At 40.6% G+C, this 72,089-nt stretch overlaps 1 protein-coding gene across 1 annotated transcript; it reads left to right on the top strand.

Annotated features, from left to right (window-relative positions):
* The first annotated feature begins 44,961 nt into the window (after positions 1–44,961).
* On the top strand, positions 44,962–48,016 carry LOC122052023 (BTB/POZ domain-containing protein NPY1-like). The gene is made up of 4 exons (XM_042613403.1): positions 44,962–45,315; positions 45,446–45,515; positions 45,964–47,091; positions 47,266–48,016. Exons 1-4 carry the CDS (start codon positions 45,254–45,256, stop codon positions 47,806–47,808), a joined length of 1,803 nt encoding a protein of 600 aa, XP_042469337.1. The 5' UTR covers positions 44,962–45,253; the 3' UTR covers positions 47,809–48,016.
* Positions 48,017–72,089: the final 24,073 nt, after the last annotated feature.

Here is a 72,089-nt window from a genome sequence, read left to right as displayed (position 1 = left end):
GGGGATTTAGGGTTAGTAATATTTTGTAACGACCCACCTTTCTACACTACTACTATTCTCTAAAGGTGGACGCTACTTGACTACTAACTCTACTTAACCGGTATGATTAAAAATCTTTAGGAAAACCCTACCGAAAAATTTCGGCAGAGTCTCCCCTGTACCGGTGACCCCAAACTGGGATACATAACATGTATACTCAGCCACAGGCGGCTGGAACATATAATTTCACAACCACGCAGTATAATAGCACAATAAAAATATGAAACTACTCTAGCAATGGCAAACAACCATATCACTCCAACAATAGGAGGTATCAAACTACAATGCGGAAATAAACTCAATTACAATCTCAACTTCATAATAACATAAACTAAAACTCTAAACAGGTAGGTCCTGAAAATTCACTAGCGAACTCTGGATCTCTCCATAGTCCTGGCATCACACACACTGTCACAGCATCTCCTTGTCGCCTTCCTTCTTATACTTTTCCTTTTCCTTTATCTGCAGTAGGAGGAAAATAGTATCTATAAGCTAAAAGCTTAGTGAGCGCTATCCTACTCACAAAAACTCGATATTCATGTATATAAATAAAACATGCTAAAACTGAATGCTAACATGTAGAGCTACTCATGCTCATAAATGGCAAAGGAATCTAACTAACTGAAATACTAGACATGTATAGCTAGTCATGCTCACAAACCAATAAAACTATAAAAGAAGCATACTAAACATGTAAAACTACTAAACATGTAAAACTACTAAACATGTAAAGCCACTAAACATGTAAAACTATTAAACATGTAAAGCCACTAAACATGTAAAACTACTAAACATGTAAAGCTAAACATGTAAAACTACTAAACATGTAAAACTACTAAACATGTAAAGCCACTAAACATGCAAAACTATTAAACATGTAAAGCCAATCATAGAACTATCCTGTGTATCAATAGGAAACTGAAGTGATACATAAGTTGAACTAATTAATGCTAAACTGAGTCTAACTTGTATTCACATAACTAATTTGTGAAGTTTTGAAAACTATTTACATAATAGATCAAAATAATAATCATGCTGCTGATGGGCCCGGCAACTGTACTTGCTGTGCGCGCATCCCTAACTAAACCCGGGATTGCAAGTTCCGAGTCTAGTAGGGTTTACTAGGTTATCTAAACCTAGGGACGACTGTGGGAGCCCAACCCAATGGATATCTAATCCAGTACAGTGCCACTGCTGAAAATAAAATACTGATTTCATAGCTAATTTTCTTACCTTGCTTTAACTAGGTTATCTGAACCTAGAACTAGGTTATCTGAACCTAGAGGCGACTGTGGGAGCCCACCCATTGGACCGTAGTCCCATATAAGCTGAAGCAAGACTAAATAAGTTATTTTAAATGCTTCTACTGCATTAACTGAGCTATTAAAATGCCTACTGTAGCATTATATTGAGCTAAGCATTTTATCAAGCACTTGGTGTGCACTAGAACACACCCTACGTACTGAAAATCTGTATACAAAGCTTAACATAAATCTGCATGCAAAGCTTAACAAAAATCTGCATATTAAGCCTATCAAAATCTGCATACTTTACTTATAAAAATCTGCATGCTATAAAAATAGAACTGCTCATGTTATTCCAATAGCAAATAGGAAACTAGAACAACTTAAGCATGCTGTGAAAGTAAAACCAATTCAACTACTAGGCATGCAATAGAATCTAGAAAATAAAGGAATCGTTGCTGCATGGAATTAACAGAATATCATGCTTCATCAGGAAATACTAAATAGTAATGAAAACTAAAACTGCTTATGGTAAACTGATACTTTAAAATGGCAGGGCTGCTCATGCTACTAAATCAACAATAAGTACTAAATCTGAAATGCTACAAGGTGCTGTTCGTACTTGTAAAATGCTCAAGAAATAGATATTGAATTGCTAAAAAAAAAAAATTAACTATGCATACTTTAAGCTTAAGCTGTTCATGTTCGTTGAGCATAGGGATCCAAGACTAAAAATGCTAAACATACTAAGGATCCAAATATGATTACCCATTTCATGCTTACTGGAAATAGCAAGGAACAAAACTAAAATCTGCATTTGCTTAAAAAGGAAACAAAACAATTCTGTTTGTTAAAGCAAGGAAGTCTAAAACTAGAAACTTGAACTCCAAGGAACATCTAACTAAAATGTTATTCATACCAACATAATAAGGGTCTATTCATGCTTGTTAAACTAACAAACTTCTAAAACCATCTACTCAAAATAAAGGGATGTTTAGTGCTTATTAATATGCAAGGAAACTAAATCCGCAAGGCTAATTTTAAGGCTGTTCATGCTTACTAAATGCTAGGTTGTTCATATTCTTTGAATAAGGAAGGTTCTACACATGCATGTTGTTAATAAGAAACTATTCAACACATAATTGCAATTGAACCTCCTTAACTAAACTTAATGGAATTCGGTTTCCATAGAGCAACCAAAATCTCTATAGCAAACTACTACAGTAAAGAAGGAGAATCAAAATCTCAAAACTGCTCTTAAGCCTCAACAAGTTTTAACAGGATACCTAGGTTTCACATGCACACAGATTTTAGGATTTACTTAGGGTAATAAAATCCTTTAAGAAAACTTGCTACTATAGATGAAGACCACTTCATGCTTACAGCAGTAACCAAGAATCTAAGAATCGTATGCCTCAACAAAAAGGGTAAACACGACCTCGAATCAAAAGCTCCTTAAAACATGTTGTTCTAAGCTCTAAACACACTTCAACAGGTTAGCAACAAAGCAATCAAAAATCTTAAATCTATCCACTTCCCTTCAAGCTTCCAATTCCTAAAAACATGCTTCAGCCATCACTTCCCACATCTTGTGCCACGACAAGAAAACAATAAAAGAAGGCAATGCTTCGGCAACAACATGAATGCCATAAAACACAATCCGAAAACACGGAATCAACTTAAAACTCGGAACTCCTACTGCAGGTGAGAAGCAACTCACAATGATTCTTGAATTCAAACCGAAAGAGGAAACCTCTAGGGTTCGCGGAGAAACTTCAAATTTCAACCCTTCCTCGTGCCCACGAGCTCTCTTCGACGAGGAGACCTCGAATCTGTGAAGAATCGACGGAGAGAAGTGCTCATCGGCTGCCGGAGACGAAGCCCTAGCTTCGTTTTCCTTCGCTCGGGCAGAATCGGCGCCGACGCCGTTCGTGAGGGAGAAGAGGAATTTTGAGAAAAACTTAATTTCTCTCTTAACTTATCCCTTTTTATAACCTAGGGTTATTTCTGTTATCAATTATACCTTAAATATTTGTCGCTGCCTATTTAATTAGCAACAATCGCTATCCCAGTTGGTCCGTTGGGCTTTGCTTGAAGTCATAGGTTTGGGCTTCGATTCTTGGCCACACCCCTTTTTCTCCGATTTATTTTAAACATTCCATCTACTGCATATATACAATTCGCTCCATATAAGTTTAACAAAACGAGCGTAGCTCGTCTGGTCGGTTGTGTCAGGTTACAACCTTGTTCGGGTCCGAGCTCTTGGGTTTAAAACCCGGCTTCAACATATATATTTTTGTCGAAACTTACTTCGCTTAGTAAAAATACCAAACGACCTCCAAAAATTCCATAAAAATACTCTAAAAATTTCTAAAAATCTCTAGAATATTTCTATAGCATTTCTAGATTTTTATAAGAACTTTTAGGACTCCAAATCATGAAATTTGGGGTGTTACATATTTTCCTATATAATTATCTGTATATACTTGGTATAATTGCTCATTTATTAAACAACTAGTCTAAAAGATAATTAATTTTAGATTTAGGTGTATTAAAATAATTTATTACTAATTTAATACTTCTTTGTTTAAAATAGCTTAAATTTTGTATATTGATTGAGTTAATTTAATGACAATCTTAGTTATAATATTTATTTCATTTTTGTTTTAAAGTTAATTTAAGTAGGATTAATTATGTTTGTAGTCAGTATTAATTCAAAGTTGAATAAATTAATAGATTAATTAATCTGTTAATTTTTTTAAAATAAGATTAGGAATTAGGTAAATTAAATAAGTTGTTAATTTCAAGTTGTTCAATTATATTTAAGTTACATAGACTTAGAATTAATTTTAATTTTAATTTTAATTCAACTTTAAGTTTAGGTTTAATTTAAGTTTAACTTAATTAAATTTAATATAAAAGTTAATTTTAATTTTAAATTTAAGTTTTAAGTTTAACATAATTTAATTAGTTTAATTTAGTTTAGTAAATTTAAATTTAATTTAATCAGTATTAATTTAATTTAATTTTTGGTTAACTTGATTTTAAATTTGATTTTTAATTTTAGTTATAGTTTCGATTAAGTTAGTTTAAAATAACTATTATTGTCCCTTTTTAAGTTAACCTAAAGATAATTTTTAAAATAATTTTTAACAAAAAAAAAAAAAAATTTAAAATAATTTTAAGTTTAAAATAATTTTTTAAGATCAAAAATGTTTTTTTAAATAATTTTATATTTAAAATTATTTTTTAAGTTTAAAATTTTTTTTTTAAAATAAGTTTAAGTTTAAAAAAAATAAAATAATTTTGAGTTCAAAAATATTTAAAATAATTTTAAGTTTAAAGAGATTTAAAATAATTTTAAGTTTAAAATATTTTAAATAATTTTAAATTTAATATGATTTTAAAATAATTTTTAATTTTAAAAGGATTTAAGATAATATTAAGTTTAAAAAAAACTAAAATACTTATTAAGTTTAAAATGATTTTTAAAATATTTTTATGTAAAATTAATTTTTATGTTAAAATAAAAAATAATTTTTAAGTTAAAATAATTTTTAACTTAAAAATAGTTTTTATGTTAAAATAATTTTTAAGCGAATTTTTAAAATATTTTAAAAGAATTTTTTAAATAATTTTTAAAATGATTTTAAAACATTTTTACAAGATTTTTTTAAAAATCTTTTTAAATAATTTTTAAAAGAATTTTTTTTCAAGATTTTGAAATAATTTTTAAAAGATTTTTTGAAATGTTTTTTTAAATAATTTTCAAAAGAATTTTTAAAATATTTCAAAATAATTTTTAAAATATTTTAAAATAATTTTTAAAAGATTTTTAAATAACTTTTAAAATATATTTTTAAAATATTTTTATATAATTTTAAAAAGAATTTCTAAAATTTTTTAAAATAATTTTTGAAATAATTTTTAAAAGATTTTTAAATAATTTTTAAAATAATTTTTAAAATGTTTTTTAAAATATTTTTGAAAGAATTTTTCAAATATTTTTAAATAATTTTAAAATAATTTTTTAAATAATTTTTAACAGACTATGTAAAATAATTTTAAATAATTATAAAAATAATTTTTTAAAAAAAAAAGAATTTTTGAAAGAATTTTAAAAATATTTTTAAATAATTTTTAAAATGATTTTTAAATAATTTTAAAAAAAACTTTTAAAAAGATTTTTAAATATTGTTTAAATAATTTAAAAGAATTTTGAATAGATTTTAAATAATTTTTAAAAGAATTTTTTAAATAAAGTTTAAAATAATTTCAAAAATATTTTTAAGTAATTTTTAATAGAGTTATTAAATGATTTTTAAATAATCTTAAAAAAGAATTTTTAAAATATTTTTTAAATAATTTTTAAAATAATTTGTAAAATATTTGTAAATAATTTTTAAAAGAATTTTTAAAATGTTTTTTAATTAATTTTTAAAAGTTTTTAAATAATTTTTAAAAGAATATTTTAAGTAATTTTACAGAATTTTGAAAAGATTATTAAATAATTTTTAAAAGAATCTTTAAAAGATTTTTAAAAAAAAATTTAAATAATTTTTAAAATAATTTTTAAAATATTTTTTAAATAATTTTTAAATAATTTTTAAATGAATTTTTAAATGATTTTAAAATAATTTTGAAAAGATTTTAAATAATTTTTAGAAAAATTTTTAAAAGATTTTTAAAAAAATTTTAAAATAATTTTTAAAATATTTTTAAAAGAATTTTTTAAATAATTTTTAAAAGATTTTTAAATTATTTTTAAAGAATTTTTAAAATCTTTTTTAAATATTTTTTAAAATATTTTTTTAAATAAAATAAATGATTTTGAAATGATTTTTAATAGAATTTTGAAATGATTTTAAAATAATTTTTCAAATGTTATTTAAATAATTTTAAAATGAATTGTTAAAAGATTTTTAAATAATTATAAAAAAAATTAAAAGATTTTTAAATAATTTTAAAAATAGAATTTTTAAAAGATTTTTAAAATAATTTATTAAATAATATTTTAAAGAATTTTTAAAATATTTTTAACTAATATTTAAAAATATTTTGAATAGATTTTTAAATAATTTTTAAAAGAATATTTTAAATGATTTTTAAATAATTTTTAAATTAATTTTTAAATGATTTTAAAATAATTTTGAAAAATATTTTAAATAATTTTTAGAAGAATTTTAAAAAGATTTTTAAATAATATTTAAAAGAAATTTTAAATGTTTTTTAAAAAAAAAATTTAAATAATTTTTAGAAGATTTTTGAAATAATTTTTAAATTATTTTTAAAAGAATTTTTAAAATGTTTTTTAAATACTTTTTAAATAATTTTTTAAAAAAATAAAATATTTTTAAATTATTTTTAAAATAATTTTGAAAAGTTTTTTAAATAATTTTTAAAAGAATTTTTCAAATGTTTTTTAAATAATTTTAAAAATAATTTTTAAAAGATTTTTAAATAATTTTAAAAATAGAATTTTTAAAAGATTTTTAAACTAATTTTTTAAATAATTTTTGAAAGAATTTTGAAAAGATTTTTAAATAATTTTTAAAAGAATTTGAAATTGAATTTTCAATTGAATTTAATTTGATTTGGTTTAGCTTAATTTTAATTAGATCTAATTCAAGTTTAATTAGACTTAATTTAATTTGGTTTGATTCGATTCGATTTGGTTTGGTTCCATTCGATTTGGTTTGGTTCGATTCGATTCGATTCGATTTGGTTCGATTCAATTTGGTTTGATTCGATTCGATTCGATTTGATTTGATTTGATTCGATTCGATTTGGTTTTATTTGAAGTTCTTAGTCATCTCACCCGATGTATATTTTCAATCAGGGAATCCTATAATTTTGTGAAATAAGTTAAATTCAGTTTTAGGGTTTGGTTTAACTTTATGTTAGATTTAGGTTTAGCTTTGGGCTCAACAAATAGGCATTTTTGGGGTAAACTTCTGGGGTATGGTTAGTTACTTGGACATCATTAAAGTAACCATGTCTTCGAGGTTTTCCAAATAGTCCTATCCACTGAACTTGGTACAAAACCTTAGTCTAACTTGTTAAGATCCATAAAGGGTAGCTTCGGTTAGTTCCACTAAGCCAAATGCACTATGTCGAAGCCATATCTTCCTAGACATGCATAGACATAGTTTCCCTAACGTACTATCATCCAAAACTTCACCAGTACCATAGGTCAAGTTAGACTATTATTGTCCATTTTTAAACTAGTCCTAATTACTCTGCCGGGTAGGTTGGTTTTTGGTTACCCTATCGGGTAGATTAATTTTGGATGTGTCAGCTATTCTGAAGCCTCCCCTGAATTATTTGTTTGTTATTTTAAGTTTTTAATTTTGAATTAATTAGATGAGTTAAATTGTCCTTCTTTAAAGGAGTGTATTTAATGTTCAAGTTTTCATTAATTTTTAAATTTTAATTAATTAAATTTTTTGAATTATATTTCTTTAAAGGTTTATCTTTTAGCCTTTTATTAAGTTTTGAATTTTCTAGATTATTTTTGTTTAATATGTTATTTTTAACATTTAATTTTAAGTTGGTTAAATTTAGTTTTGATTTTATCAAAGTGTTTGATTTTATCCTTATATTTTCTTTGCCTTTTAAGTTGATATGATTAGTGAAATTTATTAGATTAATCTTATCATTAAATTTATTAAGAAATTTTTTATTAAATTTAAGTTAAGTGGAATTTATTAAATTTAATATGATTAAGGTCAAATTTAATTTTTTTATTAATTAAATTATCTTGGGTTTGGATAGGATTTTCTAGATTGATATTGTCTAGATTATTAAATAATTTATTAAGAAATTTATTAATTTTATCTAAATCAATATTGACCTTGTCATCTTTATCATTTGAATTTTCATATTTGTTTAGGTTTAAATTTGAATTTTTAGGTTTATTAATTATTTTCAGATTTTTTATATTTTCTAAATTAATTGGATTTGTTTTATCAGAAAATATCCTAGGGGTATTTTTGCAAGTATTGTCAATTACACTATTTTCACATATATTTTCAGAAATATCCAAATTAACATGCATATTTTTTAAACTACTATTAGCAAGAGTATTTTGGTAAATATTACTAACCTTGAGCGCAACCCCTAATTCAGTAGGCTTTTCTGTTAGATCTGACTCGAGTTCGGATTCGATTTTGGCTTGATCATCTAACTCCAACGGCTCCTTGTGAAGCTTGGTCAGAAAGATCTAAAACTCATGGGCATCCTTGACTTTTCTTATCTTGCAACTAACTTTGTTAGGTAATAAATTTGAAACTAACTTTATTACCTTTTGGTTTGCTTCCGAATTTTTTGTTGATCTTCTCAGTGCCAAGCCACGATCAAAGTCGTTCATGAAGATGAAGCTTTCCACCTGCATCCTCCACAAATTGAATTCATGCCTCTCGTACATCTCATATGGAGCTGGTTCGTTGATGCTCCGTCCTTCTAGAAGAGACATTGGTCTTGCACACAAGGAAACAACAGAAAGATCCCAAGACTTGGTCTTGGATTAGCAGTGCTGTAGAAAAAATATAGTATTTCAAAAAAAATAATAAAATATTAAAAAAATATTATTTCAGATTTTGAAAAATACGATATTTCACTAATATTGATGGATGGTGAAAAGATCAAAATGACATTTTCAAAAATGATTTTGGAGGGAAAAAAATGAAATGCGTAAAGATTTATTTTAAATACAAACGATATCTATTTTACTTTTGAAAAAGACCCCCCTTGCTCGATTGGTGGTTGCACCAATTCAAAGCGAATCTCGCTCTGATACCACTTGTTGGATCGTGAATTCGATAGAGCGGGGGTGAATATCGATTTAAAAAATTAACGAGAGTACGCAGCGGAAATATCAAAAGACAACAATGCTAACAAGGTTCGTTTTACTTGGTTCGGAGCTTTTGTCGACTCCTACTCTAAAGCCCGCACTCGTCGAGTGCTTTCATTGGGCAATCCACTAGCAATTCGAAAATATATTACATGATTGAATTACAGGAAATGCTAAAAGAAATTCTGATAATAATAATAAGAAGAAGAAATATAGAATACACTTTGTCGGAGTAGCCTCGCGGCATCGCAGGAGCACAACAGAGCATGTGATAGAAGATCTCATTGTTGTTATTCTACTCCAGCCTTCACCCTCCTTATATAGGACGTTCGGGGTGCCTGGATCCCTTCGGGGAGCCCTGAATGTGACGTACCCAAGCCAACCAGGGTGCTCCATGTGGCGAAGCTCGTTCCAGGATAAAGTTTGCCTCCGAGCGCCCGGATCCGTTCCGAGCGCCCGAACCTCCGGGCGCTCAGATCCGTTCCGAGCACCCGGACCCTTATTTTCTGGCAGCTTCCTTCCTGCAAGAAAATGTTAGTCTGAGGCAATTATATATCTTGCAAAACAGAGTGTTAGCACAGTTTATGATCAAATAAAATATTAATTAGATTCTGTCTCATGGAGATTAGAATTTAGTCGAGATATCAACTTAGAGTTTCGATATGGTTCTAAGTTGGATCAGCGCCTAAGTTCCCTTACCTAGAACGCGTTCTCACAGTCACTCTCATCTAGTGACTTACCTTCACTTACCCGTCAGACGTTCGGTTAGCCCGTCGACCCGTCTAGACTTTGTGTCAGCTACCTGGTCAACCCGTCGACCTAGCTGAACTTCCCTGCAACACTGGGTTAGCACAATAGATAAAAACAGTGTTAATAGAATTCAAGTATAATCTAGGGTTATCTCCTAGGGTTGCCTAGCTTCACTCACTAGGACTTCCATTGCCTGGCTTCACTCACCAGGACTTCCTCTACCTGACTTCACTCACTAGGCCTTGGCTTCACTCACCAGGACTGTAACGACCACCCTTCTTACTACTACTACTCCCTAAGGATGACCGTTACTTAACTACTAACTCTACTTAACCGGTATGATTAAAAATCACATGGAAACCCTACCGAAAAATTTCGGCAGAGTCTCCCCTGTACCGGTGACCTTATTCAACAATACATGCAATATACACTCAGCCACAAGTGGCTGAAACACATATCAATCAACCACGCAGTATAATAAATCCAAAATAAAGAAAACAATACCACAACTCATCACACCATATCAAAATTCATCTACTCTTAATCATTCATAGTCGAGTATTAACATTCAGGGACAATGTTAATGCGACGAGACTAGCATGTAGGTCAACTGATGACTTGACCTCACAAGTCATGGATATGGAGATATCAAGTTGACACAAGGGTATGCATTGGAGAATGTATATTGAATGACCCGCCATGAGAAAGTATCATGGATCATTATATAACTGTCATATACTTTCTCATGTGGCTATTAGTATGACTACTAGTCCTTGGACCTGAAGTCACCATGGATCCCTACATAAGGAGTTACGTACTTTGGTTTCGTCAAACGTCACCCATAACTGGGTGGACTATAAAGGCGATTACTGGGTATGTAACGAATTATGCAGAGGGATGTGAGTGATGTAGATGGGATCTATCCCTCCTATATGACGGGAGTGACATCTATATTCTTGATGGAGTGAGACCACTAAGTGCGTGGCCATGCCCAAATGAGTCAATATGAGATATTGAGCTCATTTGATCGAGTGAGTCTAGTTGGAGTTCAAGATTTAGATTGATTTGAGGATGACACGGTCTATGCCTCATATTGATCAATCTAGATGTTTAGGATAGAAGGACACTTGTCATATATTGTGAGGAGTCACAATTAGTAGTCACAAGGTGATGTTGGATCTCAACATTCTTGTAACTTGGGTAGTAATGATGTATTGCTAGATACCGCTCATTACTTATGCTTCTAAATGGGTTTAGGAGCATTGTCAATGTTACAAGAACCTATAGGGTCACACACAAAGGGCAATTAGATGGAGATTAGGTTCATTTGATGAACCTAAATGATTAGGTCCATATGATGAACCAAATTGGATTAAGAGTAATCCAAATTAGGCTAATTGAGTTGGACTCAAGTTGGTTCATGTGTTAAGTGAGTCTAATTTGGACTTAGACTCATTTAATTAATTTAATTCAATGAATAGAGATTCATTAAATTAAAATTGACTTGAACCAATGGTTAGATTAGATCAACCAAGGGAAAGAAGTGGTCAAGTTTGACTTGACTTAAGTAGGAAGATGAAGAGCCAAGTTTTGACTTGACTAATGCCACATCATCAAGGCTTCTTCATTTGGTCAAGTTTGACTTGACCAAATGCCACCTCATGGAGGAGATCAAGAGACTTGACTCTTGATATTCTATGGGGGGTTACAAACCATTATGTGGACGGCCACCTTTAGTGTGGGGGTGATTGATTTTTCATTCAAGGCATTCATTCCATCTTCTTGCTCTTGCTCTCAATTTTCTTCTCCCTCTCCTCTCTTGGCCGAACACTTCATATGCGCTAGCACACCTTTTGTTTGGCCTCTCCATCTCTTGCTTGTGTGGATACACATAGAGAAGTGTCTACTTTGACACTTTCGAGATCCGGCAAACCGAGGACTAGCGGGATTGCGAAGGGCTTCGCATCAAGGGTAAAATTCCTTCTCCTAGTGTAGATCTAGGCTTTAGTAAACTCGTACATGAAATTTTATTTTATAAACTTCGCACGGATCTGGTGGCATGGGAGATTCGGGGTTTCCACAACGCGAAAAAGCGGTTTTGGCGGCCCGAAAATCCCAACAGTGGTATCTGAGCCACGTGCGAAGTCTTGTACAAGTTTAATTTGTATTTTTCAAAAAATTATCAGTTCTGTAACTTTCTGTAATTTTATGTGTTTTATGGGTATTTTTCTCGTAGAAGCGAAGCACAAGTGTTTCGACACTTGTAGGCTTCGGCTACCAAGAAGATTTTTCTGAAACGGCAAAGTTTCGCCCCAAATCCTTTTGGGACAGCGGGCTAAGGCACTGTAAGATCACTAAGGAACACTCCCGATGGTTATATCATGGGTAGGGGTAATGCCCCTGGCCCTGCAAGGGGATTCGTTCTGCGATTATGCCCGAAAACTCGCTAAACGGGACCGCCGGGAATTTTACTCATAAAAATTGTAAAAATTGTAGTAAAAATTACAGAAAATTATAGAAAATACATAATTTATAATTATGTATTATTTTGTGATAGTCATGTACAAAAAGACCCAAATTGGATTTAAAAATTATGTAGTAATTCATATTACGGCCTGCGCGCCGTCATTTGTGTTGTGTGTGTTGTATACTTGATACGCGACCTGCGCGTCGTGTCTCTCTTTTATTCTTATTGTAAATTAGTTTAGACTCGAATGTAACTCGAGTTTCAAAATTGTAATGTACAAAATTGGAGCCGTGGAAGGTCCACTCGAGACGGAGTTACGAGGAGGGCGCGAGCAACACAAGGTGGTCAAAGGGAGGAGCTTGAGAAGCTGTTGACCCTAGGTTGACTATCCGATCTTCTCATTGGCTTGAAAAGATCGTAGTAGGGTCATGACTAATCACAAATAGTATAATTAATTACTTGTGTGTGTGTATTTGATGCATGCTAGTAAAGTAGTTAATTAGCGCCTTAACGATTAGATTAGATCTAAATCGTGTACAAGATGCACCCTACGATTAGATTAGATCTCAATCGTGTCAACTCAAATGCATACCATGCCGTGATACCTATCACTACCTCGATCACATGTGTTGTTGAATCTGCCAAAGCAGAGCAACACATATTATCTTGGTAGGGTACGGAGGGACAATTTTGGTTCCGCCTATCAACGCATGGATAAGTACAACTCAATTAGATTGAGTAACTAGTTAACTCAATTGGATCGAGTTTAACTGTAGGCATTCTTCCAACGGTTGGAAAAATAGGACATAAATCACATTTATATTAATTCTTGGGTGTATTAGCCAAAGCTAACTCAAGTTTTAATAAAACTGCGGATAATGATCCTATAAATAAGAGTTGCATAGAGATGTAATTGGTAAATCGTTACCTACCGATCATACTAAATCTTGGGCGTATTAGCCAAAGCTAACTCAAGGCATAGTATGATCATCTTGTCCCACTTGAATTATAGAATTCAGTGGGAGCATCATTTAGTTAAAGGCCTAATTAAATGATTAAAAGAATATGATGTTTATTTATTTTATGCATTTTTCTGTTATAGATAACCATGACGTCAAACACGAACACCTTCTCTCTGCGTTCTGTCCTTAACAAGGACAAGCTCAACGGAGCAAATTTCCTGGACTGGTACAGGAATCTGAGAATAGTTCTCACCCAAGAACGTAAATTGTACGTTCTGGAGCAGCCATTCCGGAGTCTCCTCCTGCCACTGCCACGCGAGCTGACCGAGATGCTTACAAGAAGCATCAAGATGACGCATTAGATGTGTCCTGTCTTATGCTCGCGACCATGAACTCTGAGCTTCAGAAGTAACATGAGTTAATGAGCGCTTATGATATGGTTGAACATCTTCGTCAACTATATCAAGGACAAGCGCGGTATGAGAGATTTGAGATGTCAAGGGCACTATTTCAGTGCAAGATGTCAGATAGGGCTCCCGTAGGCCCATATGTACTCAAAATGATTGGGTACATAGAAAACCTACAGAGGTTAGGGTTCCCACTTGGCCAAGAGTTGGCCACTGACCTGATCTTGCAGTCCTTGCTAGATAGCTATAGTCAATTCATTCTAAATTATAACATGAACGAAATTGACAAGTCACTGCCCAAGCTGCTTAGCATGTTAAGAACTGCTGAGCGCAACCTTAAGAAGGTTAAGCCCAACTCTGTTCTGATGGTTCAGAAACATAAGGGCAAGGGCAAGCCCAAAGGCAAGGGAAAGTCTCAAGCCAAGGGCAAAGGCAAGGCATTGAAGCCTAAAGGAGGGGTCGCCAAGGATGCTACCTGTTTCCACTGCGGTCAGACCGGGCACTGGAAGAGGAACTGCAAGGTGTACCTGGAAGATCTTAAGAAGAAGCGAAGTGAGACTTCCACTTCAGGTATATATGTTATAGAAGTCAATTTATCTATTTCTTCATCATGGGTATTAGATACCGGATGTACTTCTCACATTTGTACTAATGTGCAGGCGGTGAGAAATAACAGGGCATTGACGAAGGGTGAGGTGGACCTACGAGTAGGCAATGGAGCACGGGTTGCTGCTGTTGCTGTAGGAACTTATCATCTATCTCTGCCCTCTGGGCTTGTATTAGAATTAGATGAATGTTGTTATGTGCCTGCTTTAACTAAGAACATAATTTCAGTTTCTTGTTTAGACAAGAAAGGTTTCTCTTTTATAATAAAGGGCAAATGTTGTTCTATTTATTTAATATGTTCTAATGTAGTGCACCTCTGATGAACGGACTCTACATTCTAGACCTTGAAAGCCTTATCTATAACATAAATACCAAGAGGTTCAAGTCAAATGACATGAACCAAACCTATCTCTGGCACTGTCGCTTAGGTCATATAAATGACAAGCGCTTATCCCAGCTCCATAAGGATAGTTTGCTGGACTCATTTGATTTTGAATCTTATGAGACGTGTGAGTCATGCCTACTAGGCAAGATGACCAAGACTCCCTTTAGTGGGCACAGCGAAAGAGCGACTGATTTGTTAGGACTTATACATAGTGATGTATGTGGCTCTTTCAATGTCGCTGCTAGAGGCAGTTATAGGTACTTCATTACATTTACTGATGACTTCAATAGATATAGTTATGTGTACTTGATGACACATAAGTCTGAATCCTTTGAAAAGTTCAAAGAATTCAAGAATGAAGTACAAAACCAGCTTGGCAAAAGTATTAAGATACTTCGATCAGATCGAGGTGGGGAATACCTTAGCCATGAGTTTCGTGACTATCTAACTGAGTGTGGGATCCTATCCTAACTCACTCCTCCTGGAACACCATAGTGGAATGGTGTATCCGAAAGGAGAAATCGTACCCTATTAGATATGATACGGTCTATGATGAGTCGCACAGATCTTCCTATATTCCTTTGGGGCTATGCTCTAGACACGGCAGCTTTTATACTCAACCGAGTTCCATCCAAGGCCGTGATAAAGACACCATATAGGATATGGACTAGGAGAGATGCCCAGGTGTCTTTTATGAGGATTTGGGGTTGTGAGGCTTACGTTCGATGTCAAGTCTCAGACAAATTAGGACTCAAATCCAACAAGTGCTACTTTATTGGATATCCCAAGGAAACTAAGGGATATTACTTCTACATTCCCAGTCAGCACAAGGTAGTTGTGGCAAAGACTGGGGTCTTTCTAGAAAGGGACTTTATTTCTAGAAAGACTAGTGGGAGTACGTTCGATCTTGAAGAAGTTCAAGATGTAGACCATAGCACTGAAGCCTCGATGAAAGTTGAACTGGAACCACAAAGTATTTTGGATGATGTTATTCCACAAAGAGTTGAGGAACAACAACCAGTTCAAGTAGACATACCTCTTAGCAGGTCTGATAGGGTACGTCGTCAGCCTGAGAGATACTCATTTCTCTTGTCTGACCATGATGATGTTGTGCTCATAGAGGATGAGCCCACCTCCTATCATGAAGTTGTGATGAGACCAGATTCCGAGAAATGGCTAGAAGCCATGAGATCCGAGATGGAATCCATGTACACTAACCAAGTATGGACTTTGGTTGATCCACCTGAAGGGGTAAAACCCATTGGGTGTAAATGGGTCTTTAAGAGAAAGACTGACATGGATGGACTTATCTATAAGGGTCGTTTGGTAGCTAAAGGTTTCAAGCAAATTTATGGTATTGACTATGATGAAACTTTTTCTCCAGTAGCGATGTTTAAGTCCATTCGGATCATGCTTGCTATTGTAGCATACCATGACTATGAGATATGGCAGATGGATGTCAAAATCATGTTTCTGAATGGAAACCTGCTCGAGGATGTGTTCACGACACAACCTGAGGGTTTTGTAGATCCACAGCATGCTGGCAAAGTATGCAAGCTACATAGGTCTATTTATGAACTAAAGCAAGCTTCTCGGAGCTGGAATCTTCGATTCGATGATGTAATCAAACAGTTTGGTTTCATCAAGAATGCAGATGAACCTTGTGTCTACAAGAAGGTTGTAGGGGACATAGTTGTCTTCCTCATATTGTATGTGAATGACATACTACTCATTGGGAAAGTCATCCCTTTGCTACAGTCTGTCAAGACTTGGCTAGGGACATGTTTCTCAATGAAGGACTTAGGTGAAGCATCCCGCATTCTAGGGATACAGATCTAAGAGATTGCTTGGCCTAAGTCAGAGTACATATATTGACAAGGTACTCCTTCGGGTTACGATGCAGAACTCCAAGAAGGGATTTCTGCCGATGTTACATGGTGTGAGTCTTTCGAAGACTCAAGGTCCCTCTTCTAGAGAGAAGAGAGACCGCATGGATCAGATCCCTTATGTCTCAGCCATAGGATCTGTCATGTACGCCATGATATGTACTCGACCTGATGTCTCGTATGCTTTGTGCATAACGAGCAGATACCAGTCAAATCCAGGTGAAAGTACTGGATAGTGGTCAAGAATATTCTTAAGTACTTAAGAAGGACTAAAGAATATTTCTTGATATATGGAGGCGATGACGAGCTAGCTGTAAAAGGTTACAGTGATGCCAGCTTCCAGACCGACCAGGATGATTATTGATCGTAGTCAGGGTTCGTGTTTTGCATAAATGGTGGTGATGTGAGTTAGAAGAGTTCGAAGCAGGACACAGTAGCTGATTCTACGACAGAGGCCAAGTATATTGCTGCATCAGAAGCAGCAAAGGAGGCAGTTTGGATCCCCACATTCATCACTGAACTTAGGGTGGTTCCTAGAATTGCTGACCCTATTGAGCTCTATTGTGACAACAATTGAGCTATAGCACAAGTAAAGGAACCTCGCTGACACCAGTGGACCAAATACATACTACGGCGCTTCCATCTCATTCGAGAGATTATCGACAGAGGAGATGTGAAGATTTGCAGAGTACCCACAGAGGCTAACATCGCAGATCCCTTGACCAAGGCTTTGGCACAGAGAAAACATGATGGTCACACTATTAGGACCAAAAAGTAGCTAGAGGGGGGTGAATAGCTCTTCGCGTGCTCGTTGCTCGGCGTTGCTTGTTTCTTCAAGGATGTGCAGCGGAAATACAAAGAAACAAAATACAAACACGCTAACACTTGGATTTTACTTGGTATCCACCTCCAAGGGAGGTGACTAATCCAAGGATCCACACAATGCACGCACCCTCCACTAATGAAACTCTCCTTTATGGTAACTACCAAGGGCGGAGAAGCCCTACAAGACTCAATACAAGAAGAAGAAAGGGTAGTAAAGAAATACAAGCTTACAAGCTTACAATGAGTGCACAAACCCTAACCCTAGTTTCTTCTTCTTGCTTTGATCCGCCTCTTGACTTGGAAGAGCCTCCAAGAACCTTCAAGACTTGGCGATCTCGAGCTTGAGAAGAATTGTGGAGGAGCTGGTGAAGATCTGAAATGAATTAGTGAAGAGATTACCGAAGACAATGCTCGCCTGCGGCTCAAATACGACGCAACGGTCGGATCCCAATCGATTCGATTATTCCCAATCGATCGGGGAGGCTTTGGATCGATCCATGGATCGATCCAGAGCGCCTCTGTGCTCTGGAAAAATGCCTGGATCGATCCACGGATCGATCCAGCGCTTATCGCGTGAAGCAGCAGCGTCCCAATCGATCCACTGATCAATTGGGACCTCTGGATCGATCCACTGATCGATCCAGAGGCTTTCTGTTCGCTGGGAAAGGTCTGGATCGATCCACTGATCGATCCAGAGCTTGGTTTTTCCCCAAAACCAAGTCCCAAACCTCCCAAACCAACATCCGGTCAAACTTAACCTGTTGGTACGTCATGCCTAGCGTCTAGTCACTCCCTTGACCTGCTAGGACTCCCTCACCAAGTGTCCGGTCCATCCCTTTGACCCACTTAGACTTTTCTTTCATGCCAAGTATCCGGTCACTCTCTTGACCTACTTGGACTTTCACCTAGCTTCACTCACTAGGGTTTTCAATCTGCCTAGCTTCACTCACTAGGTCTTTCACCTGGCTTCACTCACCAGGATTTTCATACTGCCTAGCTTCACTCACTAGGACTTTCATCTGGCTTCACTCACCAGGATTTCCATCTGCCTAGCTTCACTCACTAGGACTTTCACCTGGCTTCACTCACCAGGATTTCCATCCAGTCAGGTATACCTACTTGACTCTTCTTCATTTACACTGATCAGTCCCATATGAACAACTGCACCTGCATTGTCCATGTGTCTACATGTATTGTCAAACATCGAAACTATGACCAAGACTCAAGCTTGGTCAAACCAGTCAACCTTGACCTAAGGGATATTGCACCAACAATCTCCCCCTTTTTGATGTTTGACAATACCTTTAAGTTTGGACCATTCTGAGTTAAGCTAATCTCATAGCCTTAACTCCATTCATGCCAAGGTATGAATGTTGGTTCCCTTCATTCTCCCCCTATGACCTCCCCCATAGGTAATGAAGGTCTAACTTAAACCACACATTCTCCCCCTATTGGCACACATCAACCCATCTTTGAGCACACATTAACCCGTGCCTCAATTTTGGGCACTCTTCAACAAATGCCCCATTGTTGAAAACTCTCCCCCTGAAGAGTTGCTCATCGTTGTTCACAACTTCACTCGTTGTGACCAACACGATAATGGAGGACTCATACCCTTCATTAACCTTAACCCTACATTCTCCCCTAATGTAGGCAAATGCCCATTTTTGAGAATTATCCACTTGAAGTCACTTGAACAATGAGGATATCCACTCCCCATTAAAGTTCAAACGCTCAACCTTGAGCATGTTCTTAACGGAAGGTTGACCACCTTCCAAGGTTCATGAAAAATAATTTTCATGTCTTTAAAGAGTCCCTCCCCCTAAAGACATGGTGATAACTTCTGTCATTGCACCAACAATGACTTGGAATCCCTAAAACTTTAGGAAACCCAATTTTAGAAGTTTTGAGGTTCAAATATTCAAAATTTGAAACAAACCTCAACCTAAACTTCAACTTAGCCTTCCTTAACCAATCCATCCTTGTTTTCCACACGAAAAGACCCTTTTTATGTATACAAATGTATTTTTAGGGGTTTGGAATGGTTACCTAGACTAAAATAGGTTCAAAATGCTGAAAATAAGCTTTCCCAGCCAAAATCAGCAACTTGGATCGATTGGAGTTGGGTTCCAATCGATTGAACCTTTCTGAATCGATCCACTGATCGATTCAGACTTCCTGGATCAATCGGCTGATCGATCCAGCGAGCTTCTGCTCACGGGAGACTTGCCTTCTGAATCGATCCACGGATCGATTCAGGCACTCCAATCGATTCATGGATCGATCGGAGCTCTGATAGTAGCTGAATTTCAAAATCAGTCAACTTCAGAAACCCCTAGAAAATTCTACAAAAATCCAAAAATCATGAAATTTCGTGTAGGCATTATTTAGGGCATATACTATCAAGGAAAAATAGTTTTCTATGAAAATACTTCATATTTTCAAATATTGACACAGACTTGAAAACTTACAAAAACTTTAGTGTTTTTCCTCAAGATTGTGTCTAACTATTCAATGGTGATTACTATCAAAAGATAGCCGTCACCAATGTTTTCCAAAATCATTTTAAAACATTTTCAAAACCAATATCCCACCATGTTCCTTGGGCTTAATGCACATGACTTGTACATTAGCTTTCCCAATGATCGGAAAACACATAACTATGTGTTTTGATGAACCTAAAACTCAAAAGAATGCACTAAATCAACATGTTGAGTTTTGTTCATCATCCTAACATCTCACTTGTATCTATTGTGGACAAAACACATACAAGTCATCTTATAGGTCTTTGTGAGATGTAAAATTTGGTTTAGCCCTATTCTAGGGATCATGCATATCTATCTAGGCATTTTAGAGATATTAAACATCCACCCAGGATGTCACTTATTAATAAGTGTTGTTAAATGCCATTTGTCCTTAATTACAAGGAATTAAACTTAATGCATGATTATGCTATGGCATACATCAAAATGAAATAACTTTCAAAAGAAAGATTCTTATAATTACATGATGTATGTATGACATGACATGGTATTTTTGTATTTTCATAATAAGGTATGAGTGCAAAAATAAACATGATGTCATGACATATAATGGGCAAACAATCATGGCAAGATTTAGCATAAATAAAATATACCTAAATTACCTTTCTAAGTATCCTTACCCACTTAGCTAACCCTACTTGTTTTAACTTAAAACCTTAAACCTAGATTGCCCTAAATGCTTCAAAGAAATGCCAAAACCTAAATTGACATTTCTATTTCTCTTGATTTGTTTATGCCACTTAAAAATTAAGCATATCCTCAAATGTTGGCATATTCCATTTTTTCCTCAAGAATAATCACATAAATCAAGGCCCGGATTGCCTTAAATTTCTAAGAGAATACCAAAATCCCAACTTGGTATTTCTCTAGGTTTTCCCAATTTATGCCATTTTAAGATAAAATCAATTTTTCACCATTAGGCACATTTTACTCTTTCAAGGAGTAAATAATAATTCAATTTCATTTTCAAAGGTTAACAAAAACCTTGAAAATGCTCCTTGAGTGTCAATTTCTTCATGATTGGGTTAACTACCCTTTCACTTAGAGTTGACACTCTCTAACCCATTTATGGGGTAGAGAAAATGCTCCTAGGAACCCAACACCTATTGGTGCTCCTTGGATGCTCTAGGTATTCACTAGGGATAACTTCCCTAGATACCTTCCTAGTGACCTTGTTTGGCTTCTTAGAAGCCTTGGTCACCTTTTCTAGGTCAACTCTAGGGATAGCCTCCCTTGTGACCTTGTTGGTGACTGTCTTAGACTTCTTAGAAGTCTTAGTCACTTTGGTTGCAAAGATACTTCTAGGGATATCTTCCCTTGTATCCTTGACTTGACCTCTAGACTTAGGGTTTGTTCCATAACTATATGGAACCCTATGATAACTAGGCACATCCTTTTTAGCTTTGGGTTTGTATCCCAAACCTCTATGGTCATTGGATGACTTTTGCACCCCTAAACCTAGGTTATGCTCATTTTGCCCTAATAGGATATTTTCCAATCTTTTTAGGGTCTTTTCTAATTTATCAAGTCTTGACCTCAAGACTTGATTTTCCCTTACTAAGTCCTTAGTATTTGATTTTTCATTTGATCCATGAGCATTTTTATTCTTGGGCTTGTATCTATTATCCTTAGTGTTTTTACCCAAATGTCTATCTACCTTCCTAACCTTAGGTTGGGTAGTCTTGGCATGTAGGGCCACATGCTTTTCCTTAATGCCCTCATGCTTTCTATTCTTATGGTAAATTACATTAAAATGATAAAAATTTGAACTATCATGCTTTTTACCATTATGCAAGGGAATAGGCTCAATGAAAGTTACCTTTCTTTTTACCTGAGGGGCTCCCCCTTGAATTGAGCTTCCTCCTTGAGCCTTGACCATCTTCTTCCCCTTGGGGCATTGACTTCGGTAATGTCCCTTTTGATTGCAAGAAAAGCATATAATATGCTCCTTGCTCTTCTTTGTATTGGGGATGGTCTCCTTTGGCTTTACCTTGCCCTTTTGTGCCACTTGGCCCTTCTTCTTGGCCAATTTAGGACACTTGCTCTTGTAGTGCCCATGTTCCCTACATTCAAAGCATATAATATGATTTTTATTATTAATTGAAACATTTATACCTTTGCTTGTAGGGGTGACATCTTTTCCTTTGGATCCGGAGGTAGAAGCTTCCTCTTGATCGGACCTTGATTCTCCTCCATTTGATTTTGCTTGACTTGTGGAGGTAGAATCTTCTTCCTCCTCTTTGTCTCTTGACCCGGATATAGAGGCTTCTCCTTCTTCTTGATCCGGTGTCACCAAGGATTGCTCCCCCTCAATCCTAGAGGTGGAGGCTTCATCATCTTGTACATGGAACAAGGAGTATGCTCCCTCCTTGTTCTCTTCATTGCACTCCCTTGAAGATGAAGCTTCTTCTTGGACTTCTTCTTCGGAGGTTGAGCATCTCTCAACCTCGGAGTCCTCCTCTTGATCTCGCTCCAATGAGTCTCCCTCTTTGGATTCCTCTTGATTCGGTACAGTGGAGGGTTCTTCATGGATTGTTGCCAATTTGCTCCAAAGCTCCTTGGCATCGTTGAATTCTTCGATTTGAGCCAAAATGTGGCTAGGCAATAAGTTGACCAAAAGCTTGGTCACTTTATCATTTGCCTCGCTCCTTTGAATTTGCTCCAAGCTCCATTTGCTTTTCTTGAGAAGCTTGCCCTTGGAGTTTGTTGGAGCTTTGAAGCCTTCCATTAGAGCAAACCAATGCTCTATCTCCATCATAAGAAAATTTTTTATTCTTGATTTCCAAGAATCGAAGCTTGTGGATGTGTATGGTGGAGCCACCCTTGTGTCAAATCCCAAGCTCCATTTGCTTTTCTTGAGAAGCTTGCCCTTGGAGTTTGTTGGAGCTTTGAAGCCTTCCATTAGAGCAAACCATTGCTCTATCTCCATCATAAGAAAATTTTTGATTCTTGATTTCCAAGAATCGAAGCTTGTGGATGTGTACGGTGGAGCCACCCTTGTGTCAAATCCAAGTCCATCTTGGAATTGCATCTTGAAGTTGAGCTTCTTGAAATCTTTGACTTTTGATGAATTTGCTTCAACTTCTTCACCCTCTAGCTCTTCTTGTTATGCTTGACCCTTCCGACGATGATTCCGGTGAAGAGCGGCCTCGCTCTGATACCACTTGTTAGGACCAAAAAGTAGCTAGAGGGGGGGTGAATAGCTCTTCGCGTGCTCGTTGCTCGGCGTTGCTTGTTTCTTCAAGGATGTGCAGCGGAAATACAAAGAAATAAAATACAAACACGCTAACACTTGGATTTTACTTGGTATCCACCTCCAAGGGAGGTGACTAATCCAAGGATCCACACAACGCACGCACCCTCCACTAATGAAACTCTCCTTTATGGTAACTACCAAGGGCGGAGAAACCCTACAAGACTCAATACAAGAAGAAGAAAGGGTAGTAAAGAAATACAAGCTTACAAGCTTACAATGAGTGCACAAACCCTAACCCTAGTTTCTTCTTCTTGCTTTGATCCGCCTCTTGACTTGGAAGAGCCTCCAAGAAGCTTCAAGAACTGGCGATCTCGAGCTTGAGAAGAATTGTGGAGGAGCTGGTGAAGATCTGAAATGAATCAGTGAAGAGATTACCGAAGACAACGCTCGCCTGCGGCTCAAATACGACGCAACGGTCGGATCCCAATCGATTCGATTATTCCCAATCGATCGGGGAGGCTTTGGATCGATCCACGGATCGATCCAGCGCTTATCGCGCGAAGCAGCATCGTCCCGATCGATCTGGATCGATCCACTGATCGATCCAGAGGCACTCTGTTCGATGGGATAGGTCGGTATCGATCCACTGATCGATCCAGAGCCTGGATCGATCCACTGATCGATCCAGAGCTTGGTTTTTGCCCAAAACCAAGTCCCAAACCTCCCAAACCAACATCCGGTCAAACTTAACCTGTTGGTACGTCATGCCTAGCGTCTAGTCACTCCCTTGACCTGCTAGGACTCCCTCACCAAGTGTCCGGTCAATCCCTTTGACCCACTTGGACTTTTCTTTCATGCCAAGTATCCGGTCACTCTCTTGACCTACTTGGACTTTCACCTAGCTTCACTCACTAGGGTTTTCAATCTGCCTAGCTTCACTCACTAGGTCTTTCACCTGGCTTCACTCACCAGGATTTTCATACTGCCTAGCTTCACTCACTAGGACTTTCACCTGGCTTCACTCACCAGGATTTCCATCTGCCTAGCTTCACTCACTAGGACTTTCACCTGGCTTCACTCACCAGGATTTCCATCCAGTCAGGTATACCTACTTGACTCTTCTTCATTCACACTGATCAGTCCCTGATCAGAATCTCCCCATATGAACAACTGCACCTGCATTGTCCATGTGTCTACATGTATTGTCAAACATCGAAACTATGACCAAGACTCAAGCTTGGTCAAACCAGTCAACCTTGACCTAAGGGATATTGCACCAACACACACTAGGTCATTAGGCCTTAGAGCCTACACTGATTGACACTAGTGCTAGTGGGAGATTATTAGTTAGAGCCCTAGAGCCAATCATTTGATGATTGTTGTATGGACTCATTGTATCATATTCTTATATAAATAAAGGAATTTGTTTTGGTTATTATACTTACTCGTATTGGTGCCAAATAACTAAGTATAATAGCATCCTTGAGTAGAGGGTTCTTACCTATATCAATCAGTTAGTGGAACCGATAGTGAGATGATATAGGGAACACTACTCTTAACCATTCCTAGTCGAGTATTAACATTCAGGGACAATGTTAATGTGATGAGACTAGCATGTAGGTCAACTCGATGACTTGATCTCACAAGTCATGGATATGGAGATATCAAGTTGACACATGGGTATGCATTGGAGAATGTATACTGAATGACCCGCCATGAGAAAGTATCATGGATCGTTATATGAGTGTCATATACTTTCACATGTGGCTATTAGTATGACTACTAGTCCTTAGACCTGAAGTCACCATGGATCCCTACATAAGGAGTTACGTACTTTGGTTTCGTCAAACGTCACCCGTAACTGGGTGGACTATAAAGGCGATTACTAGGTATGTAACGAATTATGCAGAGGGATGTGAGTGATGTAGATGAGATCTATTGATAAGCGAATCTGTCACATCCGCTAATCAAATTGTACAAATGTATATTTTTCACTGAACCCCTTAATTAAAAAATAATGTTGTAGTAACGAGCCCAAGATCGATCTGAGGAACCAACGGTAGAATGTAATTTAAGATTGTCTATTATTCCTATTTTTTGGGGTTTTCGATATAAAAATGGAGTTGGGGGTTTAAAAGCTTTAAATCTAAATCTAACAGAGGAAAAACACAGCAATTAAGAAATTAATCTAAAGCAAGAGTGAAACCTAACTATGCGCCAATGAACAAATCATAACGTATTGTCACTCTACGTTGTGATAAATCCATTAACACACATCAAACTAAGATATAAAATAGCAAGACACAATTAAATCTGATCTAAAGCAAGATGTAAACCCTAGCTTAGAATTTAAACACTAAACAAGTAACCAAGCATCAACTAAAACTTAAACTAAGCTTCAACAAGGAAAGAAATGCTAACTACTTGCATAAAAATATAACAAAACATAAAAGTAATCTGTGCTAAGCTATAAAAACAATAACAAAATGAATTAAAATGTAAACCAATCCATTCTCACAATCATCTACCAAGATACACACCTAAGCCGTCACACAAGAGGCCGAAATCGAAACCACCCAATTTCGGACCTCAGTGGAGCCTCTAAGCTGCGTATCAGCTCAAGGAAGGTTCAAAAGCGCCGACGGACCACCCCCGACGAGCTGAAACAACCCTAAACCCAAGAAAATGCCGAAAATCTGGAAATATGCCTCTGGATCTGATGGAAGGTTGTGGAACGCGGATGAACGTCGAGTGAAGCTCAGGAACACCGGAAGACCACCTCCGAATGTTGCTGATGGGAATCGGAGCTTGGATTTGGAGGATCACCTCCAAATCTGAGGTGAAACAGGGATATGCCGCGAAGAAATGGAGATTGCGCCGGAGGGAACACCCAAATCGGTTCCAGAGAATCGGGATGAAGCTGCTGGGACATCCTTCACCGAGGTTGAAGCTCGGAAGAATGATCGGAGAAGAGAAAGGGGCCGGAATCTGGAGAAATGCCGCGGGGACGAAGCTGCTGTGCGTGGAGGATTCGACGAAGAACACGAAGCACTGTAGCTTCTCATTTAAACAGATCTCAGATTTGAACCGACGGTTGAGATTGATTTGGAGCTAAATCAACGGTGAAAGTTTGTCCAAAATCCGATCTAAAGGTACTGATGTTGATCTAGGGTCTGGATCTACCCTCCCGTAGGTTGGATCAATCAGATCATCACTGGATGGCCCAGATCGGCCCAGTCTTCATTGAATGGCCCAAATTAATTCAGCTTGATGAATAGCTAGATGAACTCAGATCTAGATCAAAACTTTTGGATCTTCATCAATGGCTTAGATCTCCTCCCCATTAAGTTGGATCGGCTAGATCTTCAACGGATGGTCCAAATCTGTCCTATTCTTGATAAACGGCCCAAATCAACCCAAAGCTTGATCTTCTCGTTTAAATTCCGATTCGAGCCCAATTTCAGTCCAAATAGATCCAAATCTAAGATCCTTTGATGCCTACAAAATAAGAATCAAATATTAGCATCAAATAGCACAAAATAAGATAATTTACAATTAAATCCAAAAATACACACAATGCATAAAATGTGATGTAACCATGATTTTAACCTATGAAATCAACATCAAACCATGCATAAATGAATCAAAATAATACAGTAAAATCATGGTTATCATCATCCCTCCTATATGACGGAAGTGACATCGATATTCTTGATAGAGTGAGACTACTAAGTGCATGGCCATGCCCAAATGAGTTAATATGAGATATTGAGCTCATTTAATCGAGTGAGTCTACTTGGAGTTCAAGATTTAGATTGATTTGAGGATGACACGGTCTATGCCTCATATTGATCAATCTAGATGTCTAGGATAAAAGGACACTTGTCATATATTGTGAGGAGTCACAATTAGTAGTCACAAGATGATGTTGGATCTCAACATTCTTGTAACTTGGGTAGTAATGATGTATTGCTAGATACCACTCATTACTTATGCTTCTAAATGGGTTTAGGAGCATTGCCAACATTACAAGAACCTATAGGGTCACACACAAAGGGCAATTAGATGGAGATTAGGTTCATTTGATGAACCTAAATGATTAGGTTCAGATGATGAACCAAATTGGATTAAAAGTAATTCAAATTAGGCTAATTGAGTTGGACTCAAGTTGGTTCATGTGTTAAGTGAGTCTAATTTGGTCTTAGACTCATTTAATTAATTTAATTCAATGAATAAAGATTCATTAAATTAAAATTGACTTGAACAATGGTTAGATTAGATCAACCAAGGGAGAGAAGTGGTCAAGTTTGACTTGACTTAAGGAGGAAGATGAAGAGTCAAGTTTTGACTTGACTTTGACTTGACCAATGCCACATCATCAAGGCTTCTTCATTTGGTCAAGTTTGACTTGACCAAATGCCACCTCATGGAGGAGATCAAGAGACTTGACTCTTGATATTCCATGGGGGTTACAAACCATTATGTGGCCAGCCACCTTTAGTGTGGGGGTGATTGATTTTTCATTCAAGGCATTCATTCCATCTTCTTGCTCTTGCTCTCAATTTTCTTCTCCCTCTCCTCTCTTGGCCGAACACTTCATAGGTGCTAGCACACCTTTTGTTTGACCTCTCCATCTCTTGCTTGTGTGGATACATATAGAGAAGTGTCTACTTTGACACTTTCGAGATCCGGTGAACCGAGGACTAGCGGGATTGCGAAGGGCTTCGCATCAAGGGTAAAATTCCTTCTCCTAGTGTAGATCTAGGCTTTAGTAAACTCGTACATGAAATTTTGTTTTATAAACTTCGCATGGATCCGGTGGCATGGGAGATTCGGGGTTTCCGCAACGCGAAAAAGCGGTTTTTGCGGCTCGAAAATCCCAACAATATCTTCCTAGACATGCATAGACATAGTTTCCCTAATGTACTATCATCCAAAACTTCACCAGTACCGTAGGTCAAGTTAAACTATTGTCCCTTTTTAACTAGTCCTAATTACCCTGTCGGGTAGGTTAGTTTTGTTACCCTATCGGGTAGATTATTTTTGGAGGTGCCAGCTATTCTAGAGCCTCCCCTGAACTATTGGCCTTTATTTTTTATTTTTAGTTCTTGGTTTGTGTCTGTTGTTTTTATTGTTATAATTGACTTGATGATATTCTAAGTTTTGGTGGATTTTAAAACATTTAGATTTTGAATTTGTTGGTCTAGGTTTGTATTTTGGTTTTTGACTTGATTTTTTCGACTTTACATAATATATTTTTTATTTGGGTATGTAATATTGCTTAAGTCCTACTTGCGTGGTTAAGCACGCTTTCGGAACCCAAGCTTTACTTGATTGTTTGTATTGGGTTATTAACGATTTAAATGTTTTATTTGAACTTGACTTGTAGCCAAGTACGGTTTTGTTGTAAATTATCTTTTGATTATTTAAAATTAGATCTAAATTCTTGGATCTTGTTGTAAATTTCTCTAAAAGATCTTTTAATTTATTAATTTCTATTTTTAATGTTGAATTTTCCTCCTCAAGTGTTAAGTCTTGAGTTGGATTAGCATTTATGATTTGTTCCTTGAGGTTTTGGCTTTCCTCAAGGAGCAATTTATTTTCATTTTCTATTGTGATTAGTCTTCTATTTAAGCATGCAATAGTTTTTAAAAACTTTTTATTCAAACTAGAGTATACTTCTCAGGACCTTCGGAAACGAGTATGGACTCGTGGCTCGATTCGGGTTTGGATCTGTCCTCCGATTCGTCCTCCGATTCTGCTTTGCGAGCCATCAGTGTGAGGTGACTCTGGTGCTTCTGATCTTTGGCCTTCGATTCTTCTGATGAGGAGTCGTCCTAGGTTGCTTTGAGATATTTCTTCTTGGATGTCTTCGTCTTGTCGCTCTTCAACCTCGGGCACTCATTCTTGTAGTGGCCCTTCTTGTTGCACCCGAAGCAGGTCACATTCCTCGGTTTGGTTGGGGAGTTGATCTTTTGCAGGCCCTTCTTGCTGAAGCTCTTCTTTCTCCTGGTGAACATCTTCCTTACCAGGTTCACCAGGTACTCTTCATCTTCAGAATCCTGGTCAGACTCATCTTCAACCTCAGGCTTATTTTTCGTCCTTTCCTTGGATGAACCTGCAAACAAGGCAACACCTTTATCGGTCTCGACATTAGTTTGCTCGTGCAATTCTAATTCGCAAAACAGTTCATCTAATTTTAACTTAGATAAATTTTTTGAAATCTTGTAGGCATCCACAATTGATGCCCACAAGGTGTTACATGGAAAGGCATTCAATGCGTACCTGATTAGATCGCGGTTCTCCATTTAGTGTCCTATCGCGTGAAGTCTGTTGAGGATGTCTTTGATTCTCGCATGCAGTTGACTTGTGATTTCTCCTTCCTGCATTTTAATATTAAATAACTTATTTAAAAGGAGATCGCGTTTCGTTACCTTGACATCGCTCGTTCCTTCGTGTAGCTCGATTAACTTGTCTCATAGTTCTTTCACATTCTGATGCGATCCAACTCGGTTCAACTCTTCCTTCGTCAGTCCGCATTGTAGCGTGTTGAGTGCTTTAAAGTCTATTGATGATTTTTTTCTTCATGCCCGGAGGCCACTATTCCGGGTCCAGTGGTATTTCGGAGTTGTTGATCGGTACCTTGTAGCCTCTGGTGACGTTGTACCATTGGTCGAAATCGGTCTTCAGGTAGACCTCCATCCGCTTCTTCCAATACGAAAAATCATCCCCGTTGAATAGGGGAGGACATATCATGCTGAAGCCTTCAATTTGAGACATTTTAATCTGCACACAAGTAAATAAATAAACACAAAGATCCCAAGGCTAGGTCTTGGATTAGTAGTGCGGAATAAAATAAAAGAAAACTAAAAACTGAATTGGTGTTGCACCAATTCAAATTAATTGCAATGAAAAAGATTCCAAAAAGATAACAATACCAGTTTGGAATATGACGAGAAACTGAAAACCAAAGAAAAAAGAAAGTTGAAACGAATTTCACCCCTGCCTGATTGGTGGTTGCACCAAATCAGAGTGGTACCTACTCTGATACCACTTGTTGGATCGATGAGTTTCGCTAGAGAGGGGGGTGAATAGTGATTTAAAACTTTCGGTGTATAGAGTAGGTAGCAGAAAAATGAAAACACAATGCTAACAAGGTCATTTTACTTGGTTTGGAGCCTTTGTCGACTCCTACTCCAGGGTCCTCACTCGTTGAGTGCTTTCATTGGGTAATCACTAATAATTCGAAAGGTTTTTACAAATGCAGTATAGGACTTATTTAGTAAAAGAAAAGAACCCGACAATAAGAGAATAAGACAATAAACAAAACTTGTTGGAGAGCCTTCGCAGCGTCGCAGGAGCGCAGAAGCGTAGATCGTGAGTTATTCCTTTGCTTCAGCCTTCACCCTCCTTATATAGGAGGTTCGGGGTGCTCGGATCCCTTCAGGGCGCCCTGAATGTGACATAGCCGAGCCAGTCAGCAATCTCCACATAGCGAAGCGACGATATGGATAAAAGTTGCCTCCGGGCTCCCGGACCCTTGTTTTCTGCAATCTCCTTCCTACAAGAAAACGTTAGTCTAAGACAAGTATAAATTATATCCTGCAAAATAGAATGTTAGCACAATTTATAGATAAGAAGAATAGTAATTAGATTCCATCTCCTCGAGACCGGAATCTAGTCACGATCTCGACTTAGATATCCGAAATGGATCTAAGTCGGATCGACGCCTAATGTTCCCTTCCCAGGAACGCGTCCTCACAGTCACTCCCCTCCAGTAACTTAACTTCACTTACCTGCCAGACGTTCGATCAACCCTTTGACCCGTCTGGGCTTCGTGCTAGCTATCCGGTCAGCCCGTCGACCTAGCTAGACTTTGTGCCAAATGTCTAGTCACCCATCGACCCGTTTGGACTTCGTGCCAGCTATCCGGTCGACCCGTCGACCTAGCTGGGCTTCGTGCCAAACATCAGGTCAGCCCGTCGACCTGTCTGGGCTTCTCCTACACACTCGGTCAGAGTGTTAGATAATAACAAAACTAACTTGACATATTTTGTCATTCATCAAAACTTGAGTTAAACCGTTAGTGCTAACCGCACCAACAAGTATATCACTGGTCGACTAAAGAACTGACTGGATCTAGCGAACTTAGATTCATATTACTTCTAGAATAGATCTCCAACACTATCCAGTATATAACTGACCATCTTAAAGGAAGAAAAAGATATATAGTTGGTCGGTTTAAAGACCTAGTCGGGATACACTCAGCAGATAGCATGGTTAGAGAATCACAACAATCTATCAGAATAACAACCATTTGTTAGAGAATATTCCTTTATTATAATGTGAGCATTTACTGGAACCTTCTTTGGAGGTGATTACACTACTCGTCAGTCGATAATTTATGACAACATATCCATTCAACCACCTCATTAATGACATAAGTTATAAAAGACAAAAGAGATGCGCATATGGGTAACGAAAGATTCCCTGATGGTTACTCTACATCGTCCCAGGCTATATGTCTTCCCTCACTTGACAATCTCTAACATTCCCTATCACCTCATGATTACGAAGGTTATGAGAGGTGGTATATAAAGGGGATCCTCTCCATTGGCAAGATATGCATGCTTTACAATCATTTATGTGCACGCATCTATTGTTGATCTTCTTAATTTTCGCTTGGACATTCCACTGACTTGAGTGTAGAAGGGCCTTCGCCAGGGACTCCTTCCCTGATTTTTGGGTACTGATATCTTGTCTACTCTCTTGAGTGTGTGTAGAGTAGAGAAAGCTATTGGGAGCTCTTCTCCTATTCTAGTTCGTCATCTTCTCTCCCATGCGAAGTCTTCGGTCAGTTAATTATACCGTCACCTGTCTAGCGCGTCATCTCTTTAGTTTTCAAATAAGATCAATATATATATATATATATACACACACACACACTATGTGACTCTATTTGCTCGTCTGTGTATGGTAGACACCGATATGACACACATGTCTATTTTTTCTTTTCTTTTCTTTTTTAAAATTTAACATTTTCTCGTTTTCACCTCGTCGTTGGTTTTCACTAGATGTCGACGGATCTTCCCAAGCTAGACTCTAGTCAGACCCCAATCAAACCTCACCCGGATTGGGCCAGAATCTGACCGGAATCCTGCCGCGATTGTAGCTGAATCGAGGCCAATTGCGGTCAGATTCCTACTGCAATCCAACAACAAATCTAGTCACGAACCGGTCGAGATTCGACTATGGCTGGATCGCGACTAGAATCCCAGCTAGAATCTTGTCAAAATCTAGCTGCGATCGCGGCCAGATCATGGCCAATTGTTATTAATCCAGTGGTAAGGACGGGGACCCTCATTAGCGGGAGGTCAACAACACGTGGAGGTCAACGGTCAAGGAAGTCAACCCCAAGGTCGTGCCGAACGGACAGAGGTCATGCCGAGCGGACATCCGACCAAGGGTCTCCCGGACCGAACGAAAGACAGCCCGACCAGGGTTCGGGTTTCCGACGCTCAAGTAGAGTCTATGGGCTGAGCGGAACGCTCGGCCGAGCCGCATGACAATAAGGCGCAATTCCATCTGAGCGCAGAAGCAGGGCTTCACCGCCCAAGCCAAGGTAGGCGCATTCCCGGAAACCAAGAGTGCCGAGCGGCATGTCCGCTCGGCCCGGAAGCAGGTGAAAACGCTAGAAGACAAAAAGGACAGCCGGTAGCTTCATCCTCGAGACACCTGCCGCCAACAAACAACATGGTCGGCGGCCGGAGCAGACAGAGTATCGTACGGTGAAAGCTTCCACCATCACATCCGGGATATGATCGGACGATTGCGGAATGGCGTCAGGCATGCTTTTCTGACACAACCCTACTGAGGTATGTTTGGGGAAGCGTACACGCATCAAGAAGTGTGCCCGCGCCTCCCCGGGGTCCTATATAAGGACCCCCAGACTTCGACGAAGGTATGCAATCTTGATCACTGTAGCCACAGTAATGTTACTCTGCTTCTTCGTTGCCTGACTTGAGCGTCGGAGGGTCGTCGCCGGGAAACCCCTCCCGACTCGGCTTCTTTGCAGGTCCGCCGGAGATCCACATCACCAGTCGAAGACAGCGGAGGGTGCCACGTCCCCAGCATCCGTCGACTCAGTGCTCGGACAGGATCAAATTGGAGCCGTCTGTGGGAACGCACCTGAATCCGAGCCTAGAAGATGGAAGAAGTTGGACGTCAACTCCTGGTAACGCTCTCCCCTGAGGAGCTCGAAGCACTTATTCAAGCGCGAGCCACAAAGATGGTCGAGCAGCAGCAGAAGGCTCAAGCAGAAAGGATAACGCAGCAGGCTGCATCCGTCTCTAGAGGCCGAGCGGCAATGGAGGACCAACCGGAACAATATTCTACGTAGGCTCAGAAAAAGGGGCAGACTGGCACACCAGGAGATGCGCTGGCCGCCCCTATTCCATTCCATCGAGCACTATTCCAGACGCCGTCAAAATTGGCCCAAGCCAACCAGGGATCGTCCGACGAGGCGCCTATCCGTGACGCTAGGAAGGGCAAGGCGCCCCGGACAGATTCATCCCCCGAGCGGATCAATCGGCAGTTCTCCGACGCCATCCTGAGAGACCCACTACCAAAGCATTATGCGCCTCCGGCGATCGAAGAATACAACGGGACCACCGACCCGGATGACCATCTGGGTAAGTTCGACAACACCGCCACTTTACATCAATATACAGATGGGGTGAAGTGCCGAGTGTTCCTCACCACCCTTTCTGGGTCGGCACAACGGTGGTTCTGAAGGCTGCCGGATGGATCAATAACAAGCTTCAAGGAGTTCCGCACGGCTTTTCTCCACCACTTTGGGAGTAGCAGACGCTATCAGAAAACCAGCGTCAGCCTATTCACCATCAAACAAGGACTGAGGGAGTCGCTCCAGGCCTACATCCAACGCTTCAACTAGGTGGCCATGGACATCCCGACGGCCACCTCGGAAACTATGATAAACGCATTTACACAGGGGCTTGTGGACGGGGATTTCTTCTGTGCGCTCGTTAGAAAGTCGCCCCATAGCTATGACCACATGTTGAACAAGGCCAATGAGTACATCAACGTAGAGGAAGCTCATATGGCGAGGAAAAAGGAAGCACCAGCTGAGCCACCGGTCCCCACCGAGCGGAAGCCGCCTTCCAATTATCAACCGCCAAGAGGACCCCGCGCAGAGATGGCTCATCCTCATCAGCAAGCGAGGTCGCACACTGTTCAACAAGTAGCGGTCGATCGACCTAAGCCAAAAGGGAAGGTGTGGACTCCCATGTTCTGCTCGCTCCACCAATTCGCCACACACAACACCCGGGATATTCGGAGTCTCCCTCCGATCGCTCATCCCGCTCCTAGGAGTTATCATCACCGATCCCCATTGCCTGATAGGCGACATCGACACCAAGAGGTCGAGCGGCGGGCAACCAGAGAATCACCCGAGCAGCACCTTCACCAGCCGCACAGATCTAATCCCCGGGCATCGCATGAACGACCTAAGCCGTCCGCTCGGGAGGAAGAGAACAGAGGAAATGCCCCGAGGGGCGAAATCAACATCATCGCCGGAGGGCCGACCGGAGGTGATTCCAACAAGGCACGGAAGGCGCACGCCAGATAGCTGACGATCCATGCGGTGGGCTGCAGCCAGGAGCGGGCGAACGGGCCCGAGATCAGCTTTGGGCCAAGGGACCTCGAGGGAGTCGAAGTCTCGCATGATGACGCCCTCAATAACTACACTATTCACCGCATTTTTATTGATACAGGCAGCTCGGTCAACATCATCTTCTGGAAGGCATTTGACCAATTACAAATCGACCGAGCCGAGTTGCTACCGATGACAACCCCCCTCTACGGATTCACCGGTAACGAAGTTTTGCCGGTCGGACAAGTCCGGCTGGGTATCTCGCTGGGGGAGGAGCCACTCAGAAGAACGCGGACCACCAACTTCATCGTGGTCGACGCTCCCTCTGCGTACAATGTTATCCTGGAGCGACCGGCTCTCAACCAGTTCCGAGCAGTCGTCTCCACCTTCTGCTAGAAAATCAAGTTCCCGGTGGAAGATTAAGTTGGGGAGGTCCGAGGAGATCAGCTTGCAGCCCGGCGATGCTACGTAGAGATGGTCCGAGCCGAGGCCAGATCCGCTCGGAAAGTGCCACGAGTCGAGGTAAATGCTATAACCGAAAAGCCACCTTCTCTAGTTTATGAAGAAAAAGAGGAGGTACAGATCAACCCTTCCCGGCCGGAGGCCACGACTTTCATAGCAGCCGACCTGGAATCAAGTCAGAAAGAGAAGCTGATCAGATGCCTCCAGAAAAACTACGACGTTTTCGCTTGGTCGACCCATGAGCTGCCAGGAGTCTCGCCGAGCATAGCGCAACACGAGCTTCACGTCCGACCGGATGCTCCACCGGTAAAGCAAAGGAAGAGGGACTTCAGTGTCGAACAGAATATCATTATCGGGGCAGAGGTGGAGAAGCTCTTGGAGGTCGGCCACATACAGGAGGTGCAGTTCCCGAGTTGGCTCGCAAACGTGGTGCTGGTCTCCAAATCAGGCAACAAGTGGAGAGTCTGCATCGACTTCCGGGATCTGAACAAGGCCTGCCCAAAGGATTTAAACCCCTTGCCCCGAATCGATCAACTGGTAGACTCCACGACCGGATGCGAGCTGATATGCATGTTGGATGCATATCAGGGCTACCATCAAGTGTTGCTCGTCTGATAAGACCAAGAGAAAGTCAGTTTCGTCATAGCAGACGACACTTACTATTACAACGTAATGCCGTTCGGACTAAAGAACGCGGGAGCTACCTATCAACGGCTGATGAATAAGGTATTCCGGGAGCAGATCGGGCGCAACTTGGAAGTGTACGTGGATGATATACTTATCAAATCCTTCCGAGCAACAGACCTTTATACGGATTTGGAAGAAACTTTCCAGACACTGAGGAGATATGGGGTCAAGCTGAACCCCCAGAAGTGCCTATTCGGAGCAAAGGGCGGGCGTTTCTTGGGCTATATTGTGACCGAGCGGGGCATAGAAGCGAACCCCAGCAAGGTAAAAGCATTGCAAGATATGCCTCCTCCCAGAAATCTTCGAGAAGTACAACGTCTCGCCGGTCGGATAACAGCGCTATCACGATTCATCTCCCGAACGGCCGACCGAAGCTTCCCTTTTTTCAAGATTCTGCGCAAGGCTACCAAGTTTCAATGGGACGAGGAATGCGATCGGGCGTTCGAGGAGCTGAAGACTTATCTCAATTCTTTACTCATGCTGGCCAAATCGGTTGTAAGAGAGCCGCTCCGTATTTACTTGTCTTCGACCGAGGATGCTGTGGGCTCGGCATTAGTAAGGTCGAACAGCGAAGAACAGCCCGTGTACTTTTTAAGCCACATTCTAAAGGATGCTGAAGTTCGCTACATTGGTCTCGAGAAATTGGCTTTTGCCTTGATTCTCGCCGCGCGGAGATTGCGCCCTTATTTCTTGGCGCATACAATCATCGTGATGACGAACAGCCCGCTGGGAAGAGTGCTCCTGAATCCAGAAGCGTCCGGGCAGCTCATCAAGTGGACAACGGAGCTGAGTGAGTTCGACATTCAGTATCAACCCCGCTCGACGATTAAGGCCCAGTCCTTGGCAGATTTTGTGACCGAAGTGCAAAATCCCGAGCTCGAAGATATGTGGAAGGTATTTGTTGACGGATCGTCCACTCGGCTCGGAAGCAAAATTGGCATCCTGTTGCTTTCCCCTCAAGAAGAGCGGATGCACCTATCCGTCCGGCTGGACTATCGAACAACCAATAATGAAGCGGAGTACGAAGCCCTAATAGCCGGCCTGCAGGCCGCACGGCACCTGGGAGCCAGCCGGGTGACTTTGTTCTCATACTCCCAGTTGGTCGCTCAACAACTCTCAGGGCCCTTCGAGATAAACAACGCGAGGCTCAGGCTCTACGCGGAGGCCTTTGAAAAGCTCAGGACCAACTTCGTAGAAGTTGTCATACAGAAGATCCCCCGAGCCAAGAACTAGTCTGCGGACGAGCTAGCCAAGCTCGCCAATTCGATATCACCGGTTGTCATCCAGCAACCAATCGAGCAAGTGTCCCTGGTGGCGCACATCGACCGGATGGAAGGCCTCACATTCCCAAGCGATTGGAGGACATCCATAATAGAATTTCTGCGATCGGAGGCCACGTCGTCCGATCGGGAGGAAGCTCAATTATTGAGGAGGAGAGCTGGTCGGTTCTCCCTCATCGGGGACCAACTCTACAAGAAGGCATTCTCCCGACCGCTGCTAAAGTGCGTCAGCTCGGAGGACGCATAGTACATCCGCAAGAGGTACACCAAGGATCCTGCGGAGGTCATCCGGGCAGCCGGTTTTTGGCTAGGAAGATCCTGCTGGCAGGTTACTTCTGGCCAACTCTACAGGAAGACGTCGTACGGACCGTCGCTACCTGCCTTTCTTGTCAGAGGTACCACAATTTCTCCCATAGGCCTACGATGGAAATGAAGGCGTCCACAGTATCCTGCCCGTTCGACCAATGGGGCATGGATATCGTAGGGCCTTTCCCCAAAGCGACCGGTCAGCGAAGGTTTCTACTAGTGGCAGTCGACTACTTCTCCAAATAGGTCGAAGCCGAACCACTAGCCAAGATAACCGAGCAGATGGTCAAAAAGTTCATCTGGCAGCATATAATCTGTCGATTCAGCATCCCTCGTCGACTCATCTCGGATAACGGCCGATAATTCGTTTGTCAAGAGCTCGGAGAATGGTGCAAAGGATACGACATCGAACAACACTTTACTTCCGTGGCATATCCTCAGAGCAACGGTCAAGCCGAAGTGGACAATCGGAAGATCCTGCGAATACTTCGGGTTCGACTCAATCACATAGGACGAAGCTGGATGGACGAGCTGCCCAGCGTACTATGGGCCATTCGTACAACCCCAAAGGAGGGAACGGGAGTAACACCGTTCCACTTGGTGTACGATGGCGAGGCGGTCATCCCAGTCGAGGTCGGAGTGGAGTCTGATCGGATCCAAAGCTACGATGAGGACAATGCCGAGCGGAGGCAGCTGGAGTTGGACCTGGTGGACGAAGCAAGAGCTAAAGCGGTCGTCCGACTGATGGCGTACAGGCAGAGAATGAAGCAGAATTATAACAGGCGTGTAATTCCCAGAGCATTCCAGGTCGGTGATCTTGTATGGAAGAAGGTGAAGCCGGTCGGCGATGTGAGCAAAATGGCAGCTCCCTGGGCGGGGCCCTTTAAAGTCGTCGAGAATCTTCGATTAGGTGCCTACTACCTAGAAGATGAAGGCGGACGGCGGCTAGATCGACCATGGAGCGCAAACCACCTCCAGCCGTACCGTGCTGGATAAAAGGTGCACCAGTGTAATTTATTTCATGTACATTCCGTTCGTATGTATCCTTTGGTTGCAGGATTGAAGATAAGAAAAATTGCGAAGAGTCTGAGCGTTATTCGCCGAACGGCAAACTACATGAAGACCGTCGAGCAGCGACGTTAAACTCTAGAGTCGGACCGGCGACTATAAACCCCCCGGCTTGAAGACCGTCGAGTGGCGACGTTAAACTCTAGAGTCGGACCGACGACTATAAACCCCCGGCTTGAAGACCGTCGAGCGGCGACGTTAAACTCTAGAGTCGGACCGGCGACTATAAACCCCCCGGCTTGAAGACCGTCGGCCGGGCGTTATATCCGAGCCATATGCTCGATGGTGAAGACCCCGTGCCGTTCGGCCGAGCGTATATTATCCGAGCCATATGCTCGATGGTGAAGACCCCGTGTCGTTCGGCCGGGCGTAGATTATCCGAGCCATAGGCTCATTATTGAAGACCGTCGAGCCGCGACGTTAAACTCTAGAGTCGGACCGACGACTACCCCCGGCTTGAAGACCGTCAAGCGGCGACGTTAAACTCTAGAGTCGGATCAGCGACTATAAACCCCCCGAACGGGATAGCACCGCGCAGACACATTGAGGCCCAGCATCCAGGGCCGATGATCAACAAACCTTTATCCTAAGGGCAGGGAGAAAGCAATGGCGTGCGCTTACCAGCGCCAATCAACAAAAAACTAACGGAAATCCCATACGGAGGGAAGTCCGATGGACTGGGCGGTGCAGTTGAAAAGGACACGAACAAAAAACTAACGAAAGTCCCGTATGGGATAAAGGTCGTTTGAACGAGCGAGGAAGTTAAAGAAATTACATAGCGGGAAAGGGTCGAGCGACCGGTCGGCGTAGCTACAGGAAGCACTCAAACGAAAAGCTAACAAAGCAAAAGTTGGCATTCCAAAATTACATTTAAAATCTCGCCGACCAAGGGCAGAGTTACAGATGTCATTCATTAAATCAAGGTCGTTTAAGCCGACTGGGAGAAGTACGGAAAAAAGAAAGCAAGTCTTCATTAAAGGTAAGGCTGTAGGAGCCGACCGGGAGAATTACAGAAAATATTTTCACTCAAGAACATCAAAAATGGGCTCGGGAATGTGCTCCAGCAGCCTGGCCAGATCCTTGGGGGGATAGAAGCCGCCTCCGGAAGCTGGCCTTTAGCCTTCAAGTACGTAGTGGTGGTTTGGATGGCTTCTTCAAAGGCAAGGACCAGCCGATTGCTGAACTTGTTACCAAAGTCATCCGACCGGAAGTAGTTGTGCCTCATTGCCGCGAAGCACCCTAGTTCGCCATCTTGGTTTTCTTTGAAGGCAACTTAGGCGGCTTCTAAGCCGTCTTGGAGATCTTTATTGTCTTCTCGAAGTTTAGCCTCAGTAGTCGATCGGCCCTTTTGCTCAACGGAAAGCAGATCGGCTAACTCCTGGACACGCTGCTCCAGTGCTCGGGCCTGCTGATTCTTGGCCTCTAAATCGGAAATGGCTGTATTTTTTCTATTGGTCGCCAGTTTCATCTCCCGGTCGTGAGACTTGACCTGGGCTTCAAGGCCAGCTACCCTGGTTTACAAGCCAGAGGACTTGTACCGTTCGGCCTCCAGTAATTTCTCCGATTTGTTCAGTTCGGCTCGGAGCATGGCGTATGATGGCCCCTGCACTGGCGCCCCTCCGGAAATTTGAAGCTTTTTTAATTCTTCCTCGAGGGCAGCCAGGCGATTGCTGACCGCAATGTTCTCCACCCAGTACTGTTCGGACGGAATAATGTTAAGAACCAAGATTAAGCATATAGTAGGTTAAAGAGCATACCCCGGTTGCTTGTTGTAGATGGCTGTCGCCGAGCTGCCCGGGGGTCATCAAGGCAACACGAGCCCTCGCATCTTCCCATACTTTGGCGAGCGGTCCTCGGATGGTGATCTGATGCTCCGGAGCAGTTGGCCGATCAACAGCCAAAAGGAACTCTTCAGTGGGAAGATGGAGGACGACCTTGATCGTTCGAAGCCCGCTCGGATCGGATTGAGAAGAGATGGATCGACCGGATGACTCACCGAACGGAGCAGAAACTATTCCTGAGCGCCTGCGCCGAAGACTAACCCGGGGCAGGGAACTAACGGGTCGTACTTCGAGGGAGGCCGCTGGTTGGTCGAGCTGGGAAGGAGTTCGGTCCGAAGAGATGGCCTCGGTTAAAGCAGGGACGGGGTTGACCGCTTCAGAGGGGGCGTCAACTGGCTCGGTCACTGGTTCCACAAATGTGAGATCCGTTCGGCGACGTTTGAGTGTTATCAAGGGGGAGTCGTCGGTCGACTACCCCACGTCTTCGGAGGTAGGCTGACCGGCTGACGAGATAGCGTCACCGATCGCTCCGGTTGTAGGGATCCGACCGGTAGACTCTCGGGCCTCTGTTGGAGCTTCTTCGCTCTCGCCCTCATGCGAGCCGACCGACGCGATACCCAAATCGACCATCTCCTTAGCAGCTGCTGCTTCTATTTCGGTGGCTTTCAATTTCATCCGCTCGGTGGCCTTGGCGCGCCACATGATGTCAGCTGCATAAAAGAAGAATAAATCAGTTAGACCAAAAGGAGTGGGGACAGGGAAAGCGCTTACCCATGGTGCTCGGAAGCTTCGTTCGGATCGGGCTCAATCCGAATATGTACAACACCCCCTCGTGAAGTAGCTTATTGATACTGAACTTCTGGCCGGCTAATAGATTGGCTGCATGAAGATAATCCGGCTGGCACTTGTATTTACCAAGGTCCGGCGGGCTCGGCACAGTGGTCTGCCATTTGGTGCGAAAGGATGGTCGTTCGGGAAAGAGAAGGTAAAAATAATTTTCCTTCCAGTGCTTGTTCGAGGTCGGCATCTTGTTGAAAAAGACAAGACCGATCCGCGATTGGAAGAGAAAAGTACCCCACTCGGACTGTTTGGGATAGTAAAAATAATGGAATACTCTGGGGACTAAGGGAATGCCATGCAGCTTGAAAAGGATCACTACGCCGCACAACAACCTAAAAGAGTTAGGGACAAGTTGGCCGAGCGGGAGACGAAAATAATTACAAACCTCAAGGATAAAAGGATGTATGGGGAAGCATAGATCGACCACAAATTGGTCACGAAAGAAACAAACAGTGTCGGCCAGCGAATTGTGGGTCCGATCGGAAGAGGTGGCCAAAACTAATCTATGGTCAGGAGGAAGTTCGAATTCGCGAAGGAAACGTCCCGTGTCATCCTCGTCAAACCGGCTTACCATGGTCATATACCATAGGTCAGGAGAAGGATCAGAAGGTTGCGAGGTGCTAGCCATCACCGGGACAATACCGAGGAAGAAAGGAAGAAAGAGCGAAAGGGTTGACGGAGGAGGTCGGAACTGTATTGAACGGGCGCAAAGGCCACTGGAATGGAGAACACAGAAAAAGGTAAAGATAGGAGAAGGCTTACTGGGAGGCGAAGCATGAAGAAGAGGGAGGTCGAAAGTTCGTCGAGGCGCCGAGGCAAGCGAACGTCGGGAAATTGGACACGAGAGGAATCACCAAAAGCATGAAGGCAAGAACGATAGAAGGAAGATTAGCGTCGGCGCTTCATAAACCCGGGGCTTAGTCCACAACAACCGTTCGATCTAGGTCATCGAAAGGAACGTCGGCATTGGACCGTCGGATTTGAACCGATGTCTGTCCCATCGAAGATGACGCCCTCGCCGTACGATGACGGCAGACTTGCCAGGTGGCGATCAGTGATGGGGCAGCATTTAATGAACATCATTACTCGCGTGTGGGCAACTTAATGAGGATTGGTGCGAATTCCGAGGAGACCCCGACGACTCCGACCGTCCTTAAAAGCGGTAGCGCGACAAGCGGCAAATAGAAATCAAAACTATCGAGGCATAGCCATCAACTCGTCGGTCGGCCGAATAGACCTCCCTAGAGCCGAACGGAGGTACACTTTCAGGAGCGGCAGAGTGGATGTCGCTCGATCAAACTCATAGTCCAGTCAGTTGGACTTAGCGCCTCCTTCGACTAGACTTGAGGGGGAGGCATGTGATCCGGTGGTAAGGACGGGGGACCCTCATTAGCGGGAGGTCAACGACACGTGGAGGTCAACGGTAAAGGAAGTCAACCTCAAGGTCGTGCCGAACGGACAGAGGTCATGCCAAGCGGACATCCGACCAAGGGTCTTCTGGACCGAACGAAAGACAGCCCGACCAGGGGTCGGGTTTCCGACGCTCAAGTAGAGTCTATAGGAGGAGCGGAACGCTTGACCGAGCTGCATGACAATAAGGCGCAATTCCATCCAAGCGCAGAAGCAGAGCTTCACTGCCCAGGCCAAGGTAGGAGCATTCCCGGAAACCAAGAGCGCCGAGCGGCATGTCCGTTCGGCCCGGAAGTAGGTGAAAACGCTAGAAGACAAAAAAGGACAGCTGGTAGCTTCATCCTCGAGACACCTGCCACTGACAAACAGCATGGTCGGCGGCCGGAGCGGACAGAGTATCGTACGGTGGAAGCTTTCACCGTCACATCCGGGATATGCTCGGACGATTGCGGAATGACGTCAGGCATGCTTTTCTAACACAACCCTACTGAGGTATGTTTGGGGAAGCGTGCACGCATCGAGAAGCGTGCTCACGCCTCCCCGGGGTCCTATATAAGGACCCCCAGACTTCGACGAAGGTATGTAATCTTGATCACTATAGCCACAGTAACGTTATTCTGTTTCTTCGTTGCCTGACTTGAGCATCGGAGGGTCGTCGCCGGGAAACCCCTCCCGACGCGGCTTCTTTGCAGGTCCGCCGGAGATCCACATCACCAGTCGAAAACAGCGGAGGGTGTCATGTCTCCAACATCCGTTGACTTAGCGCTCGGACATGATCAATTATATATATACCTAAAAGATATCAAATATTAAATGATAATGGAAAAAAAAGACAAAATTATTTTATATTTTTTAAAATTAATTATTCGAATGTCACTTCAATATTGGACAATTAATTGGCATTGCAGAAAGTCAAAGAAGCGAATTTCTTGGCCTTGGAAAAAATTAGCTACAAGATTTGAAATAGAAGAAATCTGGTCGGAGAGTTGGAAAATATGCCTTTCAATGTCTGCTCTTATTTTGATTTATTTGTATTTTTTTATTTCGTTTTAAAATAAATATTACCATATTTATCAAGTCAAATTAAAAGAATGTCTCTAATTATCATGATAAAAAAATATATATTTAGCATCTATGTAAATAACTGTTATAATGGTGCAAATTATTTTGTCAGGTGTTTATTATTATTATTTTTTTTTTACAAAGAGGTGCTAAGTAAAATAACTTACATGATTTATCTATCACGCGACTATCAAACTAACCGTTTAGAATGTATGAAATCATATATTACTTTAGTAAATAACTATTATAATGTATAAAATCTATAATTTTTTATATAATATATACATATATTATAATTCGATTAATCTTAAAATAGATGATCAGATCTCATATTTTGTTCATCAGATAAGGTTTTTAAAGGGTGATGATTTTAGATGTGACATTCCAATTTTATCAATAGTTCAATTAATGATTGTAAATATTGTAATATCTCGGTTATCAGATTCTTATTAAGTTTGACTTAAAAGGTTAAATGATATTATTTATATCATCAAGGTATATATTTTTTTTTGGAAGTTCAAACTTAAGAATTCCAAAGTTAAGCGTGCTTAGTTTGGAGAAATTTGAGAATGAGTGATCTCCTGGGAAGTTTTCCAGGGTACATGTGAGTGAGGACAAAGTACGCTGAAAGGACCTCCGATGGTCTGTAGAACTAGTCGTCAAGAATTGAATTTAGTTCGGGTATCTGACTATGAGTTAAAATCTATATTTGCTAATATAATATAGTAGTTATTAAAATAATTTTAATTAAATATATAAAAAATATGAAATAAAACTATTTTTAATATAAGAAATATATAATTTTATTTAATTAAGAATCTCTTTAATTTTTACGAGTCTTTATTTAGATAAATAAATTTAAAAAATCAACAAAGACCATAAAAGTAAACACGGCAGTATTTGACCAGCTACGTTCCATAGAAAACATGAACGGAGCATCCCCTCCTAGCCTTTTGAGGCACTGCGCCGCGCTGCGCTACCGAAAGCGATGCCAGCTCTTGCCATGGCCGAGGCGGCCCAGTTGGCATAATCGATCGCAAACGCAAGAGCAGCAGGAGCGGAGGCGTGGAGAGAAAGAGAAAAATAACCTATGGAATAGGGATACACAGTATAATTAATGGCGCTGATAAAGAAGGAGAAACTGGTAAAGAAGTGCATTGCGAAGCAGACTGCGCGGATAAGTAAGCCCGTGTCATCATCACCATCGCCACACTACACGACACGCTATTCTTCTCCTCTTCCCAACACACACGTACTCTCTCTCTCTTTTATGATGCGCAGCACCAAAGACTGCAATAGACAGCGGGAGTTGGTGTGAAGAAACCGAGAGCAGCAGCGTCGCGGAGCAGGGCGCGCTGCGGGGGCGGCGATTTCCAGAAGGATGCATTGAATCGAATTGAATGGCGTAGGCTAGGGAGGCGTGTGGGTGAGGGCTTTAAAGCGTGAGCGGCGCTGGAGGTTGGGGGAAGTGAAATGGTTTGAGAACGAGGCAGGAGAGGCTTCCCTTTTCCGGCGACGTCGGAGATGAAGTTCATGAAGCTCGGATCAAAGCCGGACGCGTTCCGGTCGGACGGGAGCTGCATCAGGTTGGATCTTTTTCCTTCTCCGCGATCGTCCTCGCCATCAAAATCGCTTCTTGCCGTCGATTTTGTGTGTGTTTTTTTTGCTTCAAATCTTTGCGCTCTTTCTTCCTTTGTTGATATCAAACTCATGCAGGTTTGTGGCGTCTGAACTGCCAACAGACGTCGTTATACACGTCGAAGAAGTGAGATTTTTCTTGCACAAGGTCAGTAAATGAACTGAACAACTCATCCGAATCTCGATCGTGTTTATTTTGATGTATAATGAAGGATCATGTTTACTGAATTGAGTGGAAGAAATATGTGAGACTGCCAGACTGGCAAACTGTTTAGGCTGGGGAACAAGTTCTCCCAAGTAAACAAGAGAGCTAAACAAATCCTTTTCCCGCTTCTCATGTAAACAACGCTGCATGATCTTCTCCTTGTTGTTGGATATATTAGTCCTTTTAGGAATCATAGTTTTCAGGTTGTTGATGGACAATCAGGTCCTTTTTAGATATCGATAATCTGCATGAACTTCAATTTGTATCTGATTGTAGACTTGGAGCTCTTCATGTTGCTCAAATGTTGAACAAACAAGTCCTTTTTAGATATCGATAATTTGCATGGACTTCAATTTGCTCAAATGTTTTCACTGGTTATATCTGAATGCAGTTTCCTCTTTTAGCGAAGAGCAACCGATTGCAAAGGTTGGTACTCAGAGCCACTGAAGATAGTTCAGATGATATCGTCTTGCACGATTTCCCTGGTGGACCGAAATCATTTGAGATTTGCATGAAATTCTGCTACGGCATTACAGTGACTCTCAATGCCTACAATGTTGTTTCCGCAAGGTGTGCCGCAGAGTACCTTGAGATGGATGAAGGTGTCGAGAAGGGGAATCTGATACACAAATTAGAGGTTTTCCTCAACACGAGTGTGTTGCGGAGTTGGAAAGATTCGATCATCGTTTTTCAGATGACTACGTCATCTTTGCCGTGGTCTGAAGAGCTGAAGATTGTAGGAAGGTGCATTGACTGCATTGCTTCGAAGACATTGGTCGATCCTATTAACGTCAACTGGTCGTACACCTACGATCGCAAATCTGCAGCTTCTACTGAGATAGTCGAGAAGCTGCAAGGGATGCATAAAGTTCCTAGTGACTGGTGGATGGAAGATCTATGTGAATTGGATGCTGATCTTTATAAGAGAGTAATGGTCGTGGTGAAATCGAAGGGGAGGCTGTCCTCTGACATGATCGGGGAGGCTCTCAAGGCTTACGCAGCTCGATGGTTGCCCGATTCTTATGAATCTTTGATCGATGATGATGAGTACATGAAAAAGAGCAGGATTATAGTAGAAACCATCATCTCACTTTTGCCTACCGACGAGTGCTCAGGGTGTATGTGCAGGTTTTTACTCGAATTACTAAAAGTTGCTATCTTGGTTGGAGCTAGGGATGTATTGAAGGATGAACTTATCGATCGAATCGGGATTCATTTGCACAAAGCTTCAGTCAAAAGTCTGCTGATTCCTTTGAAATCAGGCAGCGGCGATACAATGTATGATGTCGATCTGGTGCAAAGTCTCATTCATAAATTTACAACGCATATAGGTTGCAGCTTTGTCGATAAGAATGGATCGTTGGTAGCTTTAGGGAAACTGATTGATGGTTATCTTTCTGAAATAGCGAACGATCCTAACGTATCGATATCTAGATTTAGTAAGCTTATCGTGTCAATTCCTGATTCAGCAAGGCCAGTTCATGATGGATTGTACACGGCCATCGATGTCTATTTGAAGGTAAGCTCCCGAAAACTTTTTACTATTCTTTAGTATCAATCTTGCGATATAATCTTGTCGTTAGAATTGTGATTAAAAGTAATAGTCACAGTTTCTGGTCGGACAGGTTTAATATGATTGGTTTGTAGAGATATGATGTTATGCCTTTCATCTTCTCGATTGAAAATATCTCAGGAACATCCAAACTTGATGAAAGCCGATAAAAGGAGGATTTGCAACTTGATAAACGTTAGGAAGCTCTCGTCCGAGGCTTATGTCCACGCGGCACAAAATGAGAGACTGCCACTTCGAACCGTCGTTCAAGTCCTCTTCTTCGAGCAGTTAAAGGCATCCAGGAGTACACTGGCACCGACCGACAATGCTTCAGTACCGCAAACAGCAATGGACGAAGAGTGGGAAGGGCGGGTTGTGTCGGAGCACCATTGCAGCCTGAAACAGCAGCTAGGGAGCTTGAAGATAAAGGTGGATGAGTGCCGAAGCAGTGATGACAAGCGGAGCAAAAGCATGAGCGAGAAGGGGGGCAGCGGGGGCCTGCTGTCGTTGTCGTCGTCATCGTCTAGGTCGAGGAGGTTGTTGGATAAGCTGTGGGCAGTAAAGGGGGAGACTATAAGGAGCTCGGAGACATCGGGGAGCTCTCAAAGCCCTCCTGTTTCTGTGAAGCCTGCTGAAGCTAAGTCTTGTGGCTCATCAAGGCACACCAGATACTCAATTTCATGATTAAGGGGAAAACAAAAGAAAATGTCAAAAAAGAAGTTATTTTGCCAAATTAGATTGTGTATAAAATTGTGTGTTTTGATCGTGATGGTGTGGGCGATACATGTTTTTTTTTTTTTTGGTTTTTTCGTGTTTCCTTGGAGGGAAATTTATGAGCAGAGGGAAAAGATGTCTGCTTTGTATTATGATCGGTGTAGAGATTTTTCTTTTAAATGAGATGTGACCTGATCCCGTTCGGAAGCTGAGTCGGATAGAGGTTGACCGTGTTGCCCTCACTGTTGACGGAAAATCGTGGAGATGTCTTGTTGACCTGACACCTACCGGAAAGGTTCCCATGGGTGAGTGATGAGGTGCGATGACTGGGATGATCAGGCGAGGGTCTTCTGCGCACACTCAGACAAACCACCCTCATGTTAGAGGCCAAGAACCAGGGAAAAAGTCCCGAGAGTAGATTCTCCGACGCTCAAGTCAGGTACTTTTCTCCCAAAAGTACAGTGAAACGAAAAGACGAAAAGTAAAGGACGAATGTGAAGAGATGAGTGAACGTACCTGCGTAAGGAAAAAAACCTCCCTTTTTATATGACAGTGGATACTTCTGGAATCTAACGAGTGTCAAGGAATGTCGGGTGTCATGATTTGTCTGTCGGTGAATGACACATGACATCTTCCTATAGGCTTGAGGAGGAATAGGTGGGCAATGAGCCCTAGACCGTTAGCATATTCCCAGACATGCGGTGATTATTCTCTGACAGGTTGTTACAATTCCCTGGCTTGATTGTCGCATAGTGCGTACCCATCCAGGTCCGTTAATCCTGGACTATGTCCCTGTACCTGCACACCATGACCTGTGGGCACAGACCTGCATTCCCTGGCTTGTGTTTGTCGCCCCGTAAATCCAAATCTGTATGTCCAGCCCTGCATTTGTCATTCGGTAAATCCCGGTAAATCTAGACTTGCGCTTACCGCCCTGCCAATCGAGACCCTCGCTTGTCGTTCCTTAAGTCTCGTCCTGTATGCGCGGCCCTGCTCCGTATTTTATCTTATAAGTCCCGACCTGTAAGCCTTAGTCCGCCTATCCTGAACTGTACGTTCTGGTCTGTATATCTTGTTCTGCATATCTTATCCTGTAAGTCCTGACCTTTAAGCCTTAGTCCGCTTATCCTGAACTGTACGCCCCTTTTCTGCATGTATTATCCTGTAAGTCCTGACTTGTAAGCCTTAGTCCGTCTATCCTGAGCTGTACGTCCCTATTCTGCATGTCTTATCCTGTGAGTCATGACTTGTAAGCCTTAGTCCGCCTATCCCGAACTGTACGCCCTGATCCATATATCCTGTTCTGCATGTCTTATCCTGTAAGTCCTGACCTGTAAGCCTTAGTCCGCCTATCCTGAACTGTACGCCCTATTCGACATGTCTTATCCTGTGAGTCCTGACCTGTAAGCCTTAGTCCGCCTATCTCGAATTGTACGCCCTGGTCCATATATCCTATTTTGCATGTCTTATCTTGTAAGTCCTGACTTGTAAACCTTAGTCTGCCTATTCTGAACTGTGCATCCTACCTTCCGAGTTCCTACTTGCCATATAGGCCTAACCCCTGAAACTATAGGCTCGACCCTGACTGCCATATAATCTTGACTTTTGACCCTCACGTAGGCCGGACCTTTAACCACCATGTAGGCTGAACCTCTGACCACCACGTAGACTTGACTCCTGACCTCCACATGGGCTTGACTTCTGACAGCCACGTGGGCTTGACTTCTGACCTCCACATGGGCTTGACTTTTGACTGCCATGTGGGTTTGACTTTTGACCACCACGTGGGCTTGACTTCTGACCATGTCAGCTATCCGACCCCTCTATTATGCACCGTATCACAAGCCTCTCCCTCAAGTCTAGTCGAAGGAGGCTCCAGTCCGACTGACTAGACCCAGGTCCCATTCTTACCTGACCTTGCCTTTGTGTCTCTTTGACTGCTAGCCCTTTTCCCAATATCCCACTCAGAATTATCACCGTCCATAAATGCTAGGTGGGACTTTACTGCATGCGCGCCCATTCCGCAATCCTCGATCCTGCTATTTTTTCATAAATGCCACACTATTTTTCAAACATCCTCACATGCTCCGAGGTTCACTCTTCATATTCCCCTCTCTTAAAAAGGGTCGCGTATACTACCGCTTTCACTTTTCTTAGGCTACCTTCCTCTTTGCTCATGGAATCAGACGAGATATCTTTTCTGCGCTACCAGCTCACTCATTTGACCCAGCTGTTAACTCACAAAGATGAGGCCTTGCTTGAGATGACACAAAGTAGGGACCTTCAGTCCTCTCTCTGTCGTGAAGTGGAAGAACTCTGGCCGATAGCTAAATCCAGGACTCGGGCCGAGGCAGCTCTAAAGCATAAAGCTTATTCAGACTTGAAGAGTCAAACTCATTTCATTACCTACTTGAAGCTGAAGTACGAGGACACTGTAGACCTCCTGCAAGAAGAAAGTCGGATAAAAGATGAAACCATTACCCATCTACAAAGCAGCCTCCAATGTATCAAGGAGGCATTGGCTCAAGCGCGGGCTTATCTGGCGAGGCGGGACCAGACATCTCGATCTTGTAATAATGTGGACTCTTGAAAGATATTTCTCAACTCTTATTAAATAAACAGTGTTCTCTACATTACCTACCTATTAGGGTGTGGGTTTGTACTTCCTTGTTTCTCCTATTATTACGTTCTATAGACGCATGTTCCCAAAGAAAATTTTCTACAAAGGATAATTAATTTACTTACCAAACCTTTTGCTTACCACAAGGGTTGGAACGTTGTGGCTCATATAGGCCTGCTTGCTTGTAGCTCATATTTGGACTTGTAGCTCAGATTTAAAGTGAAAGTATGGCCTACAGACCTGTTGAGCACGAGAGTATGTCCACTTGTGGCTCGCACTTGTAGGACCGTTGGGCCGGCTAGAAGGGGGGTTGAATAGCCTAAAAAAAATAAACAGAAAAGACCCTTCTCGAACTTTCAACAGAACACTTGCATAAAGTAAATTAGCAGTAAATAAAAAACAGAAAGAAGAGGCTCACAACTTGACTTGGTTACAACCAAGGAGGTTGTTAATCCAAGGAATGAACGTGCACTAAAATATCTCCTTCAGGCGGAGAAGCCTCTTACAGCAGTGAAAGCACAAAAGACAGAAGCTAAACTAGAACAGAAGCGCACAAGTGTTTGGAATGTAAATTTCTGAGTAGATTGAAAGCTTCTAGACCAAGACTATATTTATAGCCTTGGTCGGGGCGCCTGGAAGGGTTCCGGGCGCCCTGGGGGGGATAAATTTTATCCCCCAATGTTCAGATCGAGTTTTCACTCGATCTGGTGAAAATACTGGGTCCGGGCGCCCGGAAGGGTTCCGGGCGCCCCGGGCTGCTCCGGGCGCCCCGGAGCCCAAAGTCAACAGCCGTTGACTTTTTCGTCCGAGACCTCTTCTCTGGTTCAGTCCCGCCTCGGTCCAGTTCTTTTCCTCCGGATCCGCTCACTTGGGTGATCTCTGCCATCCGGAAAAGGGCTCACCCGAACCCAACTTCCGGTCTTCTCGAGCGGGCTTCCCTCCGGCTTCTCGTCCCTCGGAATCGCCGCGTGTTTCCTTCTCGTCCGCCGGCGTACTCATCCGCAGTCTTCGTCCCTCAGACGCACCCATGCCGTCCTTCTCGCTAGCTGCGTCTCTTGCTCCCCGAGCAATCTTCCGCTCCGGCTTTCGTCCCTCGGAACCACCGCACGCTTCCTTCTCGTCCACTGGGGTACTCTTCCGCAGCACCTCGTCGCTCGGACTGCCGTCCTTCTCGCTAGCTGCGTCTTCCGCTCGACTACCTGTGTTCCTAAGCTCCTGCACACTTAGACACAAGGTTAAATACACACAGGACTTAACTTAACTTGTTGATCACACCAAAACAACCTTGGGGTTCCAACAATCTCCCCCTTTTTGGTGTGATCAACCCAAGTTAAGCTAGGGTTAAAATAGAATTAAGTAAATTAACTTAATTTTCAATTTAAGTGCAAAAAGATAGAAAAAAATTAAATCTATCTACCTCCCCCTAGACTTATACTTTCTCTTCTCCCCCTTTGATCACAAAAAAAGTGGGGTTCCAAGAAAAAACAATCTAAGGGTTTAAAAACTTAGAAAGAATAATTTTTTTTAAAAAATTTCTAGGTTTTTAAGAAATTTAGAAAATTTTTCTAAGTAATTTAAGCTGAGATTTCTAGTTTCAGGAAAAAGTTTTTTTTTTTTTTAACTTAGGAATAAATGATTTTTGAGAATTTTTCTAAGTAAGAAAAAAATCCTAACTTAAATTTTTGAGAATTTTTAAGCGCAAAAAAAATATGACTTAGGGGAAAATAAGTAAATTTCTAAAATAAAATGTTTTGAATAACCTTTTTAAAGCACTAATTAATTCTTGTATTAATGCTTTATTAGTAAGTTAATTAAACATTTATTTCAATATTTTGGCTTCCAGGTCGTGGTGAGGCATTAGGCCTTCTTGGTTATTGGAGCAACAACCACTTTCTTGACAAAGCCTCATAAGGAAATTCTTTGTTTAATTTTCTCACTTAAAGCGCTAATTTTATAATTTAGTTTAGGCATGTTTTAGGAACCCAATATAGGTTCCACCCTACTGGATTAATTAAAAAGCTTTTAGGGACATATTTTCTTGAAATATTTCTAATTTGTCCCGGGTGATATTTAAAGTACCAATTTAAATCTTCTAAAATTGGTTTTAGATGAACATGCATAGTTTTTCAAGTTATCTACTTGAATTTTCAAATCATCATTTTCAAGTTTCAAATTTTCATTTGCTATTTTTAATTTATCTAATTCTTCTAAGGGACAAGACTTAGCTAGAATTACTTTTAAATTTTTATTTTCACTTTCTAATTTGCAACAATCTTTTGTTAAACGTTTAACGAACTTAAACATGTTATCGGGAGGAAGAGATCGTACCTAACTTACCTTGTCGATCTCGTTGTCTGTTTCTCCCCCTGAACTACTGCTTTCTTCCGACGTGTCTCCCCCTTCATCGATGCTCTCGATGCTCATTTCGGAAGAGCTTGAATCGCAGTCGTCGTCTTGATGACTCGCCATCAGTGCGAGTCCGGAGATTGCTTCGACTTCCGATTCGGATGAGGTATCGTCCCACGTCGCCTTCAGGGCCTTTCGTTTTTGGATAGGCTTCTTACCCTTTTCCTTGTCTTTGTTCTTCAGCTTGGGGCAGTTGTCCTTGACATGTCCTTCTTCGTCGCAATGGTAGCAGCGGATCGTTCTTTTTTTTCTACCCTGTGGATGGTTAGTTTTTCTAGAATTGTATAACTTCTTAAATCGTCTTACCATCATTACCATTTCTTCGTCGTCGAGAGAAGATTCCGATTCAGGTTCGTCTCTCGAAGCTTTGAGGGCGACGTTGTTCTTTGGCTCCCTCATTCCTGCACATCTTGACTCATGCACTTCAAATGTTGAAAAAAATTCTTCTAATGAAATTTTTTCTAAGTCCTTCGAAATGTAAAAAGCATCTACTAGTGATGCCCATTTTGAATTTCTAGGGAAGGAATTTAAAGCGTACCTGAGCGAATCTCGGTTACTTACCTCTTCTCCGAGATTCGAAAGTCCGATGATGAGCTCCTGTATCCTTGAGTGTAGATGTGCAATTGTTTCACCTTCTTCAAGACGGAGGTTGGTGAGCTGGTTGCGAAGTAAGTCCCGTCTCGCAAGCTTGGCTTCGGATGTTCCTTCGTGTAATTCAAGGAACTTCTCCCAAAGCTCCTTTGCCGAGTTGTAGGTGCCGACACGGTTGACTTCTTGTGGCGGAAGTACGGTTAGCAAATGGAATTCTGCTTTCTTGTTTGCCACGTACTCGGCCTGCTCTTTCTTTGTCCATTGATTTTTCGCTTTGCCCTCGGGAGCTTCAAAACCGAGTTCCATTATTAGTAATAAATCAAAATCGGTGCCGAAAAATACCTCCATGTGCTTCTTCCATCTTCCTTTCACACTATTACATGGACTCCACTCCTTATTGTAGGACCGTTGGGCCGGCTAGAAGGGAGTTGAATAGCCAAAAAATAAACAGAAAAGACCCTTCTCGAACTTTCAACAGAACACTTGCATAAAGTAAATTAGCAGTAAATAAAAAGCAGAAAGAAGAGGCTCACAACTTGACTTGGTTACAACCAAGGAGGTTGTTAATCCAAGGAATGAACGTGCACTAAAATATCTCCTTCAGGCGGAGAAGCCTCTTACAGTAGTGAAAGCACAAAAGACAGAAGCTAAACTAGAACAGAAGCGCACAAGTGTTTGGAATGTAAATTTCTGAGTTGATTGAAAGCTTCTGGACTAAGGCTATATTTATAGCCTTGGTCGGGGCGCCTGGAAGGGTTCTGGGCGCCCTGGGGGGGGATAAATTTTATCCCCCAACGTTCAGATCGAGTTTTGACTCGATCTGGTGAAAATACTGGGTCCGGACGCCCGGAAGGGTTCCGGGCGCCCCGGAGCCCAAAGTCAACAGCCGTTGACTTTTTCGTCCGGGACCTCTTCTCTGGTTCAGTCCCGCCTCGGTCCGGTTCTTCTCCTCCGGATCTGGTCACTTGGGTGATCTCTGCCATCCGGAAAAGGACTCACCCGAACCCAACTTCCGGTCTTCTCGAGCGGGCTTCCCTCCGGCTTCTCGTCCCTCGGAATCACCGCGTATTTCCTTCTCGTCCGCCGGCGTACTCATCCGCAGTCTTCATCCCTCAGACGCACCGCATGCCGTCCTTCTCGCTAGCTGCGTCTCTTGCTCCCTGAGCAATCTTCCGCTCCGGCTTTCGTCCCTCGGAACCACCGCACGCTTCCTTCTCGTCCACTGGGGTACTCTTCCGCAGCACCTCGTCCCTCAGACTGCCGTCCTTCTCGCTAGCTGCGTCTTCCGCTCGACTACCTGTGTTCCTAAGCTCCTGCACACTTAGACACAAGGTTAAATACACACAGGACCTAACTTAACTTGTTGATCACACCAAAACAACCTTGGGGTTCCAACAGCACTGAGGCGAGAGTAAGGGACACCGACAGGGAAGGTCGTTGGACGTGAGAGCATGCTCACTTATAACTCGCACTGGGGCGAGAGTTTGGGACACCGACCTGGAAGGTCATTGGGCGTGAGAGCATGCTCACTTATAACTCGCACTGGGGCGAGAGTCTGGGACACCGACCTGGAAGGTCGTTGGGCACGAGAGCATGCTCACTTATAACTCGCACTAGGGCGAGAGTCTGGGACGCCGACCTGGAAGGTCATTGGGTGTGAGAGCATGCTCACTTATAACTCGCCTTGGGGCTAGAGTCTGGGACACCGACCTGGAAGGTTGTTGGGCGTGAGAGCATGCTTACTTATAACTCGCACTGGGGTGAGAGTCTGAGACACCGACCTAGAAGGTCGTTGGGCGTGAGTGCATGCTCACTTATAACTCGCACTAGGGCGAGAGTCTGGAAGCATGAGCAGGAAGCCGTTAAGAAACTCCTTGGGGCTGGTCCAGGAATTGGATTGATATTTGAGGGCTGGCCTAGGGGTTATCCCTACAATTCCCGCTCTGGTGTCGCATTTTAGGTGTCCAGCCAATTGTGCGCTACTTGGGATATTTCCTGCAAATATCTCATACAAACTTTAATCAGATAAGCTATTTGTTCATTTATATCTTACTTAGCGCCAAATTCAAATTCATGCTCCCTTTCAATTTCCTCCCTCTTTCCCGAGGTGGACGCATAACCCTGACGTATGACTTTCCTTTGCTTTTCCTATGGTTACCGCATAACCGTCTTTCCCTCTGACATATGGCCTTCCTGCGCTGGAATGTTGCCGTACAAAAATATCCTTCCATGATTTGCTTGCCACGCCCATCATTAATACCTTTCATAGAGGAATGACACGTGCCCCACAAACCTTTCCCGCCACTGTGACTGATCAACGCCTTTTGGCACACGACCCTAGATCCAACGACTCAAGTTATCATACCTCCCCCCTTTCGATGCTTCCTAGGGGTTTTGCTTTATAAACCCTAAGGGCTGTCCACCGTCACCCTATCACCATTTTGACTGCTTTCGACTCTTCCACTTCTTCTTGCTCTTCCTGCTAAGTCTTCCCTCCATATTTGTCTCTTGTGAGCACTTCTTCTCTTCCTTTCCATCCCCTCCAATTTCGTCATGGCTGACGGTAAGGAGATGCCCTGGTATTCGTATTATATTTTGGATTTAGATAATAACGACTTGTCCCAGATCCTTGCTAGTCTGCACCTTACCGACGATTACCAACTACAACCTCCCAGACAGGACGAACACCCATCTTCCCCTCCCCAAAGCTTTGCAACTTTTTTCAAGGACCAACTCTTGGGAGGTCTTCACTTTCCTTTTCACCCATTTTTCTCCTCCTTGAGCCAATATTTCGGTATCCCGCTTTTTTAGTTTGCTCCTAATGCCTTTCGTGCTATCTGCGGAATGGTCATCCTCTGTCGTGTATACCAAATTCCTTTAACCGTCCAACTTTTCCACCACTTTTACTCTCTCAAATGATCCGAGCCGAGAGTGTTCATGATACAATCCCGGGTCGAGTGTAAATTCTTCTCTAATATGCCCTCCTCCAACAAGGGTTGGAAATCCCGCTTCTTCTTCATTAGGCTGCCCGAGTCGGTGCTCTGGCCGACCAAATGGCATTCCAACCTTCCTTCACCTTTTGAACTACTCGATCATAAGCACCAACCTGTCTGCCATGCAGCTTCAGAGAAACTAAATGGAGTCCGCCTTCTCCTATCCGTAATATTGCGAGAAGGCTTTTTACATATTTTTGGACTCAGCCTGATCTCCGCGGCTATAGGAGCTCCATTTGGTAAGACTTTGCTTTTCCTTCCGCTAGTCTTTGCTAACTGAGGTATTTCCTTCTTGCTTTGCAGAGGCTGCTATGTTTTGGGCCTACTCGGTCGACTCGACCAAGATGCCCAGCGATATTTTGAAGGCCGTGGGCGAAGAAGTTGTGAAAGGCCTCGCCGCTCCCTCAACCACTCCCTCAAATGAAACAGCAGAAGAGCCAGCAGATTCCTCTACCCAAATCCTTCTGGAAGCTGCTAATCCTGAGATTGGCTCCGTACTCCTAGAACCGATCGAGGAAGAGCAAACTCTTTCTCCGCCTCTAGATAAGCGCCTACGCCTCCAGCGTAACAGGAAAAGAGTCACGCCTTCGGTTCAATCTGTAACACCCACGAAATTATAAGACAGGTATATGGATATTATTTTCTTTAGAGTATAGAAATAAAAACGATAAGAGAAAAAGGGAAAATAGAAACCCAAAAATAGAATAAGAAGAGGTGAGGTCAAGGATTGAACCATGAACCTCCCACAAATAATGGTGATAAATTGATGTATGATAACCACTAGGATAATGAATAATATATGAATAGAAAAGGATGGAATTTTAGTTAAAGGTGAGAAGGAAATAAAAAGAAAACTAAGCAAAAGAGCAAGAGAAAACCAAGTTGCTTACATTCTTTTCCTCTTGATTAAGAAAAGGAGCAAGCAAAAGATGAATTGCCTACTTCCCTCCCTCTCTCTATTTTCGTGAGAATTAAAGGAATAAGGGAAAAGAGGAGTTGAGGGAATGAATGAAGACATGTTTCATTGGCAAAAGGAATAAATAGATTGGGAGAAGAAAAACAAGAGATTAAGTCCTTTTCTTTCTTCCTCCTTCCTCCTTCTTCATTCTTCACTGAACCAAGAACCTCTTCCCTCTCCTCATTCCAATAGCTAAGTTAAGTTCTTCTCCAAGAAAACTAATTTTCGAGAAGAAGCTTTCAAGTTCTATCCCTTCCAATCAAAAAGAAACAAAAGGAGGTACAAGAAGAAGAAGCTTTATCCTTCCTTGGCACTTAGGATACTTTTCTCCTTAAGAAAAACCACAAGCGAAAAGGATGTAAGTTTCCCTCACCTGTGGTACAATAGCTTTTGTGTGTTCTATGAGATTTGGTTACATAAAAATCTAAGAAAAACCTCATGAAGAATTTCGGCCATGATAAGACCAAAAAGAGGGACTTAGGAAATGTAAAGATCTAAATTTTGACATGCTCAATATGTTCCTTGTGACATGTATTTTTATGGTAGGGATTTATCTCATGTTCATATGTTAGAATATTTATTAGAACTTAGAATCACACCCCTAGACTCTCGGATAACATGAATAAAAAAGAAAAATAGGTAAGCTAAGACTCAAACCAAGCATGTCTTTTATTGTTGATTTATGATAGGTGCCTCATGATGAGGAAGTTGTTAACTTGTTATGCTCATATGATGATTGAACTTCATTCCATGCTCATATGTATTCGGCCACATTATGTTTAAGGGCCTAGGAAACTTAGAACCTAACCCAACTATGCTCATGTTGTTCCTTGAAATAATTACTATGAAAGTTATTTAAGGTTCTTATGCTTTTATGACACTTGAACCCTAGCTTTAAGCCCTACAAGTTTCGTCCATATCATGTTTAAGGGCCTAGGAAACTTAGAACCTAACTCAACTATGCTCATGTTGTTCCTTGAAATAATTACTATGAAAGTTATTTAAGGTTCTCATGCTTTTATGACACTTGAACCCTAGCTTAAAGCCCTACAAGTTTCGGCCATATCATGTTTAAGGGCCTAGGAAACTTAGAACCTAAGTCAACTATGCTCATGTTGTTCCTTGAAATAATTACTATGAAAGTTGTTTAAGGTTCTCATGCTTTTATGACACTTGAACCCCTAGCTTTAAGCCCTACAAGTTTCGGCCACATTATGTTTAAGGGCCTAGGAAACTTAGAACCTAACTCAACTATGCTCATCTGCTTCCTTGAAATAATTGCTATGAAAGTTGTTTAAGGTTCTCATGCTTTTATCACAATTGAACCCTAGCTTTAAGCTCTACAAGTTTCGGCCACATTATGTTTAAGGGCCTAGGAAACTTAGAACCTAACTCAACTATGCTCATGTTGTTCCTTGAAATAATTGCTATGAAAGTTGTTTAAGTTTCTCATGCTTTTTATGACACTTGAACCCTAGCTTTAAGCCCTACAAGTTTCGGCCACATTATGTTTAAGGGCCTAGGAAACTTAGAACCTAACTCAACTATACTCATGTGGTTCCTTGAAATAATTGCTATGAAAGTTGTTTAAGGTGTTAGAGTGTATACTAAAAGCCTAGCTTTTGGTATAAACATTTATCTAGAAATAAGAATCACATTGGTCAAATGTCTACATTTATGATAAATGTAGTTGTTCAATTAATTTATATTGTAGATAACATGGTGTGTGGTGTCACACACAGAGGATCATGTTATCAGTACCTTATAAATTATAAACAGTAGCTCACGACCATAATGGAAAGGAACAAACCATTGGAAGGTCGTAGTGTAATTAGGTATTAGTTTATCTTAACTATATAATTACACTAGTACACTTAGAGTGTATTGAGTAGGACCATTAGAGGTCGTTTCTTTTATACTGACTTTATAAAGAAACAAAGACCTCAGTTATTATGGAAGTGTGTGCTCTTAATCCTAATATAATAACAAGCACATATATTTGATATTTATTTCTTTAATTTATCAATGGGTGAGATTTAGTTCGATGAATCAATAAGCCCGATAAGTTGGGAAATGATATCACTTATAGTGTGTGTAAACTGTGTCCTAGTAATGTAGGTTGAGAATGTCCCCAAGAGGAGCTCATAAGGATTGTCATGTTAAACCCTGCAGGTGGACTTAGTCCGACATGGCAATGAAGTTGAGTGGTACTACTCTTGGAGCTAGATATTAATTAAGTGAGTTGTCAGTAACTTACTTAATTAGTGGACATTTGTTATCTTAAACACAGGGAGACTAACACACTCATAATAAGAAGGAGCCCAAAATGTAATTTGCGATTGGTGCGGTAGTTCAATAATAGTTCTATAGTGGAATGAATTATTATTGATGAAATTAAGTTGTGTGTTCGGGGCGAACACGGGATGCTTAATTTCATCGGGAGACCAAAACCAATTCCTCCTCTCGGTCCCTATCGTAGCCTCTAGTATATAGAGATTTATACCCACCGCATACCCACCTTCTTACCCATCCAATGGGGCCGGCCAAGCTAGCTTGGAACCCAAGCTAGGGCCGGACAAGACCAAGTGGATGAGCCATGTAGGTGGCCGGCCAAAGCATGGGTCCCAAGCTTAGGTGGCCGGCCACTAGAATATTAAAAAGGATTTTTATTAAAATTATTTCTTATGTGGATATCATGTTTTTAAAAGAGAGTTTAAAAATTAAAAAATTTCCTTTTATAGCTTTCTACAAAAGATTAAGAGAAGAGATTAATCTCTTTCCTTATTTGTAGTTTAAAAGGATGATTTTAATTTTTGGTAAAAACTTTCCTTATTTGTAAATCATCTACATGTTTAAAAGAGAGTTTAAAATTTGAAATCTTTCCTTATTTGTTGATTAAAGGAGGATTTTAAATTTTAAGAAAACTTTCCTTTTTAATCATGTTCATGATTTAAAAGAAAGTTTAAAAATTAATAATTCTCTTTTATTAGTTTCTACAAAAGATTAAGAAAAGATTTGAAATCTTTCCTTATTTGTAGATTAAGAGAGATTTTAATTTTTTAGAGATAACTTTCTTTTTATCCACATGTTTAAAAGAAAGATTTTAATTTATTAAATTTCCTTTTTATTAACCACCATGAAGGGAAAAATTATTTGAGAAATTTTTATAAATTTCCAAAAGCAAATTAGGAAGTTTTAATTCTTGTGTGAATTAAAAATTCCTTGATTAAAGGGATTAAGGTGGCCGGCCATTACAAATAGAAAAGAAAAATTATTTTTAATTAAATAAATTCTCTTTTTTAATGGCAAAAGAATTAAGGAAGTTTTTTATTAAATTTTCCTTATTTGCCAAGACCAAGGATTATAAAAGAGGGGGTAGAGGAGGCTTCAAGGTGAATGTCTCTATTTATTTTTCTCCCTCTTTTCTTCTTTGGGTGTGGCCGACCCTTTCTTTTCTTTCCTCTCCTTTGTGTGGCCGAAACTTTCTCATGGTGGAGTTAGCTTTGGTGGCCGGATCTAAGAAGGAGAAGAAGGAGAGAAAAGAAGGCTCTTTTCTAGCATCCCTTGGAGCATGGTGGTGGTGGCCGAACCTCTTCATCCTAGAAGAAGTTTTGATGGCCGAAACTTGCAAGGAAGAAGAAGGTGCTTGGTGGTTCTCATCTCGGAAGATCGTTGCCCACACAACGTCCGAGGTTAGAAGAGGAATACGGTAGAAGATCAAGAGGTCTTTCTAAAAGGTATAACTAGTAATTTTTCTTTCCGCATCATACTAGTTATTTTTGGAAATAATACTAAATACAAGAGGCATACGATTCTAGAGTTTCGAATTTGTTTTCGATATAGTGTTCTTTTGTTTTTCTTTCCCTTGTGATTTGATTGTTCTTTTCGGTTAACCTAAAGTTATTTTAGGAAATTAAATATTAGCTTTCCATAAAAGGTTTTGTCTAGTCGGTGGTGGTTGCTCCCATATCCAAGAAGGCCGTGTGCCTCGCCACGTCAGTACTGGGAACCAATTATGGAAATTAATATTTAATGGAATTAATAACTTAAGGTGATTTGGGTCGAACGTGTTAAGTTCCGCAGGAGACCCAAGTCAAAACCTAAAAGAACGAATAGATTAAGTTTTGGATCAAACGTGTTAAGTTCCACAGGCGATCCAAAATTTAATTTAAAAGAACACATGGTAGCTAGGAAAAGGTTCAGACCTTTGTACAAAATTTTTGTACAGTGGAACCTCTATTTTGCGTAGCAACCAACAATTGGTATCAGAGCTAGGGTTTTGCCTCTGTGTATTTGGTATTAGTTTAATTATGCACATGTCATACATAATTTTGGCAGGATAATAGTAGGATGTGCTAACTTTGTGGATGCAGGATCCAACTATTATGGCTTTTAGTTATTATGTGTGTGATTGGACCCTTGGACATGTCAAGGGCATTTATATGTGTGTGCATGATTGTATTATAAAATACAGCAGGAGCTGTATTTAGTTTTATTAGGATTTTATTTTTGATCTAGATACATGTACATTCCTTTTATGGAATATAGGATCAAAAATGTAAAATTCTATTTATGTCGCGGATCGAATCTTGCAAAGCGTGGAACCTTCTAAGGACCAGAGGCGCAGCGGAACTAGGAGCAAGATGGATGCGACAGCTAGACCCGGTGGCGGTGGCCAAATATGGCAGCAACTTGGGATGACAACACACGGAGGACAACTAGAGATAAAAGCCATAATAGTTGAAAATTAGATTTTCTATTTATTGCTTTTATATTGTGCTGTGTGTGCATGTTGGTTTACATATTTAGTAGGCTAGCATAGTTAAAATTCCTCATTTATAAATAACTAAGTGGGAGAGGGATTTTTAAGTAAATCCCATGGTCTCCATTACTGGTTTGTAAGTGATGCAAACAAGCTTGCGCGTTGGCTCTGAGTGCCTTCCTCCATAACGGATGAGCTTGTTTGTGGATCACTAGAACAGACTTCCATTTTTGGATGACTATAGGAAGTTAATTAAGAGCGTGTGATCTTCCCCAACGGAAGGGGCATAATCTTATTAATGGATTTAGTGTCAAGTAATGGTATACACTTAGACACATTTAATAGTATCCTCCCCAACGGAGTCACTACTATCACTTGTGTGACCAAAGGGAAACCAACTATTGATTTGTCATAAAACTAGATTGGTAATATAATAAAATTAATAAACCCCTCTTATAAATGTTTGAATTTGTATACGTCCACACTAACGTGGCATACAAGATTCATGGTGTTTGAGGTAATTTTATTTGTCAAAAGGATATATTGACAAGATAGTCAATGGGTAAAACCCTCCTCTTACAAATGATGAATTTGTATACGTCCACACTAACGTGGCATGCAAAATTCACGGTGTTTGAGGTGTTGGTGAATTTAAATAATATTGTTTGAGGAATCAATGTTATTTTAAATTCAAAGAGTTTTGACCAAATATTTGATCAAAGACAGATCAATTATTAATTTTATTCGTCATAAAGTAAAGTTGACGAGATAATAAAATTAATGAATAAAATCTCCTCTTCGATTTTGTATACGCAAAATTCATGGGAATTTTTAAGGAGTTGATCTTGACCAAATATTTTTGTGATTCTTAGGATGTTTGTCAATCCCTAGTAGTCATACTATAGAAAAAGACTTAGTAGTCACAATTGTAATGATTGGAAATAGGACTTGGACATTAAGGTAGACTGTCTTCTTAGAACTAAGAACAATTTAAGTGTATTTAATTCATTAGTTGAAACATGTCTAGTGGTGTTATCTACCAGAACCTGGAGTGTAGATACAAGATGTCATTAATCATGTCTGCAATTCATTACAGGGTTCCAGGAAACCCGACAACTAAATGAAAGGTAAATCACTGTCCACATGGGCACTACTGTAAAAGTGGTAGCTATTGCAGTGGGAGATGTTTATCCTTTGATAAGAATAAAATATGGATTTTAAGTAATTGTCTTTACGTACCAAGTTTAGAAAGAACCTGATTTCAGTTTCTAAACTATTATAGATATTGTGTCTATTTTGATAACAAAGTTGTTATCAAGAAAAATAGGGAAGTTATCTATTCTGGTATGATGGTTGACAATTTATAATCCAATAACTCCCATGATGCAACAAATGGAAATTAGTAACACATCTTCTAATTTTAAGAGAAAGCAACCTTCGGAAATGAACCAATTATATCTTTGGCATCTAAAAGCTAGGTTATACTTGAGTAGGTTTCATTGGTAGCTAATGAACTTTTGGGTTCATTGGTAGTGGAAATATTTCCAACCTGCGAGTCTTACTTGGAAGGAAAATAACCAAGAAGCTTTTAAGTCCAAGGGGTATGTAGTCAAAGATATGTTGAAATCGGTTCATTCTGATTTGTGTGATCCTATGACTATCCAGACAAGAGGTAGTATTGAATATTTTGTCTATTTTATAGACAACTATTCAAGATACAAATAAATTTACTTAATGTACCGCAAGACTAAGTACTTTGATTAGTTCAAAGAGTACAAGGTTGATGCGGAGAAATGTTAAAGTAAAAAGTCACTATGGAAGATCGTAGTGGCAAGTACCTCTTGAGAGATTTTAGGAGTCACTTATCAGCAGTTGGATTTCAATCCCAACTAACTGCATCTGGTACACCCCAACAGAATGGTGTAGTAGAAAGAAGGTAAAGGACTCTTATGGAATAATTAGATAGATGATGAGTTATTCAGAAAATTACCAAATTTGTTTTAAGGATAAAACTCTGAAAACGAAAGTGAACATAGTACCTTCCAAGTTAGAACTCTCTACTCATATAGAATTGCTGAATAGGCGTAAGCCTATTTTGAAGCATATTCGGATTCGGGTAATCCAGCACATATGTTAAAAAGAGATAATAATAAGTTGGATAGGAGTTCACTTGTTTGTAAGTTATCCTAGATAAACAAAAGTAGGTTTATAGTCTTAAAATCAGAAGGTCATTGTTAGCATCAATGACTGATTTTAAAAGGACTATATAATGAACCACGTGCTCATAAGTAAATTTGTTCTTAAGGAAATAATAAAAGACATGTCTAATCTAGTACCAATTGTACAAGATGAGATACCACAAGAAAACTGCAACACGTATCACAAATGATACACAATTGCAGAAAATGCCTTGTCGTAGTGGGAGGGTTGTTAAGCAACCTTAAAAGATTCATGTTTTGGGAGAGTTTTTGAACTCGATCCCGAACCTGATCTCCGGACATATGACGAAGCACTCCAAGATAAATATGAAGCATCTTGGCAAAGAGTAATGAATAATAGAATTAGAATATATGTATTCTAATAAAATCTGGAAGCTTGTAGAACCACCAAGTGGTGTAAAAGCCTTTGGGTGTAAAAGGTCTATAATAGGAAAAGAGGGATAGACAGGGAGGTAGAAACCTTCAAAGCAAGGCTTGATGAAAAAGGAAACTTTTTTCACTGGTAGCCATGCTTAAGTCTATCCGGATTCTTTTATCTATTTGGCAAGTGGATGTCAAGACAGCATTCCTTAATGGAAGTCTTGAAGAAAGCATCCATATAAAGCAACCAGAAGGGTTCATTGCAAAGGGCTAAGAGCATCTTGTGTAAAGCTCAATCGACTGAGGCAAAGCTTCAAGGTCTTGGAACATCCGGTTTATCAAAGTAATTCAGACCTATGGATTTATTTAGTAACCGGGTAAGTCTTGTGTATACAAAAGGTGTGATGGAAGCGTGGTGGTATTTCTTGTACTATACGTAGATAACATTTTTGGTAGTTGGAAACAATATCAAAATGTTGTCAGAAGTAAGGGTATGGTTGTCCAAACAATTCGATATAAAGGACTTGGGAGAATGAATATATTCTTGAGATCAAAGTAATAAGGGATCGCAAGAAAAGAATATTTTACTTATCCCAAGCTTCATACATCGAAAAAATCCTTGCTCGTTTTAAAGCATGCAAAACTCCAAGAAAAGTTTCTTACCTTTTCAGGATGGAGTAACTTTATCTAAAGATATGTCTCTGTAGACATCAAAGGAGATAAAGGAAATAAAGGCAGTTCTTTATGCTTCGGCTGTCGGAAGCCTAATGAATGCTATACACGAGATAAGAAATCTGTTTTGCCAAGGGCATAGTTGGCAGATATCAAAATAACTCTGGACAAGGACAGTGGACTGCAGTAAAGCATATATTGAAGTACCTTAGAGGCACTAGAGATTATATGCTAGCTTACAAGGCAGTTAATTTAGTCCTTGTGGGTTGCATGGATTTTGACTTCCAATCGGATAGGGACAATAATAAGTCAACCTCGGGGTTTTGTGTTTACTTTAGGAGGTAAAGTCATAACTATGGAAGAGTGATAAGCATAGGTGTTTTTCTGGACTCTATCATAGAAGCTTAGTATATGGCAAGCCTCTGAGGTAGCCATAAAAGCTGAAAGACTCAATAACCTCAAAATAGACTTAGATATGATTTCTGGTTTGTCCAAAGATTATTACAATTTATTGTAATAATGTTGGTGCAGTAGCAAACTCGAAGAAACCATAAGTCTATAAGGCAAGTAAACACAATAGAGCGCAAGTACCACCCAATACGAGAAATCGTATAAACGAGGAGAAGTTGTTGCTGCCTAGAATGCATCAGATGATGACCTATAGATCTTTTCACTAAGGTCCTTAAGGCGAGAGCCTTTGATGGACATGTTGAAGGGTTGGGAATCAGATGTATGGCAGAAGATATGACAGCTTAGTCTTTTAGTATAAGTGGGAGATTGTTAGAGTGTATACTAAAAGCCTAGCTTTTGGTATAAACATTTATCTAGAAATAAGAATCACATTGGTCAAATGCCTAAATTTATGATAAATGTAGTTGTTCAATTAATTTATATTGTAGATAACATGGTGTGTGGTGTCACACACAGAGGATCATGTTATCAGTACCTTATAAATTATAAACAGTAGCTCACGACCATAATGGAAAGGAACAAACCATTGGAAGGTCGTAGTGTAATTAGGTATTAGTTTATCTTAACTATATAATTACACTAGTACACTTAGAGTGTATTGAGTAGGACCATTAGAGGTCGTTTCTTTTATACTGACTTTATAAAGAAACAAAGACCTCAGTTATTATGGAAGTGTGTGCTCTTAATCCTAATATAATAACAAGCACATATATTTGATATTTATTTCTTTAATTTATCAATGGGTGAGATTTAGTTCGATGAATCAATAAGCCCGATAAGTTGGGAAATGATATCACTTATAGTGTGTGTTGTTGATTATAGAAGGAAACGGTGTCCTAGTAATGTAGGTTGAGAATGTCCCCAAGAGGAGCTCATAAGGATTGTCATGTTAAACCCTACAGGTGGACTTAGTCCGACATGACAATGAAGTTGAGTGGTACTACTCTTGGAGTTAGATATTAATTAAGTGAGTTGTCAGTAACTTACTTAATTAGTGGACATTTGTTATCTTAAACACAGGGAGACTAACACACTCATAATAAGAAGGAGCCCAAAATGTAATTTGGGATTGGTGCGGTAGTTCAATAATAGTTCTCTAGTGGAATGAATTATTATTGATGAAATTAAGTTGTGTGTTCGGGGCGAACACGGGATGCTTAATTTCATCGGGAGACCAAAACCAATTCCTCCTCTCGGTCCCTATCGTAGCCTCTAGTATATAGAGATTTATACCCACCGCATACCCACCTTCTTACCCATCCAATGGGGCCGGCCAAGCTAGCTTGGAACCCAAGCTAGGGCCGGCTAAGACCAAGTGGATGAGCCATGTAGGTGGCCGGCCAAAGCATGGGTCCCAAGCTTAGGTGGCCAGCCACTAGAATATTAAAAAGGATTTTTATTAAAATTATTTCTTATGTGGATATCATGTTTTTAAAAGAGAGTTTAAAAATTAAAAAATTTCCTTTTATAGCTTTCTACAAAAGATTAAGAGAAGAGATTAATCTCTTTCCTTATTTGTAGTTTAAAAGGATGGTTTTAATTTTTGGTAAAAACTTTCCTTATTTGTAAATCATCTACATGTTTAAAAGAGAGTTTAAAATTTGAAATCTTTCCTTATTTGCTGAATAAAGGAGGATTTTAAATTTTAAGAAAACTTTCCTTTTTAATCATGTTCATGATTTAAAAGAAAGTTTAAAAATTAATTATTCTCTTTTATTAGTTTCTACAAAAGATTAAGAAAAGATTTGATATCTTTCCTTATTTGTAGATTAAGAGAGATTTTAATTTTTTAGAGATAACTTTCTTTTTATCCACATGTTTAAAAGAAAGATTTTAATTTATTAAATTTCCTTTTTATTAACCACCATGAAGGGAAAAATTATTTGAGAAATTTTTATAAATTTCCAAAAGAAAATTAGGAAGTTTTAATTCTTGTGTGAATTAAAATTTCTTTGATTAAAGGGATTAAGGTGGCCGGCCATTACAAATAGAAAAGAAAATTTATTTTTAATTAAATAAATTTTCTTTTTTAATGGAAAAAGAATTAAGGAAGTTTTTTATTAAATTTTCCTTATTTGCCAAGACCAAGGATTATAAAAGAGGGGGTAGAGGAGGCTTCAAGGTGAATGTCTCTATTTATTTTTCTCCCTCTTTTCTTCTTTGGGTGTGGCCGGCCCTTTCTTTTCTTTCCTCTCCTTTGTGTGGCCGAAACTTTCTCATGGTGGAGTTAGCTTTGGTGACCGGATCTAAGAAGGAGAGAAAAGAAGCCTCTTTTCTAGCATCCCTTGGAGCATGGTGGTGGTGGCCGAACCTCTTCATCCTAGAAGAAATTTTGATGGCCGAAACTTGCAAGGAAGAAGAAGGTGCTTGGTGGTTCTCATCTCGGAAGATCGTTGCCCACACAACGTCCGAGGTTAGAAGAGGAATACGGTAGAAGATCAAGAGGTCTTTCTAAAAGGTATAACTAGTAATTTTTCTTTCCGCATCATACTAGTTATTTTTGGAAATAATACTAAATACAAGAGGCATACGATTCTAGAGTTTCGAATTTGTTTTCGATATAGTGTTCTTTTGTTTTTCTTTCCCTTGTGATTTGATTGTTCTTTTCGGTTAACCTAAAGTTATTTTAGGAAATTAAATATTAGCTTTCCATAAAAGGTTTTGTCTAGTCGGTGGTGGTTGCTCCCATATCCAAGAAGGTCGTGTGCCTCGCCACGTCAGTACTGGGAACCAATTATGGAAATTAATATTTAATGGAATTAATAACTTAAGGTGATTTGGGTCGAACGTGTTAAGTTCCGCAGGAGACCCAAGTCAAAACCTAAAAGAACGAATAGATTAAGTTTTGGATCAAACGTGTTAAGTTCCGCAGGTGATCCAAAATTTAATTTAAAAGAACACATGGTAGCTAGGAAAAGGTTCAGACCTTTGTACAAAATTTTTGTACAGTGGAACCTCTAGGCTTTCCAAGTAGCAACCAACATAAGGTTCTCATGCTTTTATGACACTTGAACCCTAGCTTTAAGCCCTACAAGTTTCGGCCACATTATGTTTAAGGGCCTAGGAAACTTAGAACCTAACTCAACTATGCTCATGTTGTTCCTTGAAATAATTGCTATGAAAGTTGTTTAAGTTTCTCATGCTTTTATGACACTTGAACCCTAGCTTTAAGCCCTACAAGTTTCGGCCACATTATGTTTTAGGGCCTAGGAAACTTAGAACCTAACTCAACTATGCTCATGTTGTTCCTTGAAACAATTGCTATGAAAGTTGTTTAGGGTTCACAAGCTTGAATGATAATTTTTAACCCAATGTATGCTTGATAAGGTTCGGCCATGATAAGTTGTAAGCTTAAGAAACCTAGAACTCTATCTAAACTTGCTCATGGTGTTTTTCTTATGGTATAAGAAATGATACTTGTTTAAGGTTCACATGTTGGTATGGAGTTTTTACCTAAAACCCAACTATATTTTTCAGCCACTATAAGACATTAGGGCTAGAAATCTAATTATGTTTCTCATGTATCTTATATGCCATGTTTTATGAGATTGCTATGCTTCTATGTTTAATTATGCACACTTATGATCTATACATGATGGAAAACCTTATGCTATGCTGTGTGTTATTTATGATGAGCTGTGTGCCCAATTTATGCATGATATATATGATGAGCTGTGTGCCCAAGTTTGCATGCTATTTATGATGAGCTGTGTGCCCAAACTATGCATGTATTTATGATGAGCTGTGTGCCCAATTTATGCATGATATATATGATGAGCTGTGTGCCCAAGTTTGCATGCTATTTATGATGAGCTGTGTGCCCAAACTATGCATATATTTATGATGTGCTGTGTGCCCAAATTTTACATACCATTATGATGAGCTGTGTGCCCAAATTCTATATGGTATGATATGATAAGAAATATGATGTGTAAGAAATGATAAGAACCATGATATGTATGACATGCTACTTTACTTTATATGGCTTGTACCAAGGGTGGGCTCCATAAGCGCCCCGGGGTCGATGGACTAAGAAACGGGCCTCGTTAGGGATGAGCTCCTAAGTGCCCATAGGTCGATGGACTAAGAAACGGGCCTAGTATGTATGCCTTGTAGGGTTCAAGACTTGCTACCTTGGACCTACATAGGACGCACACATTTATGTATGTGGTACAAGCCGGGGCCCTAACCATGCTATGATTATGATTATGTTTAAGTATGTAAGTAATAAGTTTTCAAAGGACATGTTGCATATATTATTGCATGAATCATGTTTTTGAAAGTCATCTCGCATAACACATTATGATTATGTTATGGTATACCATGATGCTTATGATTATGTTATGTTATGTTAGGATGAACTTTATGATTATGTTATGATATGTTATGATCATGATTATGTTATGCTAGAATGCACTTTATGACTTTATTAGGATATGCCATGATACCTTACGATTATGTTATAATATGATGCTTCTATACATGATATGATGAGTTGTCTTTATGCTTTATGTTTTGAAGTTTTATTTATGCCATACGGTTTTTGTGAGTAGGAAAGGATCTTACTGAGCCTTGAGTGCTCACAGCTTACTTTCCTTGTACCACAGATAAGGGCAAAGAATGAATGTACTAAGGGAGCAGCAGGAGGGGGCAAGAAGGACATGTGTAGTAGTGACTTGGCTAAAGAGAAAGACCTGCTTCTAGTTAATAAGAATTATGTTCATGTTGTTTCTTTTATGACTCTATGACACTTCATCATGCTCTTTAGTATTATGGTTTAAATTTATGTTAAGCATGTTATGTGACTCATATGATAGGTAGTTAGCGATGATGATTTGAAAAGTAAAAGAAAAGTTTAAAGAAAAAAATATATACTATAGATAAGACTTCCGCTGTTTTTAAGAAGAAAAGATAAGTAACCCCCGTCAACTTAAGCAGGAAGGGGCGGGGCGTTACACAATCTTCCCCTTCACTTCCTCCTCTCGGGCGGGGTTCCTCCAAAGTCTCCAAGGTCCAGGCTAAAATGGCTAAAACCCCCGCCCAAGAGTCTCCTCTTGTAGTGGAAGTCCCCGCACCTACTCCCGTCCGGGCCTTAGCCCCCGAGTAGGTCAACCCCTCTACTGGAGATCAACCCGGGAGTTCTACGACCCCCTCTATTCCTCCTGTCGCCACCTCCCCCTCATCTTCTCACCCCAGGGAACAGTCAAGGCGGAATAAATACGACTTCTCAGTTTCCTGGAGCCTGCCCTCTGTAGCTGGATTGAATTCAGCAGATGCAGGTGATACCGCTCCCATCCGCGGCCAGGTTCAACTGCAGGGAGCCTTAGCCACCTGCTGGCGGTCGCCCAATGAGCAATTCTGGGGAGGCTCCGCATTGGAAGGGATAGACATGGTTTCTCAGCATATACTATCAGTGAGTCTTTTCCTGGTCTGACTTCCTGTAATTAATTCTGACCCTCCTTTTTATGTTGGGCAGGCCTGTTCCATGTGCTTGAGCTTGACCCAAGTTGCCACAGACCTGTTGCGGGAGAACGAGTCGCTGAAGGCCCGTGTTCGAGAATTGGAGCTGCCACTAACTCCTCGCCATCCGCTTGACCTCCCAACTTCGGATGCCCCTCTACATTCCTATCTTCACACGGTCGGGGAGTCTTCTCAGTCTGCTAGGAATTTGGCTCAGGTATCCTCAGAAAAGATAAAGAAACTGCAAGCGGCTCTGCAGACCAATGAATCTAAACTGAATTTAGAGGGGCAGCGTCATCGCCAACTTGCGGCTGAGCTGGATGAGAAAGAATCAGAATTGACATGTAAAGACCACCCTTCTTACTACTACTACACTCTAAGGATGACCGTTACTTGACTACTAACTCTACTTAACTGGTGTGATCGAAACCACGAGGAATCTCTATCGAAAAATTTCGGCAGAATCTCCCCTGTACCGGTGACCATATCCGTAAATATATACAGAGTATACTCAGCTACAGGCGGCTGGAACATATATTTTCACAACCACGCAGTTTAATAAATCAAATCATGTAAGTAATGAAAAGCGGAAACATAACTTCCTACTACAAAATTTTCTTATCAACTTAATAAGAAATTAAGCTAAACAAATTCTTAAACTAAGTGAGTTCTTTAGCTAAGTCTCAAGGATCTCCATAGTCCACACATCACACACCGTCACAGCATCTCCTTGTCGCCT

The sequence above is a fragment of the Zingiber officinale genome, chromosome 3A (assembly GCF_018446385.1).
Source record: "Zingiber officinale cultivar Zhangliang chromosome 3A, Zo_v1.1, whole genome shotgun sequence".
NCBI lineage: Eukaryota > Viridiplantae > Streptophyta > Magnoliopsida > Zingiberales > Zingiberaceae > Zingiber > Zingiber officinale.
This window is presented reverse-complemented; position numbering and strand designations above follow the sequence as displayed.

Excerpts from the sequence above, each read along its gene's own strand:
- LOC122052023 (XM_042613403.1), top strand. The coding sequence starts at position 45,254 with ATGAAGTTCATGAAGCTCGGATCAAAGCCGGACGCGTTCCGGTCGGAC. Across the intron at positions 45,316-45,445 it reads TCGGACGGGAGCTGCATCAG|GTTTGTGGCGTCTGAACTGC; the intron begins GTTGGATCTTTT and ends AAACTCATGCAG. Across the intron at positions 47,092-47,265 it reads CCATCGATGTCTATTTGAAG|GAACATCCAAACTTGATGAA; the intron begins GTAAGCTCCCGA and ends AAAATATCTCAG.